Source organism: Euprymna scolopes, chromosome 5 (assembly GCF_053919585.1).
Source record: "Euprymna scolopes isolate OS-2025 chromosome 5, ASM5391958v1, whole genome shotgun sequence".
NCBI classification, from domain to species: domain Eukaryota; kingdom Metazoa; phylum Mollusca; class Cephalopoda; order Sepiida; family Sepiolidae; genus Euprymna; species Euprymna scolopes.
The window spans coordinates 44032637-44104725 of NC_136486.1; the positions used below are offsets into that span (position 1 = coordinate 44032637).

The 72089-nt window shown below is 34.6% G+C and overlaps 1 protein-coding gene across 1 annotated transcript; it reads left to right on the forward strand.

The window, feature by feature from the left end:
• The first annotated feature begins 35679 nt into the window (after positions 1–35679).
• On the forward strand, positions 35680–37906 carry LOC145276574 (protein FAM200C-like). Its single transcript, XM_080127769.1, has 2 exons — positions 35680–36208; positions 37878–37906. The coding sequence occupies exons 1-2, from the start codon at positions 35680–35682 to the stop codon at positions 37904–37906; spliced, it is 558 nt and encodes a 185-aa protein (XP_079983895.1).
• The last annotated feature ends 34183 nt before the right edge of the window (positions 37907–72089 follow it).

Consider the following 72089-nt stretch of genomic DNA (forward strand, 5'->3'; position numbering starts at 1 on the left):
TTTGGATGTGAATTTTTATATCCTTTTCATTAGCTTCACTTACTCTATGACATTTAAATACTTAAACAACTTTTAATTGTGATTTTCCATGTCTCACTGACTTTAGCAAATAAGATGTAAATCATTATAAGTATTTGCTAATATTTTCTTCTCCTCTGAAGAGATGGTAGACATCGAAATCCTATAGGATAAGGAGTTATAATATTTCAAATGCATTCTTTGTCTTACATATAATAATGAAAATCTTTTGATTTGAAATTCAAACATTTCACGCCATAAATTTTTAAATTCATTGAATGACCAAAATTTATATACACATATATATATATATATATATATATATATATATATATATATATATATACATATATATATATATATATATATATATATATATATATATTCTTTTTTTTTTCAAGAAAAGTTGCATTTCGTATTGCTTATTTACTTTGATTATATTTTTGCAATTTTTATAAAAAAATTTTTTTTTTTAAATGAATTAAAAAAAAATAATTTTTTTTTAAAAATGAATTTTGAAAAAAAAAAAAAACAAGGTAATTGAAAAAAAAATGAATTAAAAGAAATCATTTTTTACCGTAAATCTAAAAATCTAAACAAATTGGTAGTAACGTTTTTTTTTGTTTTGTAAACAGAAGTTATTTTTTTTATAATAAAAGATGAACGCTTTTAATGAAAACAGTGAATTGTTAGGTGAAACTACAGAAATGTTTTTTCAAGAAAGCTTACAAATTATTTTTTTTCCAATAGATGTTTGAAAATAAACAGGAAAAATGTCTCCGATCACTCAAAAAATAATTTTAAAAATTACTTTTTATACAAAAAATATAGACACAAACAATGTCTATTTAGCGTTTCAACGTTTAAAAAACGCACGGCTTAATCCGGTGATTGCCGATCGAGCCCGAGCAATAACTGACGGAAAATCCCGAGAATTCGAGTCAAATTCTGCAAGAGTACCCAAATTTTTAACAGATGTTGCAAAGCTTGCATTTTACTGAAATATACATTTTACAGATTACTGCAGTAAAATAAATGCATAATATATTCTGAGAATAAATTTTAACAACAACACCAACTAAACACTTCTCTAGAGAAGTTTAATTACTGGCAACCTTTAAATTGTCCTAGTTTAAGGCATCAAATATTCTTCACTTTAAAATATAACTCCTTTTAACCTATACCTATATTCCTTTTCTTTTTTCACAAGAAAGATACATCATTTGCGTACTTTAAAATCGGTAGTTTAGAAAAACGTTAACTATTTTTCATTATGACTACTGTCAGTCGGTAGCTTCTCTGTTCAATTAATTATTCACTTTCTCTTTCTTAATTTAGCCACCAAATAGCAACACCGACAACAAGGTAAAATAGCTCAAGTCAAAAGAGAAAAGTAACTCCCCCGTTTACCGTGGGTTGGCACAATCGCCAGAGGTTGAAATCTTACGTAACTGACGCCAAGTATAATAGGATCAAACTGGTGTACTGCAACAGATGTAACAGGTCGAAATTCGGCGTGACAGTCACCAAATGTGACCAAAGTTCGTGATCGTTCAGCAGCCAGGACCGATGTTGTGTCTTGTATTTTGGTTTTACGACAACAAAATGTACCTTGATGGTCACATCATAGTTACGAAAGCAACAAATGTAACCCGACGAGTCGCCGGCGTCGAATCCATGTAAAACAGTACCCAACTGTTACCTAACGAAGACTCCGCAGTGTGTTCACCGATACGTAAGTGTAGTCCTAGGTGGTTCCGATCTTCAGAACACCCAAGAAAGTTCAGAAGCGTGGTCTAGATCACCTATACGATAACGGGGTTGACGTGTGATTCCAGTTATGACTCTCTTCACAAGTAATTCGCAAGTAAAATAACAAATAAAAAATAAAATAAATTAGGAAAAAAAACAAACAAAAGAAACAAATTCAGAGTCTCCTGGGAGACAGGTGTGACGCGAGCCGCAGTCTGTATCCGGCGTTGGGGTAGGTGCACTTGCATTCTTGCTGTCTCCTGAAAGAAATTAACCCAAGCGGACGGTTTCGTTTTGATAGTTAAGTCGCAAATTCTGCATACACTACATAAAAAACTCCAGTCGTCAGTTCTTGTTTTACAAATGATGAATTCTTAAATAAATCTTCTAACTACAATGTTTTGCTATTATACAGCAAATATATTAAATGAAAAAAAAATGCATTTTTTTACAACGCACATATTTACACCCGTGTGTAACAGTTCGTTCAACAAAAATCTATCTGCAACGCACGGTTGTTTCTTTTCTCTTTCTCTCTCTTCTCTCTCTCTCCCTTTCGAGATTTTTGTCGCCTGTGGTCATTGAAAGTAGAGGGGATAATGATGGGGTGGGTGAAGGGGCTAATTCAGACTCAAATCAGCTGCAAAAAATCGCCCTAGCAAACCAAGCGGCGAAAGCGCTGACGAGGTCTGAAGTTCCATTCATCCAATCAGCATCTGCATTATCAAAAATAAATTCACTCGAATTAGCCAACTTGGTAATATCACCTGTGTATATTAATTAAGTAACTTTCCTTCGAAAGCTTCTTACACTGAGCAAACCTTTGGTATTGACCCTCGGATCAATACTGTTTCTCAAGTTTAGAAAACACGACTTTAATATCATTCTCTCTAAATCAATGGTTTCCATCAAAAACAATATTATTATAAAATATTATTAAATCCATTCAGCTGAGGTTATTTTTCCTTATTTTGCGTTTGAGCCATCAACCAAACAAATGGAATCAGCAAGGCAATCGGAAATTGCCTGGGATTGTTTACATAATAAAAGCTCTAACTGAGCTCTATTTTAACCGCTATTAATGTAAAATTCGACCACCACTGGTGGTTAGGTCACATAGAATGTGAATACTAAATAAGAAAATAAGTGAAGGAAAAATGACGTGGCTATCAAAAATAAAATACAAGGCAAAGTTTCTACTCTCCTTTTTCTCTGTGAACCATCTCTGCAGGTGGTTTCAATCAACAATGATCATATATTGAATAATCCACTGTGTTTAGTACTTCTGCTTCGGTTGGTTAGACTGAATCAAAGATTTTTTTCGATAAGAAAATTTTTTTGTTTCTCCCGGCCAGGTGCGTGTTTGCATCAAGTACGTTATTTTCCTGACACATAGTTATTTCTGTACTCCCAACCTGCATATTTAACATTCAAAAGTCCTTGCCTATTTTGTATGTAGAATACGGAAGATTCTTGTTCAGTGCGTTCCTCATAATCGTAATTGGCAAGTTTCGCATTGCTCTGCACTCAGCGCTTCTTTTTTTGTAGATTCTCGGCGAATTTCACCTGTTATACTGTTCATACTTACAGCTTTTAGATCTCTGTTGTAATTCTCCAGTTTTTTTTTACTCTTGTTCACTCCAAACTTGAACGTAAAATGTTACTATTGAGGATCATACCGCGGAATTGAGCGGCGAGACGTATGTCCACATTACATTTAAATTTCAGCATGCCAATTCAGTCAAAGAAGCAGTAAACAGGTTGGGAATTCCAAATTCTAGCATGGAATAAACTAGTACAGTAACATACTTTCCAGCATTTAGGGACTACAACATTAAAAAGGTAGGATTTTTCTTGCTCGGCGGATGGGTATGTTAGTTGAGGGAGCACATGTGCTCTGTGTTCATTAGATCACATACCAGTAAAGTACTTGTAAAACAAGTAAAGGTATGCAATATTGTGCCGATAGGACAGAGTTTGCAGCTTGCTTGATAACGCAGGAAAAATCCGATTGGATAATCGTTTTTTTGGGACCCTGTCTAAGAGGGAACACAAACTTCAACTTATTCAAAGAGCAGTGAGCTGCTGTTAAAATTTACGAATACTTTCAAATCCGGTATATCCTCACAATAAAGGCAATTTCTTCCAGTATTCCGGTGTTTTCCAGTTGCGCATAACCTTCAGTTCTCAAACTTATGTACACAGAATCTCATGGATCTTGACTTCAAATTTTTCTTTAGTAGAAGAAAATAATTTTGAAGGTTGTCTCGAATTTTCTGTTAAAACACACACACACACGCGCGCATGATTTTATTCAATTTAGTCACGACAACAAATCTATAGTTTAAGTCTAAAAAAAATTTATCAGGCGACAATAACAACCTATGGTCTTAGTCGAGGCATGATCTTTAGAAATCAAATATACCTATAAACCCACACGCATCTTTACTTATCTATAAAAGGCACGTTGTCTTTGTGCGTGTGTGAGTTCCTTTCCTATGGACTGTGAAACAGCTGGGCCGATTTTTTTAAAACTTCACACAGATATACTTGATGTGATTGGAGATATTTCTAGATAAGTTTTGTATCGGAATGCCTTAAAAATTATCGAAATTGAACCGTTCTTTAATGTAGCTTAGCCGGTTAAAATAGTTTTTAAGCGGTTTTAATGGGTCAAAATTGAAAAAATCGTTATACATTTTCCGCATTTATCTTAGTTTATTTTTAATTTTTAATTTTTAATCAGTTTATATGCGTGTCACGTTGGTACAGTGGTAACGTCACAAGCTTGGAATTCTGCAGTTTTGCTTTCGGTTTCGATTCTAGCTGATGGTATCCAAATACGTTTTTTTTTTTTTTGAAATCATGGCTCTATATACACGAAATCTGGACAAATTAAAATATCATATTTAAGCATATTTTACGATCGGGCAAAGCCGGGCGCCCTCTAGTCTTATATATAAAAGGCTGTATAGCTGTGTGTCTGTCTTTCTATCTTTCAGTTTCAATATTTTCTAACTCTATTTCACCCGAAACTAAAAGTTTCAGAGCAGCGCTTGGGGTCTCAAATGATTGGAATATTTACGGATCGTTCTTTTATGGATCTTTAGCCGGTTAAAATTGTTTTTAAGAGGTCCAACTGAGTCTAAATTGAAAAAAAAAACCTACTTATACATTTTGTACATTCATCTTAGTTTATTTTTAATTTTTAATTTTTGACCTGTTTATCTGCGTGTGACTTTGGTATAGTGGTAACGTCATCGACTTTATAATCCTAGTTTCGGTTTCGATTCTAGCTGATGGCACCCAAATCCTTTTTTTGTTTACTTTTGAAATAACGACTTTATAAAAATATGTACGGAATCTGGACAAATTAAAATATCATATTTTAGTGTATTTACGATCGGGCAAAGCTGTCCCCCCGCCACTTCACAGCCGTGTCTATTACACACACACACTATTGCGCACTAGCATCCTCAATAAAAGTGGTGGAAGAATGTTTGTTTGAAATAGACAGTTGTGGAAGCTATTTACGAGCGCCGCTCTGGTGAGTCGAACTGCCGACTGTCAACTTGATGGTTCTAGGTTCAATCTTTGGCTTGGGAAAGGTGCTAGTCTAGCCGCACTGATGAGTTGTGATACAACGAAACAGTACTGTATGTGGATGACTGCAATATATATATAATATGTTTATTATATATATATATATATATAGTATATTTATTGGACAAACATTATTGCTTACATATGGCATGCATGTTTCAGTGTAACCTTAATTTAGAGAGATCCACCTCATAACATATTAAAAAAGAATAGAAACGATACTGAAACGAAAATCAAGGGTCATTCATTTTGTATAAAATTATCTGGGTGCAATTCAAACCTTAACAGAAAGGGAGAACGTATAGTTTGTGAATGATAATAGTTGGGGTTAGAAGGAAGATGTGCAGCAAAGAACGGGAATCGAGGATGAGAGGGAACAAGGGGAAAAGATATATATATATATATATATATATATATATATATATATATATATATTTAAATTTTTTTAAGATATAAGTACTATTGCACGTTAGTAAGATATTACTATTTCTACTGTACATTTGATAACGTTGTGGAATTGCTTTGCTCCCCAAACTTGTATTCACGCTATTTTTCCTTGAAACCCATTATTTTGATATTTTGAATTTGTTTGGCTTTTGGACTCCATATTAACCCGAAACCATCATCTACACCTTTTTCGTCCCACAAGAGCATCAAATGGAACCGTTGCAAACAGCGGCAGACATCATTTCATGTCTGACACTCATTCATTTTTGATCGTTTATAGCTTGGAATGTCACGAGCGCGCATGCAGATTGCCGAATCAGTTACACCTTTTTTTTTCCGTCACTCTTTCTTGTCATTTCTTAACATTCTTTCCGCGTTTTCTTTCCAACTCATTTGGTCTGCTTCCACAGAAAGCAAACAACAAAAATAAGACATTAAGGTATTTCCTTAAGTTAAGTTTCGACTTAATGAATCGTCCAGAATCGATTCGAGAAATTCTTGGAATTCGGCCGAACCTCCGCAAGAACGGTGGGGATTTTCATTGCCGTGCCGTTTTCGAATGCGATGGGTAAGTTTAATTGCCGCTCGAATTTGGACAAGTGATTTTAACGGTCGGACTGAGAACGGGGGCATCTTTCCCGCTACACAGAAGCAGGTGGGAAACACGTATACACATGTGCACACACAAATATATATATGTATATATGCAAGCAAACACACACTTACTTCAAGTTACTGACTCTTACAATATCGGAGAAGTGGACTTATTTATATAAGCATCAAAAGTATGCATATATATGATGGGCTCTCCCGCCGATTTCGACGTACGAACTACCGCCACAACCACTAAATCGCTCGGAAACTCACACAGATGATTTGTTTATAGTGATAAAGACGTTATTTAGAACTAACCACACTTTTTTGTATTACTGCTTACATGTTCCGGTGCAGATGACTGCCACAGGACAGAGTATGCAGTAGATCGCAGGTTTTTACATCAGAGTTTCATTCTAAATGCATGTCTTAAAGAAAAGTGAGGGCGCATCACTCTCAGTGAATTAATGCGCCCCCAGATACCGATCTGGAAATTTCTACGAATCGGCGCGGTACATACAGCGCGAAGCCTTCGCAAATATTTGTATAATAAAATACCACACACACACACACACACACACACACACACACACACACACACACACACACACACACACACACACACACACACATACATATACATATAATACTATATATATGTATTTCTTTTATTTTGACCCCTTAGCAAACCTTTTTTGCAGATAAAAATCGATTAAAAAGTTTTCTCACATGTCTGAATACCCTACATACTAAATTTAAAGTTTATACACCGAAAATTCGTCCCGTACAGTGTGGCCAATAAAATTGTCACTCTAGAAAAGACGACATAATTTCATTTCTGTTTGATGAAAACCGGTATTCTTCTTTGCTGCAGACCACCTACTAGTTTGTCAGTTGTGTACAAATACCAAGTGTGATAGGAGCCTTCTATCATATCTGAAAATGACACAATGTTCAACAAGCGAGATCGGAGATGCGCCGCTCTACAACTCATGCTCTCTACCGATCTAGGTTATGATAACAGGACCATTGTTAGCACCCGCAAAATGCAAATTCAGACCGTTTTGATGGCACAGCTCAAAGAAATTTTCGGCCACGGTTATGGGCTGTGGTGTTAAGTGAGGACCACATTATACCATCCTAAATCTTCGAAGACGGCTTGAAAGTCAACATCTAAGTGTACCAGTATGTGCTACAAAATGTGTCGATGCCCTGGTACAATTAGGTGGCCGCTAGCAGACCCCGGGTGTGGCAGCAGGACTCAGCACCGGTCCACAAGTGTAAAAAGCCCCAGACTTGGCTTCAGAAGGAATGTTACGATTTTGTACCCTTCTCTCACTGGCCCTTTTCTCCCCCACCTTGAACCCGCTGGACTACTACGTTTCATCATACGTCGAGAACATTACCGACATGACTTTCCACGACACAAACGCCAGCTTAATCGCCGTCGCTTGTGGAAAAGGCATGCTCCCAGTTCCGGACCTATATCAAGGCGGTAATTTAAGCTGAAGACGGCTACATTGAATATATGTCAGCTCTACTACATAATCAAGTTACTCGAATTTATTTTTTAAATAACGGTTTCAAAGTAAAGTTGGAGTGTTGTTTTTGTTTAGGGTGACACTTTTATCATTCAATCCTGTATATAGGTCGAGAAGTATCTTCACACACACATTCTCACTATATATATATATATATATATATATATATATATATATATATATATATATATATTGATAATGAAGATTTGGTATATGTTTGAAATCGAAACCATACTATTACTAAGTTTTGACGCTCAATTTTGTTTGCTGTACCGTTTTAAACTTATATACAATGCTCAATTCAAGAAAGTGGGTAATGCAATATATGTTCTATTGTTATTCTATCATTCTCGTTCAAATTCAAGGTCGGTCACAATCTCCGCACATCTAATCGCCCTGATACAATCGCGTTCAAGATAGCTATATTTGTTGAATTTATGACATAACGTTCTATTCCCAGCATGCAAGCAAATCGAACTCACGTACATCCAAAGCAATAACTGAATCCTTAAAAACGATTTAAATCTGCCGTGGAATAGCGTAAAAAATGTTTGGTTATATTAAATACTACTAGGACAAAACTTTTATTTAACAATTATAAGAAGACTTTCGAACCACCGATTTTCATAGCTTATAGCACCCTACACGAGTCAAACGTTCAAACAGTTCGATTTATCATTCAGAAGTAACATGCATTGAAGCAAATTCATATAAGATACTGGCAAGCCTGCTGCAAAGAAAGTGGGATTGCTCTGCCGAATTACAAAACGTGTTGTGCTTGTCAGAATCTACAAAGTTAATTAATGAATATTGTTGGTGCATCCTGGCCGATGCACCAACAATTCGTCTTTCTCTTTAAAACATGATACAGAAAAGATTATACAATCTCACCTCTTCAACATTGCCTTTCTAATTCCATCTCTGCTTGCTGCTTATCGACTGTGCTGATGTGTAGACATTTAAATGTAATGTGAACAAGCATCTTAGTGCACAGCTTTCGACTTATGATGCCTCTATAAATCTGGCCGCCTGGTTCATCGTAGCTTTTTGCGTCTGGAGTGGCAATGTGCCTTATTTGCGGTGAATAAAAGTTAAAAGAAAAAAAAAAAGATATTGCTCCAAAACGGCCACCAATGAAGAAGAAAAAAAAAACTTCACTTTCACGAAGACAACCCCCAATGTCACAACAAGGACACATTTCACTTCGAATATCTTCTGCGCCTATCTTATACAGCGGATCTTGTCCCAGCGAGTATTGGCTATTTGTAGACTTCAAAACAATTTTTCTGGGGAAGATTTGCGCCAAATGAAAAAAAAAAAAAGAAAAGAAAAATGACATTGGAAACTGGGACGTATTCGTAATCGGTCTACAGAAAAAGAATCATTGAGTTACCGGGGAAGCCCTGGAATTAGAAATAAAGAATATGTCAATGAATAAAGTCGTATTTTGTTTAAAAGTTCTTACGGCATGATCACACTGACACACCGGTTCTCGCCAAATCACTAAAGTTAAGCAACGATGAGTCTAGTCAATACCAAATCGGTGACTATTGTGTAATACTAGACGGTGTATAGGGTGGCTGGGTAGAAGCACTTCTACCACAAGGAACAATAAGACGCCTCCCTCCGCTATCCAGTAGGAGACACATGGGTAAGGTTGAGCGCCCACTTAGTCCCACTGAAGTCACAATAGGCAGTTGATGGATAAAATGTTGATAGTTTCTTCCGAAATTGGTCAACATTTAGGCAAATACTGATTGAAGTACAATGGCCTAGACTACCAACTTTGTATGAGAACTGTCCATATAGCAAATAATTTCTACCTACTATAGATACCATGCTGCAACGAACGCTATGGTGGTACGGTTCGAATGCGGAGGGGACTGATGAGCCATCATCATTGATGCCTGCTGTAACAAACCTAAGACATGAAGAAGAAGAATTCTTGTTTTGCTAGTTACCAGCCTGGGCGCCCGGCATTACCCGGGTTTTTGGGTGTGTGTGTTGAGCAATAAATAAATAAATAAATAAATAAATAAATAAATGAATAAAGTGGTAGTAGACAGGCAGGCAGGCTCGAAGCAGTATCGCGAAAGAGGAAAAGAACGTAAAATAAAATACGTGGCCTCTTTGCTGTTTCGCCCATCGCCAAACCGGAAGTGACGAATGTTTAAAGTAAGACTAGTTAATCGAAAAGAGGAGATGACTTTCGAAAATATCGGCGAAAACAGCGACCTCTCGCTGTAGAAAATGGCCAGTTGAGTGTGAAGGAATAAATGTTTTTTAGCTAATTTTTCGATATTTGTCATCCGAAATGTCGGGCTTCAAAACGATATCGATCTCGTGAAAATCTGTCGCCTGTGTCGAAAGTTTTTGCACAAGTACATACATTCATACATTTAAACAGACGGGTTATATTTATATTATAGATGTCTCGATTTCATTGAATGATGTGCCATTTATATGTGTGTTTTTATAGAAAGAAATGTTCCAGCATCTAAATGAAAACTAAAAGAGTTTGTGTTACTAGGATTATTCGGACTTATCTTTGATATTATTTTTACAATGTTTTGGCCGATGTAACTACCTGCCCTTTTCAGGTGTATCTTGTCCACAAGGACCAATGACGTACCAGATAAAGTACTAAATAAAATTAAGTTGTAAATGACATTCTTTTTTAGCTTGAAGGTTCGAGCTTAATACGACCGATACTAAGAATACAATTGCGCATTATTTAAGACTCCTACTTGGTCATGGCTGGCGGAACCATGGATTAGATAAAGGGTTCCATTCGAAATTCCGTGCAAATTCCTGAATTCTGACTGAAAAATTCCTGAGTTTGACAAGATACACATAGAGAAGGTCTGAGGTTACATCCGCCATAATCGTAAGAGAATCACAAACAAGATGAGAACAGTAGTTCGAATATAATTCTGAATTTTTAAAATGAGATGTGAATGTTTATATTATTTTGATTAATTGGACACTTATTCTTATCTTAGGTGTTATTAGCACAACAGCATCATCATTAGCCGTCCCAGCGTCCAGATCTCCCTAATTACAAATTCACAGGAGAAAAAGAAGAAATAACAAAACATATGCCCAGCCCAAGGGAAGTAACTGCACAAAAACCCTTTTTTCCTTAGAGTTGTTTCCCTTGCCTCGTGTGTTTTTAATGAAAATACACGGGGTTATCGATCCTCTGTTTCGTAAAACATTTTTTTTTCACTAATATTAACAATTAGCATAAATATCCCGAAAAATTGAATCATAGAAAAACCCTAAAAAAATATCTTAATGACCTCTGAAGATTGAACTTTCTTATGATTTACGGACCCACCCCAAACCGACGGTTCGAATTCTTGCAATGCAGAGCTTACCCCTCTTCTTCTTAGTAGTGAAAAGGAAACACGTATTCAACATCCGAAGAAGGTCGCAGGTTGCAGCGACCGAAACGTTGTGCTAATAACACACAAGATGAGAATAATAGTCCGATTAATCAAAATAGTAGTTCGAATACATCAGTTCTCGTCTAAAAACATTTAATAACTATAATAATAGTGTATTGTTATAAAACCTATTTATGAGGAAGACAATGGAAGTGATCGCTGCTCTTTAAGTCTTCCGTAAGGGAACTATGGGAAGGAAACTCCTTAAAACTTATATAATCTATGTTTATGAAATTTACATCATGTGAATAACATTTTCCGGAGAAGACTATGGAAATAATCTTGAATCTCTTATGATGCTATATAAACATAATTCCCTTAGGAATTCAAATACATATCTCTGATTTTAATTATATGTTAATCATAGCTATAAGACACTAATGCATAGTTTTCTAAAATTTCAACTTCTTCCATCTATATTAGACTAGCCTCTGTGCCCGGCATTGCCCAGTTGATTAGAGGTACGTGTTGAGCGAAAAAAAAAAGTGGTAATAGGCAGGCAGTCTCAAACTCTTAGCGCGAAGGAGGAAAAGAACGCGAAAAAAACAAAAAAACAAAAAAACAAAACAAAACAAAAACAAAACCGCTGACGTCTTTGCTGTTCCGTCCATCGTGAAACCGGAAGTGACGAAGGTTTAAATTAAGGCTAGTCAATTGAAAAGAGGGAATGGCTTTCGAAAATGTCAGCGGACAAAACGATCCTTTTTTGTTGAAAAGTGGATAGTTGAGGGTGAAAGAATTAATGCTTTTTAGCCGATTTTTCGATATTTGTCATTCGAAGCATCGATCTTCAAAACGATACCGATCTCGTGAAAATTCGGCGCCTTTGTTGAAGCTTTTTGCGAGACATACATAAAGACATACATGCTTCTGCATATCAGTACAGTAGGGGAAGAAGGCAACAGGAAGGGAATTCCAAAGTTGCAAGAAAAAGAAAGAATGGAGCCAATTTAATTACAAATACGTTACTGCACCTTATGAAGAACCATCAAATAAGACAGAGATTTAGCAGGGCAAATATGAAAACAATATTCCATACATGGTCTAATAGAAGATTTGTAGAGATATAGAATAGCTTCAGACGTGAGAAAAGTGTTTATATTTGCGTATGTAATTATGAAGGAAGGATGCCCTTTAATATGACTAACGTAGGCAAATGAGATTGTAGATGCGCTGGGCTTTTTCTGTGGCTGCATCGCGCACAAGACGAGACGTGTCACGAGGAAGTAGTTTGATAATCTACTATTAGTTATATAAACCATAACTCATGCATTGCTACGCCATCTCTGACAATACTTATCTTCGCCGAAGACCTCTTTATAGTACCGACCAGCCATAAATGATTGTTACATGCCCAACTGGCGCGCTGAAATCAATGCCATTGTAAAGAATTCGCATGTCAAGATGACTGCCATAACGAGCGCTGAATGCGGAAACGGTCTTGTCGTACTAATGTCAATAACGATAATTGCAGCTTCCTCTCTAATGACCACTGTGACAAGTGTTGTGTGTTAATGTTTGCATTAAAAGGGAGATAACTAGAGTTTATTTGTCGCTGACTCTCGGGTCATGAGCATATTTATTCCCTTCAATGATAATGTAATGACCCTATCCATTTTAATACGAATTCTTGTCTTATGAGCTATACAGACCCAGAATATTAGCTTTCTTTATCTTCTTTTCAATCATTATAAATTATAATAGCTTCAAGGTATTGTGTACTATAATGCTTTATAATTATTACAGTGTCGACCAGTTTTGGGTTCATTAAATATTTCAGTATTCGATATTATATTTCTCTTGGTGGTTTTCTGTCTGTCTGTCTGTCTGTTTGTCTGTCGGTTCCACTTTTTCTCGAAAACTACTGTGTCGACTTAGAGAAACATTGTATCCCTCTTTGTAATGATAAGGTGCAGCGGATTATATATTATGGTATCTGTTTGATTCACAGTTTGGACATAATAGGCATTAATAGGGATTAGTGTTTTAGTTCTATTTTATTGTCAAATACTAATGGGCCGATTTACCTGAAATTTTCTATGGACTTTTTATGATAATGTGCGACGAACTATGTATTATGGTATCCGATCTATGCACAATTAGCAATTAATAAGGATTGGTATTTAATGTAAAAATACGCACAAATTGAACCATATTCAACTTCATAGAACTTAATCACGCTGACTCCGGTTCTCATTAAATTGTCAACGTTGAGCCTGGTCAATACCAGATGGATGACCATCTGGGAATACTACGCGTTGTATATAGGCAACATCTCTCCGCAAGAACTGCAAAAAACCTAACGTCATCATCTCCGCTTTTATGTACATACGACTGGAAATCGTTTGTCAACCTGATAGTCCCATGTAAGTTTCTCTTCTGGCGGAAGCTGGTTCAACCCACCAAGGGTAAATAGCGCTGGTATACATATATTGAATTTGGATTTGGCATAAAACACCCATTCTAACTAATAATTTTGCCTGTTTTGAAAGGGCAAAATTATTAATATCTGTATAAGACGATAAGATAATTCTATCTTCGCAGCTAAGGTATCACTCTCCATCTCGTTTTTTGAAAGAATGGATCGCCTGATGGGCACAAATGAAACACTAAGATGTAATTTTAGAAATCTCATATGATGTCGCTATTGTGTCAAGCGTGATATTTGACATGATTCAAGTGTAGCATCTGTTCTGTCGAAGAATGATGAAGGAGCGTTGGATTTACGTTCAATTTGAATGTCTGTAGATGGAAATATGTAGCAAACTCCTGTTACGGTTTTGGAGATAGACTCTAACAACCGGATAGATTCTAAAACTACAAAAAACAGAATTATTTGATAAATATGTTTCATTTTGAAAAAAAAAAATGGTACAACAATATTTAGACGAATGTAGAATAGAAATATGTCACAAACTCCTACCAGGGCTTTGGAGATAGACCCTTATAACCAGATAAATTCTTACACAACATCATTACGAAAAGTCGATACACTTCTTTGTAAAAGTCTTGATTCTGCTATAGGGCCACCCAAGTCGTAGTTTGGCTACTGGGGACAACAGAAGCACCTTTCTAGCAAGCTTACCTGTCGGAATGTGGGGATGTCAAGCCAGTGCCCTCAAAATGGGGCACTCTGGCCTAGTAAAAATCCCCATCAGCATTCATCAGTAGGGTCACCTTGTTATTTTGATAAGTATGTTTCAGTTTTCAAAAATGTTGGTACAACAATATCCGTGGAGTCTATGTTCGTGCTTACATTTATTGAATGGAAATATGTGACACATTCTGTGGTACTTCTCGCTAACTGAGATAACTGGCGAAACACCTTGAATTGATTAGAATCACCGATTACACCTGTTCATTAATAATTGAGTAAGTAAAAAAATAAGCACTATAAAATAAATAAAAAATAAATTTAATGAATCAATTTCTCAAAGATTTTACAAAGAATCTGGCACGGTATTGCCACACAATCGGCGAACGTGAGACAAGACAGGAGATAGCAATTAAAAATATTCTGAAATAATTCAATTTTGATTGGTCAGAGATAATAGCTTTTCAATGAAAACAACCATTTTCTACTACCTTTGTTAATAAAAAAAATATCCGTATCAATTGCATTACTCGGACTAATATTCCATTCTTAGGTGTTATTTGCACATCATTTCAGTTGATGTAACCTCCGACCTTTTTCAGGTGTATTTTGTTAAACTCGGGAATCTTTCTGCCGTACTCGTGAATAAGCACGCACTTTCGAACGGAACTCTTTATTTACTCTACGGTATAGCATGCTCTTGTTTCGTATCCATTGCTGGATAGAACTCCTAAGTAGTGGCGTATTGGATAAAGTACTTTGTTAAATTCAGTTGTAAGTTACACTCTTCGAAATGTTGAAGGTTAAATCCTCAGTGCGGACGTCAGTCTGTATTGAATTACTTAGGACTTATACTCAGTTATAGCTGACGGAACGACCAAATGCTTTATCTGTTGATTAAATAAACGGTTCGATTCGAAATTCCACGCAGATTCCCGAGTTAGATAGAAATAATCCCGAATTACGAGCTGTCGTCGATCAGTTTTCAGACATTTTTGTACCGACATTTAAAATTGTAGTAGACTCTTGACAATTCAGTATGTTATTGCTATACATCTTATGAGATGACTGGCCAATTTTTATGATTTTAAGTTCAAATGAACAGCTACAACAGGAATTTGAATATATTCACCTAAAGTCTGATTGTCAAAGCTAATGAATTTCAAAAATGCTATCTTGGCGTCAGGACACTTTAGAAGAACAATATTCAATAAAATTCTGTTTTAAACTTGATGAAATGCGTCAGAATGTTTTAGACAATCTTGAATAAATTGAGCATCTGTTTCGAGTTGCATAAGAGATTCAAGGAAGGCAGGGAGTCTGAGGAATGATTAGAGGTGTGAGAGGAATAAGGAAGTCAGAACACTAGAGTTGATTGGCCAAATAAAGAATTTTATGGATAAAGGCAGTTCTGTGTCTATAGATATAATACGTGCACTGCTTGATGTCAGTATGGAGATTAGGCACAATTATTCGCAAGGAACTTAAGATGCAGAAGTTTATCCCAAGGTTAATCTATCTTTGTCACAGAGTATTTGACCAAGATGAGCATAAAGACAGTTCCTCACCTTTCCTTTATTCAAACCTTACTCCCTGTGATCTATAATATCGGGAAGAATATAGGAGAAGGGAAGGAAGTAAAGGGAGATGCTCTTATAATCATATGGAGTTAGGGCGTATAACTAGAGATGGGTTTTCTTGAAATAGAAAACTGACGCTAGGTCCGTATATATTAAAAAGGGTATTCGAATAACAGCGCAGTATTAAACTAAGTATAAATCATAAAATAATAAAGGTGTAAATAATATGATAAATGACGTCCGGGGCAATTTTCACGTTCTTTCCTCCTTCGCGATACGGGTTCGAGCCTCCCTGCTACCACTTTTTTTTTTGCTCAACACACACCTCCAAGCAACCAAGCTAGTAAATTCTAAAATCAGAAAATCAAAATTAAAAATGAAAATAATTTTCCCCCAAACTTCCTGCATCCACCGTTATAACCAAGTAAAAAACTATAAATACACCAAGCCTCAAAGGAAAAGAAAAAGAAAACGATAACAACAACAGTCGCCCCTGCTGATGATCGAATGCACCGATAGAAAGCGCTTGAGAAGAATATGGGTGAACAACACGTTTGCTCCATTTTATACAACACACCAGCTGAAATAAAAAAGACCGCTCGGCGAATGGAACAGATATCCAGAAAAATCGGAAAAAAGAATAATTCTGTCGTGTTCAATCAGACGTGCTTGAATAATGACTTGCTGCCAAAATATACAAATATAATAATAATTATCTATCTATCTATCTATCTATCTATCAAACTATCTATCTATCTATCTATCTATCTGTCTATCTATCTATCTATCGCATTCTCGCTCTCGCTCCCCTTTCTCTCTCTCTCTGTACACACACACACACATATATATATATATATATATATATGTATATATATATATATATATATATATATATATATTGATTGTCTGCTCTAGTTAGGGCCTCAACACGGTGCACTAAGAGGAATGCTATGACTTATTTCACAAAACATTGTAGTTTACATTGCACTGTAGAGCACCTACTGTTGGTTTTATAAAGTTACTTTTATATATAACTAGCGAGGGGTACCCGGCGTTGCCCGGGTGTTTGGAGGTGTGGGGGAGTTAAAAAAAAGTAAGTATGAGGCAAAGTTGTAAATTAAAGTGTGAAAAAAAAAGTGCGACGTTAACCATTACCCCACCGCGGAATGCTAAGGGAAACACGTTTGAATTTATTTAATTACTTGGATTTAGCAGGTGCCCGTTTTAATGAGTTAATGAGGTAAAGCTTGACTACTGGATTTCATTTACTGCTGAACGCTTTTTTGTCCCCCAAGATGTTATAGGAAAAAGACTAACCCACATGCGGGGAGCAACAAATATTGAATATTTATCTTCCCTAAATCGAGCAAATTAAATAGACAGGCGAGCTTCGTTGTTAACTGTGAGATATTACGATTTATATGTGATATAAAAAGTTTTAAGAAGTTGTGAAGCGAGCGACCGCTTCTCTGAAAGAAGCCTTTTGTAGACACACAGAAAAAGCGAACACACATACATACATACATACATACATACATACATACATACATACAGTTTCGCTTTTATATTTATAGATGGCTTGAATTAAAGTTTAAAATGCAATAAGTCAAATATCATACTCTGGCTGTGCTCTAAACAAAAACATTCATTTCGAACGCGCTCCTGTCATATCAAAGAAGCTACCGTTAATTTTCTATGTCGAGACTTTCAGCTTGTGTGTTATTAAAACTTCTCAAATACACTTGTGTTTTAGGTTGTGCAAGGTGTTAACTTCGGTCCAAATTGCCTGCTCCTTCTCTCATCGGATTTTTTCGATTATCGATTATCGATAATTATCGAAGATATTTCGATACAAAATATATCTAAGAACACTGCCAGACACATAAAGTACCTTCGTGTGAAATGTCATAAAAATTAACCCAGCCGTTTTGGACTTTGTAACCGAACCCCTTGATAGAACGAACCTGACAGGAATAATGAAAGAAAAACTTGAATAGAACGGTTATTGATATAGGACACCGGACAATTCCAGTCTGCCTTGCTGGTTGATGATCCAAGTCAAAGCAAGGGAAATCTAAAATTAAACCGAGCTGATTTTGGAACGATAATAACATTAAGTTAATAATACTATTTCACTGTTTGGCGATAAATGATATTAGGTTGTTATTTTGGGTTTACTGGATAGCTGGGATGAACAGCACGAGAAACTTGTCGTTTAAAAATTGCATGATTGCGTAACATGGGTTGTGGCCAATCGATAAAGAAGGGATATTTATGTTGTGATTATTGATTGGTGGAGAAAAACACCCTTGTTTGCCAGATCCACCCCGTTACTCGGGTACAAAAGCACTGGGACGAGCAAATTTTGCTAGTTTTTGAACAAATTCCCACCTACCTTAATTTTTTCCCCTACACCGCCCGCTCACCCACTCTCACTAACCACCAGGCCAACAGGAATGCTAAAAAGAGACAAAAAAATCGTCATAAATAGATTTTCTTTTGTGAAATTTACTGTTATATTCAACTGTAAATAATTGTGTTGTTGAAAAATGTATTCGGAATTTAATTCCAGTGTATAATACAAAACATTGTAGTTTAGAAGTTTTATTTGATGGTATATTTTGTAAAAAATAAGGAGCTGGCGACTGGAGTTTTTATTTATTGTCTACGGAATTTATAACTTAGCTATCAGGTTGAGTGATTCACTTGAGTTATTCTTTTTCAGGAGTCAGGGATCAGAAGGGCATCTATCCCAGCGCCGGAAACAGAGTGTGGTCCGCGGATTTAAAAGTAACACTCCGTGGGGCGCGTGCCACACGTATTTCCCTGACGACTTTTAATTGTTTTTGTTTTATCTTTTTTCTACTTTACGAACTACTTGTGGAAAAGGAACAACCAGAATTGTGCATCAAACCCTAACCCTAACCCAAACGCTGTCATTGAATAGACGATCAAGGACAAGCTGCTGCACTCTCTTGATTTTTTCGAAATCGGAACCGCCTAGAACTGCATTTATGTACCGGTAAACACTTCTTGAAGTTTTCGTCGGGTTACAATTTCATAAGGAAGGAACTCAGAGATAATTTTCTTTTTTTATAATAGTAAACACTCCCCACATATATATATATATATATATATATATATATATATATAGAGAGAGAGAGAGAGAGAGAGACAGAGAGAGAGAGAGAGAAGGATACAGGGAGAAGATAGAGAGAGAGAGAGAAGAGGGAGAGAAAGAAAAATAAAATAAAGCACTTTTATCCAATATAAATAAATAAATGAATACAATAATAAAATAGATAAAAATAATCCCATTTCTCTCTTTATCTTTATTTTTCTCTTGCTCTCTTAACGTTTTTGTCTGTTCATCTATTTCTATTTCTGCACCTATCTCTCTTTTTCTCTTTTATTAAATCACCGGTCAAAAGTTCATAATTTCTGAGTCGAGACATGACTTGCGCTGGAATGATAAACCATAAAACAATAAAAAAAAAAAATCATCGTCGTGTGCGGATGATCTTCAGACGCGAATGAAGTATTTATGCTTCACATTCGATTTATATCGATTGTTAAGAATGAAATAATTTTTAAGTGTTTCTACAAAAACAAAATGTAGATTACGAGGTGCCTCCAATAATTTAGCCGACTTTTTCGTATGCCAACTTTTATTGATAGAACACGCATGAAACTATAGTCCCCTTCGAAGTAATATCCTCCGGTTGCAATGCACTTATTGCACCGATCCAACTACTATTAGAAAGCCATCTATATATATATATATATATATATATATATATATATATATATATATATATATATATATATATATATATATACGACCCACTTGCAGTTTTCTAATATAGATTAAATTTTGCATGTGCATGTGATTTATATCTCTACGAGTTATGTGGCAAATCTGAACAGCTCTGAACTAATTGTGGTTTCTGTTTTACATGTGTTTTAACTAAGTCAGGTGTGAAATGGAGTCTGTTGAATGTCGAGCAGTGATACAGTTTTTGGAAGCACAACACAGGAGACTTTTGATGAAATGAAAGAAACTTATGGTGATAATGACCTATTATATGACCTTGTAAACGCTGGCATCGTGAATTCAAACATGGTCGGAAGTCTGTGGAAACGCCCCCCCCCCCACTTATGCCATTGATAAGGCATCTGTCCGTATAGTTGAGGCTGCCATTTTGGAAGATCGGCGCATTACTATTCGCACAATTGCCCAAGATGTCAAGATTAGTACAGGGTCTGTGGACACTATCATTCATGACCATTTGCATATGCATACGGTGTTTGTCAGATGGATTCCCAGGTTGCTCACACCATTCCAGAAGTGAGAACGCGCCGAGTGCTCAAGGATGAATTTGAAGATGCCAAGAAGATGAGGCAAAGTTTTTCAAAAGACTGATTACACAGGATGAAACCTGGGTCCATCAGTATGATCCAGAGACCAAAGCCCAGTCAATGCAGTCGAAGCACTTGGACTCACCACCTTCAACGAAGGCAAGGGTGCAGCCCTCCGCTGGCAAGGTCATGCTCACAGTCTTCTGGGACCAGGACGGAGTAGTGATGATAGATTTCCTGGCAAAGGGTACCACAATTACAGGAGCCTATTATGCTTCACTTTTGAGGAAATTAAGGGAAGCTATCAAAATCAAGAGATCAGCAAAGGTACTCTCCTTCTGCAGGTCAACACATGTCGCCAGATCAGAAGCATGGGCGCGTGTTTATTAAATCCTCCCTCATCCTCCATACTCTCCTGACCTTTAACCCTCTGACTTTCACGTCTTCCCAGCCATGAAATTGTTTTTGAAAGGAAAGCCTTTCCCAAATGATGCAGCCTTGATTTCTGAAGTCACGTCGTGGTTGGAGGACCAACCTGGGGTGTTCTACAAAAACGGTCTCCAGAGCTGCATCAAACGATGGGAGAAATGCATAACTCTGGGTTGTTTCTATGTAGAAAAAGACTAATCATTGTGCCAAGTTTCGTTGCTCTACTGCTATGAGACGTGGGCCAGGGCCATTACTTATTGCACGCCCCTCGTATCAAACGCAGCACTTATCATCTCTATTCATACAAAGGTCGTCATCCATGAAATTTTTTATTTGGCCAATCAATTCAGGTCGTCTTGTTTTACATAGGCATAATAACTTATCAAGGTCCAGAGACTACTCGAGGATAAGGGTTAAGAGTGTACAGTAGTCAATTGGACAATATAGTAATCGTTAGTAATGGAAATTCGGTAACTTTGTTAACAAGTAGAATGGCTCATTAAGAACTTGTTTACGTTGGACTTGAAGAAACCATATTGTAGTAAGCTGGAACGCAGGAAAACGGAAGACAATTCCACAGGTGTGCAGTTCTTAGAAAGAAGCTTTGTTCATGGAATCTACGTTTATGTTTAGGCACAGATAAAGAGTGGGGGGGTAATTATTGATAGTGTTTTCAGCTATACCAGTGTTTCTTGTGAAAGTGTGGCGAGGGGGACCATAGATTGCAGCTCAGTCGAACACTTTCCATGAAAATAACGATAAAGCAGAGACAAACTCGCAACATCTCTTCTGTGAGATAGAGGTTGCAGCGAAGAGAAAAGGACATACCCCACGAGGCTACGAAGTCTATTTTGAACTCTATCAAGGCAGGACAGGCCCTTTCTAGCAGCTCCTTCCCAGATGTGGCAACAGTATTCCATCCCTTGACGTACCTGGCTCTTATATAAATAGAGAATTTCATCAGTAGTGAGATATCTACTGGATCGATAGAAGGATCCGACCATTTTTCCAGCGGCCTTGGCAACAGATTTGATGTACGTGTTCCATTTAAGATCAGGAGTAATGGTCAAGCCCAGAAGCTTGTCAAAACTTGAGGTCTCCCCAAGACGAGAGCCATTCATTTCAATTGATGCTAGATTTGGATAAGAACGCTGATGATGTAAAGAGAGAAGTTTGGTTTTAGATGCATTAAAAGTAACCAGCCACTCCTTTCCCCATTGTATCACGTGCTCAAGATCAGAGGAGAGAGAATCGGAGAGAAATTGGTCGTTTACTGTCTTAGATGTGCTACCATAGGTGGTAGTGTCATCAGCATGAATGTCTACGAATCACGTAAGGCTGTGATTTGGAAGATCATTAATGTAGATCAGGAAGAGAGTTGGGTCCAGGATGGAACCCTCAGGGACTCCAGCATTAATACTGTACCTTTCTAAATTTTGCCCATCAACTACTACTCTTATGAACCTATCAGAGAGAAATGATGTTATAATTGAGAAGACATTTCCAGCTATAACATCTGTGAAGTAAACCTTTATGCCATACCCTATCAAGGGCCTTTGATATATCAAGAGCATTTGCCCTAGAAAGGTTACTTCCGTCGAGAAAATCGCTCGTTAAGCCTATGAGATATAACTGTAAGCACATCTGCTGTAGATCTAGCAGAACGGAAACCATATTTCATGCCACTAAGAATGTTATTTTTGCTGAGATGGTTGATTACTTCTGTATTTAACACAGGTTCCAGCAACTTACTCATGACGCACAGGAGACTTATTGGCCGCTACTGAGAGGGGATGAGCGATAACCTGAATTCTTAAGTACAGAGCAAACTGATGAGATTTTCCAGGGTGATGGGAAGCAATTCTCCTTAAGACAACGTTTAAACAGTATTGTAAGTATGGGCGCTAGTTCTGGTTGAAGATTTTGATTACTATAATTGGAATACTGTCAGGGACGGTTGCTTTACCGGAATCAAGGTTATCGATTAGCTTGGCAACATCCCGTACAGATATTTATATAACACATAGCATTTTTTCTGATACAGGAAGAAATATTGGGGGTTGGCGGCCTTGGTCGCAAAGGGTAGAATTAGCTGCAAAGTTTTTGGCAAAGATTTTGGCTTTGTCTGATGCTGACGAGATTACCTCAGGTCCATTGAGGATAGTTGGGATAGAGCACATGTTCTGTTAATGATTTTGTTTACTATTTGCTAAAACTGGTGGAAATCAAGCCGCTGCCCAGCTACTGACTTTCTTTACTCCTTCCACACTCCATATCGACCCTCACAGACTCCCAGCCTTCCTGGAATCTCTTATGCATCTCAACATCTTATTCTTGATTCATGCAAGATGGTCCAAACCAGCCTGAAGTATTTCATACGTTTCTGTGGCATTTTTTTCAAGTTTAAAACAATTTTATTGCATATCGTTTTTTCAAAGTGTCCTCACGTCCATATTGCATCTTTTAAATTCATAAGCTGGGGCAATCAGGCTTTAGTAGGGCGTGTTCCAATTCCTGCTGTAACTGTTCATTTGAACCTGAGATCATAAAAAATGGTCAGTCATCTCATAAGATGTATAGCAATAACATACTGACTTTTCAAGAGTCTACGACAATTTTAAATGTCTCGAAACTTATTTAAGGCACCTCGCAAAAAAACATATTTAAGGCACGTCGCAAAAAACATATTTCAGGCACTTTGCAAACAAATGAGAAGCTTGGATAGGTCGAGGACTAGTGTGTGATGTGCTATTAAACTTAAATTCTAATAGAATACTGCTTGTACGAAGAGCGTCCCCAACCCACTTGTCATAGCAATATAGCAAATAGTTGACACAGTTATCAGTCTTTTTCAACATAAGAATCTCCTATCGTTAAATGAAGCTCTGGGAACCGCAGGTTGGTCCTCCAACCATGATCTTACACCGGAAATCAAATCTGCATTCTCTGGAAAACGCTTTAAAAGAACGTTATGGTTGAGAAGTTGAGAAAGTCATAGAATACAATATCACGAGAGTAGGAGGATGAAGATTACTTTTATTGCCACACGCCTGTGCTTCTGATCTGGCGACATGCGCGTTTTGGGCCAGATCATTGTCTTGCAGCACGAGGATACCTTTGCTGATTTTGCCTCTTAATTCTGATGACTTCTCTTAATTTCCTCAACCGTGAAGCATAATAGGCTCCTGTAATTGTGGTACCATTTTGCCAGGAAATATGTTATCGCTACTTTTTCAGAAGACTGTGAACATGATCTTGCTAAAGGAGGGATGCATCTTTGCCGTCTTTGGGAGTGCTCAAGTGCTTCCACAGCATTGACTACACTTTAATCTCAGGATCATAGGTTTTATCCTGAATAATCAATCTTTTGAAAAAACTTTGACTCCTCATCTCGACACATCTCCAAATTTATCTAGCAGACACTGTATGCATATAGAAATGGTCAGAAATCATAGTTTACACAGAACTTGCAAAAATCTTGACCTCTTGGGCTATTTTGCGAAGAGTAACGCGTCGACCTTCAAAAATTACAATCTCAACTTGATTAAGACATTCTGAAAATATGGCAGAAGAAGTGTGGACATGTCTGAGAACTATTTCCACAGATTTCCATCCATGTTTAATAAGTGAGAAGACATTTCCAGCTATACCATAGCTAGAGATATTGTGAAGTAAACCTTTGTAGCATACCTTATCAAAAGCCTTTGATATGTCAAGAGCAATTGCCCTAGAGAGGAAGCCTCCCTTGAGAGATTCACTAATCCTATGAGATAAAACTGTAAGCACGTCTGCTGTAGATCTAGCAGAATGGAAACCATATTGCATTCCACTAAGATGGTTATTTTTGCTGAGATGGTGGACTACTTCTCTATTTAACACAGATTCCAGCAAGTTACTCATGACACACAGGAGACTTATTGGCCAGTACCGAGACGGAAATCGCCATTTCAATTACAAAACCGGACCACTGCGCGATATTCAGCAACCCCCCCCATTTCATACCAAACTCAGTTCAAACACCTGTAAATCAGAAACTGCAATTAGTTCAAGACTAATTTTCCATACAACGCCTAGAGATATAAATCATCGCATTTGTAAAATTTTAACTAGATCAGACAATTGAAAGTGGGACAGGGACATTACTTATTGAACGCCAATCGTTTATATATATATATATATATTGTCATCCACATACTAGTGAGGCTAGATATACACCTTTTCCCAGCGGTGGATTGAACCTAAAACCGTCGCATTGACAGTCGGTAGCTCTCATCATCAGACCACAAATTAGTGCCGTAAATATTTCTCCTCGAGTGTATATTAAATCCACACCCGCCTGTCGTAACAGTGCTCTAACCATCAGCTTGTTTACAAGCAAATTAATAGTGGGCTTCGCTCAATAGCTTCAATACGCGTAGGGTGAAAATATATTTACAAAACGCTCAACCCAAAGAGGGGGGATTTAATTGTCATCCACATACAGTACTGTTTCGTTGTATCACAACTCATCAGTGCGGCTAGACATACACCTTTCCCCAACCATGGATCGAACCTACATATATATATATATATATATATATATATATATATATATATATATATATATATATATAAGTCATTGAGAGTGTAACTCAAGTAGTTGTGTTCAATCGTATTACTCTTTCCTTCTAAAAACGAGCTCTATGAACGCTAATGAATAGCTATTTAACGTCTACAGCTTAAAAAATGAAAACAAATAAAAAGAGAAATGAAGAAGGAATACAAAGAAGACTAAAGTCGGAACAAAAGAAATAAAACAATAAAACTTTTAATGAAATATCAAACATAAGCGCGAAAGATAAGAATATAGATGAATAAAAGAGAAGAAAAAATAGAGATAAAATAAAGAAAAATTGGCAGAAAATAAAAAAAAACGCGGAAAATAAAAATAAACGCGGGAGAGTGACAACAACAACCATGAAAGAAAAGACATTGACCAAGAATCAAAATGGCGGATGAAAGTAAAGCGCAATTATAAAGTTTGATGGACGAACTCCTGATACTGCCTCGGTCTTCCTATTACCATTTTCAAGAGAAAGCGTATTCATGCTTTGATCATTGGAATCTTTCATTGCTTTCTTCGCCCCCGGGGGTAAAACTTATTGTTTCTGGCAGTGTCTTGACTTGTTTACACTGGTGGGATATTAGACGTCATTTGTTATTCGATATCAACCGATGGCTATTACCTATTGTGGCTGGCTGAAAATCGATCGACCGAGGTGAAAACTCTTTGATTTTTAATACCTTTTTCGCTTCTACGGTTTTTTTTCTTTTTTCTCTTCTTAAATTCCAGTCTGGTTTACGATTGTGTAGGTCAGTTTCAAGTCAACCTGAATACAGCTTACTAGTTTTAAATGGGTGGATCGCTGGAGAAAAGTATTAACTTTAAAATAGCCAGAAAACAAAATACAGAATGTTACAAAAGAAAAAAATACTTTGAATATATTAAGAACTAGTTAGGGTGGGCGGCCTTGCCCGGTTGTAAAATACGCTTAAATATATTTTAATTCGTCTCCAGCCGCGTTCCCTACCGTTTGAGCTAAACCGACGGATAGATAAGAAAGATTCAACTGATGAATGAATTTGCGCATGCATAAAAGTAATAGACATATGTCAGCAAGTTGAAATGAATATTTTGCATTTCAACTTGCCAACACGGTATTCATCCATCCAAACAAATATTTTACAAGTCATAAATCATCATTTGTGCATGATTACTAGTTGCTAATAATGTCAGTGTTACGTGACCAGTAGTTTAAGGGGTTATCGGTTAAATATTTACACACGGACACGCATAGGTACGTCTACTGTTTTGATATTTATATAGATGATAAATTAGTTATACATGACAGATACCAGAAGTATAATATGTTTGAATCAAGCAATTTTTAAAAACATAATTAGAAAGGGAAAATATTATCTGACATCCTGGGAGGATGAAATGTTGCATATAACGTGGAAAGAGAATTACTTTGCTTCCCGATCAAACTTTTAAACAGAACAGGCACGAAAAAGCTACTCCTAAAATAAAAGTAGTGACTGTGTGAGTGGGTGCATGGCTATCTATCTTTATCTAAATATAGTATGGTCCAAGCTGTCTATCTTCTTCTTATATACAGTGTAATCACGTGGACACACCGATTCCCATTAGATCAGCGGAGTTAAATATTGTTGAGCCTGGCAAGTATTTAATGGCTGATAATTTGGTTAATATCAGGTGTTGTATATGATTTCTGCTTATCTCTGCGTTGTGTCCAGTTGTCCAGGCCCTTGTATTGCAACTGGAATCCAGCAGTGCTGACTCAGGAGATGAGCGCCTTCACAATTCAGCGTGTGTCATCAATCATCTCCCCACGATTATCAGATATTCTCCATTGTTCCGACGGACGAACACCCATCCTCCTATCTCTCTTACACACAAACATGACAAAAAGAATAGACACCAAGATAAATATTTTTTCCTGAGATTAATATATGCTTATCAATATTTACAGATAAGAATAGTGCTGAAATAACTTGATATAAATATAAAATTGCATCTAACAATATCGAACCTTGCCACGAACTAAAGGCGCATCAAAATAATCTGAATTTCGACGAGAACAAATCGTGAGTCAACATGAGGGTGTTCTTAAGTCAATGCAAAATAACAGGAAATCTTTCAATACTCCTTTCAATTCACAATAAAGAACAGAGAGTACTCAAAATCTCATCCAGGTCGCCCAGGGTTCTCTGAAAGAACCTTACGTCTTGTGAAAAGAAAATGTTGAAGAGGATTCTCGGCGCAAAGCCTCTGACTTTGCTACGCAAGCTAGTATCAGTGCAAGAACAGCTGGCAGGTATCTTCACTGCTGGATAACTCTGGTAAAGCTGCGAGAAGGAAATCTCTTCGTCTTGCCCATGTCAGGCGCAGAAAATATTAAGCTCGTGAGGTGGTGGAGAGATCTATAACCTTTTGTACCAATGTTATTCTCTTTGATGAGTCACGGTTTGAATTATTTTCCGACAGTGGAAAGGTGCGGATATGGAGGATCCCTCAGCAGGAGTTTAACCGAAATAGACTGCACTCAACGCCGAAACATGGAAGTTTGTCAGTTATGGTATTGGGTTCAATTAACAGTGATGGTCGTTCAGAACTGGTGGAGAGTGAAGGAAACATCAATTCTGCTAAATATGTTTCAATATTACATAAAGGACTTTTACCAATATTCTCAAGCCGTAAAATGAACCAAATTAACCTTCTATTTATAGAAGATGGAGCTCCTTGTCACTCTGTTAGGGCGACACAACATTGGTTGAGCCAAAATCGAATTAATAAACTTCTATGGTCAGATCAGGGACGGTAAAAAAAATTCGGTTGGAATATCTGAGTTAGCCAGTGAATGGTTTTACATCTGGTAGGATGCCCCATCTCCAGCTTGAACAAATTGATAAAATTTTTTAAAGTCTCTGAACATGAATGTCTACTAGACACTATCTTCGAGTGTCTAAGGTCTCTCTGTATAGGGGGTTGTCAGAACAACCTGGCATGACAGTAGTTTCCCTAATAGTAAACCCTGACTAAATATTTCAAATCATAGTACAATAAGATCTCTTCACTATGGCCAACCTACACCGATTTTTACGAGAAATAGTGCACATTCTCCAAGTGATGTTGCCTCAAGTAATAGCATGAAGCTGGATACTTCATCAGACTAGATGAATTCTTGTCCTGGAATCTGGTAAGACCAGGAAACTACTAGAAACACATACTATAACATATCTAAATGGTAAATTATGTCCCCAACTTCTTTATAACTCGGTGTTTGAGAGATAAAAGACACTTTTAATGGAATATTCGAATATCTACGTACCTCATATAGAGTTTAAGTGTTTGCTCGAGGAAAAGAGTCACTTGATTTCTGAAAACTTTAACTGGTATAGAATGAAACAAAGTCTATGTTCGAACTAATATATCTTTCATTAAATAAACCCTCTGTGTTCTGAAATTTTTTAAACGACAAAGACGACCTGAGTTGTCGACAGGTATTTATAGTAATTTGTATACGCTATAGACGACCACTATAATATAATAGAAAAAGAACTTAGAGAGTATATAACCGTTAAAATAGCCAAGCATAGAGTATAGGATGTTTCATTAATGAAGAAACAGTTTCGTCTAAATCGTAAAGAACGGAACCTTGTTTTTCAAGAAATACGATCAATTAATCATTCAAAGCATCATTCGAAAGAAGAGTAATAATGTCCTACACTGTATTTATAATTGCTACTTGGAGTATCTGTTCTGATACTGTTTTAAAATTTTTGCTTCATTCCAGAATTCCTATTTTTGTCGAACTGGCTTCCCCCCCCACTTGAAAACCGCTATTGTGTCGAACTCTGCCATCCTAGAAGCAACTAAATAGAAACCGTCTTCATGCGAGACAAACCAGTTAAGGAGATAATGCGATCTAAATACAATGAATGATAATTTTACGCATATTTCCATGGTTCGCACACCGACAGATTATAGTTCTTAAGACGCATTAAGACGGGAGTTCATTACCAGCAAACAAGGAACCTTGAAAAATGTAACAATCATATTAAACAATAATATTCAACTTTTATGCGCGAGGAACTGAACAACGGCGTGGTTTCGTTTTTTTTTAAATCTTAATTTGTAACTTCAGCATTGAAACAAAGAAATTCAAAAGTAAAATGTAAAATTCCATGAAGTTTTGATTTTTTAGTTCAATTAGTCCTCGCGCGAAAAAGCAGGACACAAAATTTAAAAACATTATCTTTTATCTAGCAATTAATGATATAGATATAAAATTTTCAATGAATTTGTTTAAAAAGTACAACAGAATGTACATTACATAATATAAATCCAAGGTAATTTTTTTTGATTCAATTTAAATTAAATTTTTATACCTTACTTTTAAAATTTGTAAAAGTGAACTTTGATGATAAATAAATTTCAAATTGAATCTTGTACCTTTATTTTTAAAGTCTATAGTAAAAAAAAATTTGTTTAATAATTTTCATGCCTTGGATGAAATGCTTTTCTAACTTGTAATTACATTTTTGGAGATGTTTCGAATAACACCTATTGAGTATACGTACATTTCTGAAACCAAATAGATATCATTTTTGGCATGGCTTATGTTTTTAATCGGCTGTTTTTTATGCGAATATTTTTTACCCAAATTCTTATAATCTCATATACTCATATTTCCAAAACATATGGCACTAGATAAATCGAAAATAATCTAGGAAAAAGTCCTGATGGTTGATTGAATTTCATTTTAAATGTTGCGTTTTATGCTTTAAAAATACACGAGAAAAATGACCCATACACGAGAAAGAGGCTAGTATTCTCCTAATTAATTAATTATTCTCTTAAGTAATTAATTATTAGGTTGGCGCAAAAAATAATGTCGTTTTTTGATGTTATATATATATATATATATATATATACACACACATATATATATATATATATATATATATATATATATATATATATACAGTGTGACCCATAAAAACGGGGCCCAGCTCTAATTAGTTTCTTACTGTTTTGTCCGAATGAAATGAAACTTTGGTCATAACTAGTTTATTATATTCAAGACATCACATCAAAACACTAGGGTCTTTGGCCTTTTTTTTCTTTTTTTCTCCGTTCCACAGCATATGTTCTAGATTGTCTCTTTTGTTTTTTCTGGGTCACCCTTTGTGTGGACACAGCGAACCAACCTAATAGTTATCTTATGATGTGGACACAGTGAACGGACATTTCAAGGGGCATTTCGCTCTTGGCGATTAGCAAAGTTTTCCCTGGTTATTTTCGATTTATCTAGCGCCACGTTCATAAACAGACTCATCGGAAGCCTTCGTTTCTTTACTAACATCGATATCCGTAACGTCAAATGTCTCTTTGTTTTCACTCTTATTTGACCTATTCAACATCATACGGGATCCCTTTGTCTTCATTTTTCCTGTGAACTCGTTTATAACCCAAACTTTGTGTCACTTTTATTTGTACTTAGTTCGACTCTTTCAAGATTAACACTAGTTGATGTAATCACGATCTGATATAGGGTTATCCATTACGTAACACGGAGTGATAATCGATTCGTTAATTGTAATGAGTTATAAAGAGCTATAAGATGGAAATTATTACTTGGAGAAATAGCAAACCAAACATGTTTGTAGAGTTATTATCAACAGTAAGAACTATTGTTATGACCGTAATCTAATACATATAAAACACGCATATGAACGTTTTCGGAGTTATATTTTGTAAAAGGAAATTCTCGCATAACTTTAGCGTTACTAACAATTAAAACAGGAAATGAACATGTTTAATGCCTTTATTCGATTAAAAAAAGTATCCTTCAGCTGCAAAACAGCAAGCGACTTAAACGGAAACATTTCCTCTGCCCATGTTAAACCTTAAAAAAATAATCATTTAAAATAAAATAATTATTTAAATGCTTAAATCTTTTTAAAAGTATATAATTTACTGAAATATTCTTTGATTTTAGTTTTGTTTTATGAAAGAAAGAGTGAAACTCATGCTAGTAAACATGACATGTAACAAAATAAGTATTGCGAAAGATAGGGATATTTGCTAATCTATATTATTTGACGGTTTTGTAGTGACTACGTGTTTGACCACGGTCGTCACCATATTAATTTTTTTTTTGTAGTTTAGTGCACACAAAGTCAGAGTAAAATGGAAAGCAAAATTGGTCTTTTTAGCCAGTTCCCTGTATTTTCCACGCTTCTCAGTCTCCTTCATATTCACTCTGTGGACTGCTGGAACGGCAAAATCTACAATCTGGCAAAACTTTTTCTTTCTTGTTAACTATTATGTTATTAGGTCTTTTTACTTGGATAGGTTTATTTGTTTGTATATCCATGTCCCATAGGATCTTGTGATTTTCGTTTTCCAGTACTGCTGTTAGTTTGTGCTTGTATAATTTAGGTGTTCGAAATGCAATTGCCTGCAAATTTCTCAGTGTACTGCCTTCCCGACATGGTCATGTCTGTTTTTATATACTTTTTGGGCTAGTTTGATGCATTCATTATTATGTGGTTTATTGTTTCGTCTCTTTGTCTGTACTTTTTCTTGTGTCTTGTCAATCCTTGTTTTGATGTGGTTTATTATAATTGCATTATCTTGTACAGCTATTATTAGTGATTCAGTTTCCCTGTTTATGTTTCCTTTTGTAGCCAGTGCCAAGTGTTTTCGTTCGTCTCAGCTTTTGTCATTCTTATGAATCATCCCTGTAGCTATTTTTCTTCCCACTTCTTTCCTCGTCTTATGTCTCGTCTCTTCTTTTTCTATTTGGTTTGTCTCTACAATGTCTCTTGTTGCAGTAATTATTCTTTTAGTGTTATGCATTGTGTATTTTTCTAATTCTATTTACGCAGTCTTCTATACAGACCAGCCCTCTTCCTCCGTCTTTGCATTTCACATAGAGTTGGTCAGTATCATCCTTCGGGTGTAGCACATTGTCCATTGTCATGAGATTCTTGGACTTCAGGTTGAGATTTCTCAGTTCTTTAAGGTCCAACTTATAAACGGTCCAGAGTATCTTACCAATGACACTGTTCACGTGTTTATTCCTTGAATTACGTTTCTACTATACAGTTTAGTTTCGAGTTTTTTTCTTTCACTTTTGTTGTTTTGATGACATCTGCTTCCAGAACGCACAAGTATTTGTAGGTTCATGTTCACCTACTTCTCTCATCCCTGTTTGATTGGCCAGTACATTACCTTCTGTTGCTACCAATTCCCCCCTCCTCATGATCAGCAGTGCGCACTTTTCCAAAAGGAATTCCATTTGGACATCCTGGTTGAAGATTATGGTTGTGTTTATTAATGTCTCTACTTCTTTCGTTTTTGCAAACAGTTGGAAATTATCCATATACATAAGATAGTTCATTCTTCTATCTGTATTAGTGAACGTGTATCCAGCTTGGCATTTAGTATATTGTTTATGGACATCATAGCAATGATGAACAGTAGTGCTCATAAGGAATCACCTTGGAAGATCTTTCTTTATATTTTAATCTCAGTTATGTGTTGTCCATCAGCTGTCATTTAAAGTCTCCATGTTCTCATTGTATTTTCTATTAAATTGATTATCTTTCCTGGTATCTTGTACATTCTCAGGCATTCTATTATCCATGCTTGCAAGATCCTGTCATATGCTTTCTTTAAATGCCATGGCTAAACTCTTTTTTCTACTTTTTACCATCTTTAGGATCCTTTGGTCTACGTATGTTCCCCCTTTTCCTTTTTGGTATCCTTTCTGTTCCTCTCGAAAAAATGTCCGCGGTTATGAAGGAAATTATATTTACTTTCTTCTTCTTCTTTTCTTTTTCTTCTTCTTCTCCTTCTTCTTCTTATTTTCCGTGCTAACTGACAGTTCTCACACAGGACATTATCAACGATTGTTCACTTACAACATCCGATGGTGTTTCCTGGTGTCTGGGTAACAACGAGTCTCCCGAGATTACCAGTACTCTTCACCTCTTTCGATAAACTTTATAAATGATTTGGCGTTATCACAACAATCGTTTACCATTGATTTATCACTGGCAATGGCTATTGGTCTTCACTAGATTTTGGGTGGCAATAAGCCTTCCGAATCTCAGTCTCCTTCGGACTCATCCTTTACAAATGATTTGGCGTTATCATAACAATCGTTTACCATTGATTTCTCTGGTTTGTGCTTTTACTCGCCGATTGACTCGAGAAAATTTGTCTGGAAAAATCTCATTTTTCTACTGTACTTAATTTAAAGAAAAAAGATATATACATATATATATATATATATATATATATATATATATATATATATATATATATATATATATATATACATATATACACGTATACACGCACACACACACATACAAACACATATATATACGTTTTATTTTTATTACCGTATTTTTCTGTTAAGTTACATTATTGTTTCAGCTACTCAGCCGTTTTTTTTGGCCGTCTGTAGCTTCCTCAGACTTTTACAGAAATGTTCGCTATTTTGGGATGAAAGGGTGAAAGAGTGAATGAGGTCGGGGTGTGTGAGGAGGGCGGAGGAAAGAGAGGAAGGGAACAAGGGGGAGGTGGGAGGGACCGCTTGGTATGTCGATAATGTTTCAGTTTTGAGGTTTAAGGAACTTGTGGGGGAGGGTCTGGGAAGTTCATTTCTGGTGTGGATGAGGGCATAGGTATAAATAGAGGGGTATGGAAATATGTGGGAGTGGGATGAGGGGGTTACTTTAAAATTCGAGTCTTAATGTTAAAGTTTTTATGCGTCTCGTTGGTGAGATGATTTCTTGGTAAGTATGTCTTAACCTGTTGGGTGTTCGCTTATGTTTGGAGGCGGGGGGATGCTATGATTCGGTTTTATTTATTTTTAGTTTTTATTTTGTTGTTAATTGTTTGGAGAGGGTTAGCTAGCGGGTCGTGGGCACGGGTACACACATGCGTACGTACACACATATATACTTAAAAGAAACGGTCACATGTACACATACATCCCCACATGGCGTGCAAATCTATGCACATATGTGCGCCTGCATGCATAGACACCCGCGTTGCTCTCGCTTACGTCAAATTTTCTTTAAGTTGCTAAAATTGGGTACGTGTGTGTAGGCATGGATGCGCTCATACACAGATACATACACACATCGACGCACCTGCCCCAAAGGAGGCGATTATACGGGCTCATGTGTGCATATTGATTCAGGCATACTTGCACCCCACGCATACATGCAAGCGCATGCGCACATACAGATACCAATACTCGTGAACACATACATAGACATATATATACACAGCTGCACGCTCTCACACACTATGTGGACAGCAGTCAGCGGGTACATATACTTTCACATCCACACACGCATATACAGGTACGTGCACATATACATCGGTATCCCATGTACATACGGACGACAACGTGGATGTACACGTGCGTGCATACACACACATACCCAGTTATACAGACATTTATTGGTATAGACATATTCGTCTGGATAGATTTAAATCTTAGTTCATTTGTGGGTACATAGACGCAATACTTTCGTTCAATGTAGACATGGTTATACATAGATATGAGCATAAACTCATTCCCAGGGTTCTATACATAATATTTTCATTTTCATTAGTGGGTTTTGTTGTTTTTTTTGGTTAGATGCGGGTGAACATGGGCGCGCCGGCGTATTCCTCCGCATACAAATATAACATACAGAGGCACGCTCCCACACGCATGCCTGTACACAGATATACAAGCATACACGCATACACATATGCACACACATATGCTCTCGTTATATAGATCTGCAAAGATACATACCCACACTCCTTCACGCACAGATATGTGCGCACGCATATACATACGGGTATATAGCGTGACATGCCGTAAATGTTGGCACGGGTGTTACCCACATATACTTACATACGCATTAATAAGCGCCCACGTACCCGGGATAGTGGTCCTAGGTAGCCATGTTTATAGATTTTGGGGAGGAGTTTGGGGTGGTTTATATGGGGATTGAGTTCTGTTGTTATTGTTCTAAGTTGGGGTATTTTTTATGGTATTATCGATCAGTTTTGGCGGAAGGCTATATTAGGGTGTCATACTCTAAGGCAGCGGTTCTCAACCGGAGGCGAATCGCCCCCTAGTGGGCAAAAATCAAATTTTGGGGGGCGATTTTCAATCAATTTTATCTTCCGTAAGTTAAATGAAGTCTCTCTTCTGCTGCAAGGAAAAATGATAACCCTGATAGACTGTAAACGGGTGATGAGAGCTTTTGTTGAAAAACTTAATATGTTTCAAATTAATTTAAAACGAAGGCAATTTGATAATATACCCGAACTAGCGGAAATCGACTTATGTGAAAATGACATTGTTATTTATTGTGACCATCTGTCAGCCATGAAAAATGATCTAGAAATCAGATTTTCCGATTTATTTGACTTCGATATTGAGCCATGGATGATTGACCCATTCTATTGTGATCCTCTCAGTGCACACGAAAATATCCAGGAGGAAATCATCGAGATAAAATGCAATGATGAATTGCAAATCAAGTGCAAAAGAGAAACTTTGTGTGCATTTTGGCAATCAAACACTGTAAAATCACGGTATCCAAATTTGTGGTCACAAATGTCGAAAATCCTTTTGTGTTTCCCAACATCATATCTTGTCGAAACTGGATTCAGCGCTGTGAATCACATTTTACAGAAGGAACGAAACAGATTTGACATTATTTCTCGTGGAGATATTCGTATCTGCTTGAGTAATATTAAACCTGACATTGAATTTTTAGCGAAACATCACGAATCTCAGGGCTCACACTAGTTAGACTCTCTACATTTCTTGTAAATTTGCAATAAAATTATTTTTAATTAATTTGTTTTCCATTTCCATGTACAAAATGTTTCTAGTGTTGGTTAGTCATAATTACAATATTTGTTATTATTTATTCTTGGAGGCGATTATGAATTAACTTAAGTCAAAAATAGCTTTTGGGGACGATATCCGGGAAAAGGTTGAGATGTATGTACATTCACCTAACAATTTAATGGAACAAAACATACCGTAAAAATTGAGTATAACTTAAAAATCCTATCTACAAAATAGCACGGCCCGTATCCTGCATAAGTACCAAAACCACACACACACACACACACACACACACACACACACACACACACACACACACACACACACACACACACACACACATTCATTCATTCCATTACGTGAATTTACAAAAACACAAAAAACAGTTAGCGTTAATCAAGTTTTCATTATTATAATTGTTGTAAAATACTTTATTTGCATTAAATTAGTTTTCATTTAAAAATAAAGTTTAATTATATAATATTTATTTGTTTATTAAAAGCTCAAAAAATTATATTGAGAAATAGAATATTGTTTTATGACCAAAAATTATAAGGGGGTCCACCAAGAAAAAAAAGAAGGGAAAAGGGGTTCATGGGTCAAAAAAGGTTGAGAACAGCTGCTCTAAGGTATGCGTCTATGCACATGAGGCAGCGGTTGGTTGTACATTTCCATGTACACTCACCTGTGCAGGTGTAAATCCACATAGTTATATGTAAATAAGTTCCGTGCTAAGTCGTGGAGGTTGCAAGTAGGGTGTGTTGGGGTTGGGCAGGGGGGTTGGCTAGGGGGAGGGGAATTGATGCCGATTATTGGGTGGTTATGTGGGATGAGGTTATGTGGTGTTTAGAGTTGGTGGTGATTAGGAGTATGTGCTATTTTGTTGGATTTAGGGGAATTCTTAGGGGGAGGGGGTAAGGTGGTGTGGGGTGTGGGGGAGTTGGTTGAGGGGGTTTGGTTGAGTGTATGTCATGGTAATTTTGGTGGGTGGTTGTATTGGATATATAATTAGGGGGATTTAAGCTGGTGTTGTCTAAGGGATGTTTTAGAGAGGTGTATAGTTGCTAAGGAGGTGGGATTTGTAGTGCCTACAGTTTATGGTGGTTTCCTGTTTTTTCTTTAGTAATTTGTTTATGTCTTTAAAATTGGAGATAAGGAGAGTCTCATTTAGGCAGAGGAGACATGGGGAGTATAGGGGTTTACATGTGCTAGATTTTCTAAGGAGTTCCCATTTAATGGTTGGTGTAAGGTTATTTTGGGTTAGATGTAGATAGTGGGTAGTTAGTGAGGTTTTGTTATGGTCGTTAGGGTTTGTGAAGGAGCATTTATGTACTCTGAATCTATCCTTAAATGAGGTGCCGGCCAGGCCAATATAATATTTTTTGTCGTTTGGGTTTTCTTTAGGTGCGATTGTGGCTTTATATACTACTTCTGTTTATAGGCATTGTTGATTAAGTGGGCATTCCAATTTATTGTTGCAGTTGCACTTGTTCTTGTTGGTGTTGTTTGTATTTTCATCTTTGTTAAGTATTTTTGTTTTGTTTTTTGATTATTTGTTCTAGGTTGTCCGTACAACTGTAGCCGAGTTTAATTGTGTTTTTGGTGAAGATTTTGTGTAGTACGTGGCTGGGTGGGAATTTGCATCTAACAACATTAAATCATGCCACAAACTAAAGGAACATCAGACCTATCAGAATTTCTGCGAGGACGAATCGTAGGTCAACATGAAGGTGGCATTAGTCAACACAAAATAGCAGGGAATCTTTCAATTATCCTTTCTACTATTAATAGAGTGATCGTGCAATTCACAAGAGAGGACAAAGAGTGCACAAAACGTAACCTGGATCGCCCCTGACTCTCTCAAAAAACATTGCGTATTGTGAAAAGAAATGTTAAAGAGGATCCTTGGTGCAAATCCTCTGACATATCAAAACAAGCTTATGAGCTGTCAGGTATCTCCAGAAACTGGACTACTATTATAGAATTGCGAGAAGGAAACTTTTTCTTTTTCCTGCCAATATCAAGCGCAGAAAAGGTTGGGTTTGTAACATGGTGAAGATACCAAGGCAATTTTGGATCAATGTCATTTTCTCTGAGTACCGATTTGCATTATTTCCCAACAGTAGAAGGGTATGAATATGGAGGCTCCTTCAGCAAGAGTTTGACTTTGATAAACTGCAGGCAACACTGAAACATAGGGGTTTCTCGGTTATGGTATTTGGTGCAATTTGGAGTGATGATCGCTCAAACCCTTTGGATTGCGAAGGAAACATAAATTCTGCTAAATATATTTCAATATTACATGAAGGACACCTACCAATATTCTTAAGTGGTAAAATGAACGTTATCTCTTTATTTATGGAATCCTTGTCATTCTGCTAGGGCCACACAACACTGATTGAGCCAAAATGAGAGGAATAAACTTTCCCTTGCCATATTAGACTGAAACCTTCACAACTTGAAAAGGAAGCCATCTTATAAGCTTGAACCTTTAGCGTTCTCACGTCAGATATATCACGGAATTTCTAAAAATGATTTTTGTCAAGTAGTCAATGCCTTGCCTAGAACGGTTCTAGCATTTAAAATAGCAAAGGGAATTTCAACCAAGTATTAGTTATTAAGTTTTTGAATATTAAGTTTTGATTTTGTTATATAAATTATATGTATATTGAAATAAACTGTTTCTATGTGTGTATATTCGTTTTTGTCAGGTGACTGGTTACTTTTAATGCATAGAAAACCAAGCTTCTATCGCTACATCATAAACGTTATGAATCTGGCATCAATTGAAATGAACGGCTCCCTCTTGGGGAGGCTTCATGTTTTGACAAGCTTCTGGGCTTGACCTTTACTCTCGACCTGAAATGGAATACGTATATCAAAACCATTGCCAAGGTCGCTGAGAAAATGGGGTGGGATCCTTCTACCGCTCCAGTAGATATTTCACTCCTGATGCAATTCTCTACATATATAAAAGCCAGGTACAGCCAACGATGGAGTACTATTGCCACATCTGGGCTGGAGCTGATAGAAGCAGCTTATCCTGCCTTGACAGAATTCAAAATAGACTTTGTAGATTAGTGGGGGATGCCTTTTTCCCAAGGAAAAGACGTTGCGAGTCTATCTCTGCTTTATCGTTATTTTCATGACAAATGCTCATCTGAGCTTCAATCTAATGCCCCCGCTCCCCAAACATTCACGATAAACACTCGTCTGACCGAAACCACTATCAATAATTTCCCACACTCCTTGTCTGTGCCTAGACCTAAATGTAGATTCCACGAACAAAGCTTTTTTATTAGAACTAAACGCCAGTGGAACTCTCTTCAGATTGCCTGCTTCCCAGCTAACTACAATCTGATTGTCTTCAAGTCCAATGTAAACAAGTTCTAAGTAATCCAATTTACAAAATTCCCACTACTTATGGTTACTACGCTATAATCACATTGACTAATGTACACTCATTAACCTTTAACCTCGAGTGGCCTCCGAGCCTTGAAAACGGTGATCCCTGTATAATATATATATATATATATATATATATATATATATATATATATATATATATATATATATATATATATATTACGACCAGTAATATTTTGTAAATCTTATAATCACAGGTTTCCATACCAGCTGATTGTTGGATAAATCTATTCGGATTCAAAAGTCAGTACTAATGAAGATAACGAGGTTGTTAAATAGTGCTGAATAAAAAGAGGAACAATATATATATTATATATATGTATTGCATTGTAAAGTGACTTTTTATACTTTTTTGAAGAGCTCCATTTCTTTTTTAATTTCTCTCTTATCTATCCCATTTTTCTTTTTGGCGTCGAGAGGTTCCAGGTCGCCTGATGAAGTGTCTTTGACTGAAACAGATGGCTATTTGTAGCGACCATATGTAACTGTTTACCCCCAAATAATTAATAAAAATTATATATATATATATATATATATATATATATATATATATATATATATAACAGCGAGGGAGGCGGTTTTGTCCGAGCGTTAAATACGCTTAAATATGATATTTTAATTTGTCCAAATTTCGTGTATATTATTAAAAAGTCGGGATTTCAAAAGTATTGAGGTGAAACTGTAGCATTCAAAGCTGGTGACCAACTGTACCAACCTAACACGCATATGAACTTATTAAAAAGTCAAAATAAAAAATAAACTAAGATGAATGTACAAAATGTGTGACGATTTTTTCACCTTTGACCCTCAAAAATATTTTAACCAGCAAAAGACCCATAAAAGGACATTCCATAAAAAATCCAATCATTTTAGGCCTCTAGCGCGGAAAATATTTTGAAATATGAAGATATATATGTATATGTATATATATATATATATATATATATATATATATATATATATATATATATATACTTTTATATCTTTTGCATAAGCACTCGTATGTCGCTACACATTTATGAGCATGTTTCGTTCAGCCAGTTACAAGTAACTTGAGACCTTTTCAGACAATTCTTTTATGCGGAGTCCACTTTTGTATGAGTAATATCGCCTGAAGAGGTCTCTTACTACTTGTAATTGTCTGATCGAAACATACGCATGAATGTTTAGCGACATATAAATGCTTATGTAAAAAAATAAAAAGTGTGTGTATATATATATATATATATATATATATATATATATATATATATATATATATATAAGGTACTAAGTATGCGTGTTTCTGTTGTGGGGCTAAACGTGTGTTTAGTTCGTTTCCTACGAATACAAGTAAAAAGTATATATTGCTATACTTCGGTATTGAGCAACGTTGAATGAACCTCATTAAAATACATTGATTTCTTCACCTCTGAAACATAATAAACTGGATATATATATATATATATATATATATACATACTAGCAAAAGTACCCGTAGTTAACTGGGTTCAAAAACAGCATATAGAAAATGGGCTCTGATTTATGAAAGTATGATAGGTTATGAAAAAGAAACGGTTATAAGGAGATAGCTTCGAATTTTGGGGTATCAAAACCGAAGAAAAATAAAAAAAAAAGTAAAAATAAAATTGATAAACCCCATAATTTATTATACCATACCTGTTCACACTGAAACACTTATCTCAATATTCTGTGGATCTATATTAAAAAAACCTTGTTAAACTTTATGACATATTTCCATTCTATGGAGGTCAGGTGCGAACGAACACCCTATATATTTATTATACCATATTTCTTCAAACTGAAACATAATTATCAAAGTATACCAACGAAGATAGATATGAAAAGTCTTTATTAAAGTTTGTGCCCATTTCCATTCTATGGAGGTCAGGCGCGAACGCAAATCCCCACAATTTTATCATACCATTCTTTTTTAAGTTAAAACATACTTATCAAAGTATTATTCTGTACATCTATATCAAAAACACTTGTAAATGTTTTTTTTTTAATTTTTAAATTTTTTATTTCCATACTTTGTGGACCAGGCGCGTATGCAGACCCCACAATTTTAATTAATCATCATTATGCCAGATCAAACATACCCATTCCTGTGTCTGGATACATCCTCTATCATTATATGGGATCAGTTTTCTATAATAGTCAACCATATAGGAGCCTATTCGTGACCAGACACACACACAGACGTTCAGCTTTATATATATATATATATATATATATATATATATATATATATATATATATATATATATATATATATTATGGCAGTGTAGCTTAGTTTTCTAGACGTACATCCACTGAAACAACGTATCTACTCCCTATTCCAAATGAAATACTTCTCTGTGTGTCCCCCTCCCTAATCTAAGATAAGAGTCTATTTTTGTAGGCGATATAAAAGAATGAATTTGTATCTTGAAATTTCGAGGGAAATTCTTGGCCTGAAGACGTAGTCTCCCCAATAACGGGTGATTAAAGAAACATGTATGCACACATGTAGCCATCCAGGTTTGTATAAACAGATTTAATATATATATATATATATATATATATATATATATATATATAAAGAGAGAGAGAGAGAGGGAGAGAGAGAAAGAAAGAGAGACACATAGGGAGAGAGAGAAAGAGAGTTGGAGAGAGAAATATGTTATTAACTATACAGATGGAGTAGGCATGCGAGAGGATAAAGAAAATGAAAGAAACACAAGAGTCAGAAAAGGTGAAAGAGGACATTGTTGAAATCATAAACAGACAAGACAACAATAAATAAAACCAAAAAGAATTAGGAAAAACAAGCAAAAGTAAAAACGAAGCTAATAAAACTAGTTTGTGCCATTAATTTCCTCTTAGTTACACTTGAATTGTAGAAAAAAAAGAAACTAATAGAAAACAGACAAACCAAAACATAAAAAATAAAACCAGAAACTAAAAAAAAAAAAAAAAATCAAGACATGTCTTTAATTGTGAAAGCGACGGAAAATTTTATGCGATTTTTCTGGAAAATTAAAAGCATTTAGTTAATCTAGTCATAAGCGACAAGAAAATAACAACAAAAAAAAAGAACATAAAGTAAAGCAGAAAAAGACACAAATTGTGGAAATTCAAAAGTGTAAAAAAAAAAAACCGGAAATAAAAGGAAAACTTGAAAATTCCTATTCAAAACAAAAAAAATCCTGATTAAACATAAAACACAAAAGAAAAAAAAACGAACAAAAACAGTTGAATATTGAATGATGAAACGAATAATGTTCACATAAACGCATTTCCACAAACACGCATTAGCACATACAAAACACATATACATAGGTATGGTTTTATTTATCCACATATGATATATAACAATATAATATATTATGCATGCATTTTCTAATATGTTCTATACTTCAGTAGAGCCAGGGAGTAAATTCTTTAAATATATTTATGCCAATAATGCCATGCAGAGATGCCCGAGTTTTATCTCCGTAGAGAAGTCAAGCTAAAGCAAAAATATTGGATACGTTACATTTTTCTTCATAACTTTAATTAGAGTTCAAGATGTTACCTAAAATTTGGCCAGTATGTTGCTATTACTATTCTAACTAATATTTGGGGTAGTAATTATAAAACTATGTTTAGAAATTTTATATTTAAGGAAAAATATAAATCAACTAACGCAAAAGTATTGGATACATTTATTTAATATTTGGTTGCATAGCCTTTATTGCGTCCAACAGCTTCCAATCGCTTTCTATAGTTGCACATATGTTTTTTTTGCAAATATATGCATTTTGCGGCATTCTTCTTTGCAGAACTGTTCTAGTCTTTGCATATTTTGTGGATTCCTCTTGTGAACATTGATCTTCATTATTTTCCACAAATTCTACATTTGGATTGAGGTCTGGAGACTGACTGGGCCAAATAAGAACGTCAATTCCGTTATTTCTAAGCCATTTTTTAGTTTGTTTGGCAGTATGCTTGGGATCATTGTCCTGCTGAAGCACGAAATTGCTATTATGTCCCAACAATTCAGCAGATTTCTGGAGGTTTTTCTCCAACATCTCCTTGTACATACGTCCATTCATTCTACCATTGATGATTTCTAGTTCAGCAGTACCTTTGGATGAAAAACACCCACATACTATAATCGAACCACCGCCAAACTTTACCGTAGGAATGATATTCTTTTTGTTATAAGCGGTGTCATTTTTACGCCATACATGTGTTGCTGTGCTTCTTCCAAAGATTTCAATTTTCATTTCGTCTGACCAGATTACCTTGTTCCAAAATTTTTTGGGTTGTTCTCCATATGTTTTAACATAATTCAAACGTGATCTGACATGTATAAGCTTCAATAATGGAACTTTTCTTGAGGACCTTGATACAAAACCTGCACAATTTAGGACTCTACTGATTGTATCCTTGCTCACATTAATCCCAGCTTTTCTGAGGTCGGTTTGAATTTCACCACGAATAAGAAAAGAGTTTTTGTACCTTTCTGCTTACCCACCTTGATTTTTTTTTTCGTTTAATTTTCTTGGCTGACCACATCTTGGAAGATTTGCAACAGCTTCACCAGGGTTTTTAACTTTCTAATAACTTTTCCAACTGTACTAAGTGGTAGATTAATTTCCCTTAATATTATTCGATACACTTTTCCTTGACATTTTAAGCATTTTTATAAATGAACTGGTTGACTTTGAAGGAGTGAGCCCAAACTGGAAGAATTTGATAAAATTATTTTAATATAAAGCTCTCTGATTGGTCAGTGATAACTCGTTTGCATTATTGCAACATGCTAAGCAAAAGTCATTTAAATTTATTTCAGCAAAAGAATTTTTTAAAAGTGTATCAAATACTTTTGCGTTTGTTAATTCATATTTTTTCTTAAATATAAACTTTCTAAACTTTGATGTTGTAATTACTACTCCAAATATGATTTAGAATAGTAATAGGAATATACTGACCAAATTTTAGGTACAATCTTGAACCCTAATTAAAGTTCTGAAGAAAAATATAATGTATCCAATACTTTTGCGTGACACTGTATATAATGAGCTTAACAGAGGTGAGACTAAAACTTGCTGCTATGGCTTCAAATGATCTGAAATAACAGCAAGAGGAGACTTGATTCCAAATATTTCACATATGTTGTACTCCCCTCTTTTGGAAATAGGGACGATTATGAATATCTCCAGTATAAAATAATCATTATACATTGTGAAATTTACTTCATGTATGAAAACCAAAGACATATGAAAAATATTTGGAATCAAGTCTCCATTTGCCGTTATTTCAGATCTTTTGAATGAAACCATAACATCAAGTTTTAGTCTCCCCTCCATCTAGGCCAGATGTTTTGGAGTAATGTCATATATTTTGTAATTCATATGCAAAACTAGGAAAATAAATGTCTATGATTGAAACATTTTATGGATAAAAAAGGTTCTTAAATTATGCTCTGGATGATGGATGATCTCCTCAATGTGCGACCTTCAGGGCAAATGTCACATAACCCACTACAGAATTCAGGTTATTACTTTTCCAACGAGCCTTCATTTGTTAAATTCTGATCAATGGTAGCTGAGATTTTGAACTTATGAAAATGCCAAAGAAAGGTGATATATATATACATATATATATATATATATATACATACATATATATATACATACATATATATATATATATATATATATATATATATCACATTTTTGGCAATTTTATAAGTTCCAAATCTCAGGTATATATAAATATACTGGGGGCCAAATGTAATATTGAAATGCTCATATCTTCAGTTCCATGGGACGAAACTTCATAAATATTTGCAAGCTTTCTGAAGAGTATAAGACTATTCAAAGAAACCTATATTTTCAACTTAATAAAATATGATTTAATTTGCTTACATTTGTTTATATAGTGTACTGGCAGGCCAGCTCCAGTTTTGTTACTTTGGGACGAATTTTGCTTAGTTTTTTTTTTGCTTAGTTGTCTCCCCTGTGGCCTTTTTAGGTCACTAATATAATGAAATACAAAGATGCGCTTAGATTAAATTTGCGGTTTTTGAAAAGAAAAATGACAAGTTTGGACTTTTTTTTTTGGCACCACTTATTTCATTTACTTAATGTACTAATTTTAAATAGTCTGAATACCTGTATACGGCGTGAAGTATGGCTTTGTGACTGGGTCTGGAATCCATCGATTGATAGCATTTATCGCTTTCTACACCGATAAGAATCTAAGTTCGAAGCACGTGTGGCTGTAGGTTAAATAATAATTATTAATAGTTATTTAACAAATAATACCACTTGTTTTTTTTACTCTACATGGGCTCATGTAACCTTTATTTATCTCAAGGTTGTCTATTCCTATAATCTTTCGTGGTAACTTCCTGCTACTTTGATCTATACTTAGTTCGGTCCGCGTCAAGATTAACACTATCTGTAATCTGAAATCTGCAAAGAATCAGTATGGCGGTAATGTGGTCCATCGACTAGAAACACTTTCAAAGAAGCCACGTTCATGGAAATTGTGGCTGATGCCAGACAGCTCAGTTAAAAACTGACTTATGATTATGAGTACATCCGGTTTCTGAATTTTTAGATGAGGATTCATTATTAATATTATTTGAATTTATCGGACTATTGTTTTCATCTTGAGTGTAATTTTCATTACGTTTCGGTCGATGTAATCACCAATTTTCTGTAGGTATACCTTGTTATAAATAATATATATATATATATATATATATATATATATATATATATATATATATATATATATGTATATACGGTAATAATATATACAGAAATTTATTTTAAGGATGCTCCACCATTGTCACAGACTATTTGACCAAGATGAACATCAAGACAGTCCTCACCCTTCCTATAGTTCAGACCTTGCTCCCTGTGATGTTTGGTTATTCCCTACGCTCAAGTAAAACCTTAGAGCCTGTCTTTATGAGACAATTTATGAGATAAAAGAGGTTGTGAGAAGGGTCGTTGGCACGCTCACTCCAGAGGACTTCTATTGCGGTCTCCCAAAAGTTGTTGGAATGGTAAAATAAGTGCATTGCAGCCGGAGGAGAACACTTCAAAGGGACTAGTTTCATGGGGTGTGTACTATCAATAAAAGTACTAATACGAAAAAGCCTGGAAACTTATTGGAGGCACAGTGTTCATCATCATCATCATCATCATCATCATCATCATCATCATCATCATCATCATCATCATCATCATCCACAGCAGCAGCAGCAAGAAGCAAGGAGTAATAAACAAGAAACAAGAAGCAAGCAGCAAAAAGCAGTATTGTAAAAGTTATTTGCATACAAAAGCCGCGTGACTTTAACACCTTGAATACATGAACGCACACATTATCGCGCGCGTTTTCCCTGCACACGCCCGCGTAAGGAAACAAAAACAAAAACAAAAAAAACCATCAACATAACCCCATCACTCTCTAAACAAATAAACATTTACAAATCTCGAAATCTCTTTTGTCGTTTTATTTATCTATTTATTTATTCATTTCTATATTTGTTTTACGTTTTTTGTGTGGAATTATATCTAAAATGCTTCACCCTGAAATCGACGTCAAATCCGTTGTAAACGACGCCATATTTGAGCACAAGTTACTGTCAATCATTCCGTGTTAAAAGAATGCGTGTTTGACAACTATTAAGAGTTGAGTGGCGGTAAAGCAGAGGATTGGAAAAAAAAAACAAACAAAATGGTGACACTTAATGTAGAAGCATCAAATGGTGAAATGAAAGGAAGAAATGAAATAACAAATTGAAGTAAGAGAAATAAAAATGATTGACTAAGAGGAGAGGAATACAGAATAATGAAAATACCGAAAAGCATGAAAAAATAAAGAATATATATATATATATATATATATATATATATATATATATATATATATATATATATATATATATATAATTAGTTCCATAGACATGCAACGCTGCAGCTCAAAGGAGTCATGAATGCCAACAAATCGAAAGTTAAAATCACGAGTTTCGCCCTCATTTTGGCTCATCAGTTAGTGATATCCGGACACGGGATTCAAAACGCAAATCTCTTTTATGCGAGGCGAGATTCGGGGTTCGAATGTATTTAACTGATGAGACCAAATGAGAGCGAAAATCGAGTCTTTGTGTTTGTTTGGTTTCTTTTCATTTGTGAGCTGCGACATTGTTTGACTGTGGAAGTAATTATATCTCTAACGATCTGAAAATTATATAAATATATATTTGTATATAAAGACATATTCTTGTTTGTTTGTCCACAGTATACGTTATATATGACACCAGAGCAGATGTCAAAAAGGGAAGGCATTGTTAAAAGAAAGATGAACGGAAAACATTCGATGGAGATTAAAAAAAAGTTACATAAATAAATGAGTAGAGTCGGCCGACCAGGTTTCGCCCTCACTTTTCAAAGCCGAACCGAGGTTTTTCTTTGTATATGGAAACGAATTTAAACGCGTATAGAGTCTGCGGGTCTGATCCCATTAGCTATTTCAGAAGGGAGTACACCGCTTTTCACGCATTCTCTTCTGACATAGCTAATGAGATCAGGCCCTCAGCATCTATACGCCCCAGGCTATATGGCTTACCTAAAACCCATAAAACGAATATTTCTTTAAGGTCTATTCTTTCCATGGTAGGGTCTGCACAACACAAGCTTGCAAAATGGATCTTTAACATTTTACAGCCAGTTGTTAATTATTATTGTAGTAACTACTGCTTAAAAGATTCATGCGAGTTTACTAATTTTATGCAAAATTATAAACTTGCCAATAAATTTATGTGCTCCTATGATATAAGCAACTTATTTACTTGTGTTCCTATTTTAGAAACAATATATATCTGCACTGATTTTTATATCATTATCAGACGTCACCTGCTTCCATTCATGATACATTCAAATGAACATTGAAAAAGAATGACACTATCGATACGAAAGAGAAAACATTAAAATATTCCTTACAGTTTATAGGATAACATTAAATCAAAATATTAACCCAAATTTTCACTAGCTGAGATTATGTTAGCAAACAAAGACCCGTTCATTGTTCGACAGGATATTACCAAAAAATAATTTATAAAAATTACTAAAAAAATAATGCAAAGTATAAACCATATAAAAACGGCGATGAAGTTCTTTTTAGCAACTATAAGCCAGGAAAGTGTTTTGGGAGAAAACGACATAGAATTGGAAAATGGTTTATATAATAAAAGAAATACATTATTCCATAAAATAATTTACATATAAATCAATTGAAACCCCAATACATGAGAAACAGTCGGACACAACATAGAATTGCCAATGGAAGTGTGACAGGACACTTTCTAGAACTTCCACCACATTAACAACAATGAAGTACCGTTATAGGTAATAGCAACTCCAAGAATTGCAAATTCTCCAAAAAATCTAAAAAAACAAAAACAAAAAACAAACACACAAGAATAAAAAAAAAATCATCTCAAACTGTGGGGAAACTGAAATGAAAAGGAAAAGGACTGAATTTTTATGTTCACACCCCAAGAAAATAAAATGCTAAGTGCAAAATTCTAGAGTAGAATTTAGCTCGGGAGAAAGAGTTATAATAGAACAACCTAGCACACGTCTAAAACTAATTAATCGTGCGAGACGATGACGGGAAGAAAGCAAGAAAGCGGAATAGAGTTTGACAGATAGCATAAAACAGGAAAGGATCTTCACGCCTATTGTAAGCAAAATCCCCATTTCATACTTATCATATATATATATATATATATATATATATATATATATATATTAGTGTTGGGCCGATTACTCGGAATCGGAATCGGGAATCGGAAAAATCGAAAAATTTGGGAGTATCGAAACCGGTATATGAATAAAAAAAAATTGATGGCTATTTTCCGATGCCAAAACGATCTTTTAACTGTCTTTTCTTATTTGATTTTGTTTAAAATAAAATATTCCATTGCTGGTAATAATAATAAAGCAATAAATATTTATTAATTACAAAAAAAAGAAAAAACAGTAAAGCTAAAATCGATAGTTTATCCACCACAAGTGTAAATTTACGATTCGGAAAATATCTGCATATTAAACATGCGTTTTTTATTTTACAGAAATCGGGGAGAATAAGAACTATATAATTAAATAAGAGTCCTAGAGTGGATAAAACGCGGAATATTCAGTGTAGCTTAATCGCCATATATATTTTATAAATTACTATATATATATATATATATATATATATATATATATATATATATATATATATATATATATATATATACATCTGCCTTACTTTTCTTATCAAGTAAATGCATACCTTTATTCAAATTTTTTCCAGATACATCTGCCTATACTTTTAATGCTAGGTTTATTTATGGTGTCTTTTACATTTAATAAAAACCCTTTCCAATATTTGCTGATGAGGAAACCTTGTTTAATAAAAAACTATATGTAATAATTATTGTCCGTAACTTGATGTCTACCACAATAAAAACATTGTTTTCCGAAACGATCGTACAAATAATTGATTTTGTTGTTGTTCCTTTTAATGAAACGGATTTTTAATTTAATTATAATTTGATTTTTAAATTATCAATCACATTACTATATATATATATATATATATATATATATATATATATATATATATTAACTGTTTATTTTTAAAATATTATTATTTTCAATGTGTACCGTTTTCGTTTAACAGGGTGAGACTGTTATGATAAAAACTGAGTCATCCTTAATTTCGAGTTAAGCTCAATGCATCTATTTTATAGGTGCAGAGTTTATATAGTACAAAACTTATTTAAATTCAAAGATGAAATCCAAGATGAAATAAACAAAGGTTAAAATAAAGAAAAAATATATACTAGCATGTGTGTCCGGCGTTGCCCGGGTATTTGGAGATGTATGTTGAGCAAAAGAAAAAAAGTGGCCAAATTTTTTCATTTGACCCCTATTATGACCCCTTAAAATTTTATTAAGTTAGATCCATCTCCGATGAAGCTATATCTAAAATTTCAAATGTTTAGACCGAAAATTGTCGGAGGAGTTTAGTAGAGTTCTCAAAGGTCAAATCGTTGAACGTTGACCCCTTAATCTCCAAATTTCTGGGCGAAAATCGATCACATCGATTTTCCCAAATCTCAGTACACTGTATATCAAATTTTCAGTCTGTAGACTTAAAATTGAAAAAAGTTATTGCGTAGGCTAATGTACACACACAGACGCACAGATACACACACAGACACTTTCACTTATATATATATATATATATATATATATATATATATATGTGTGTGTGTGTGTGTGTGTGTGTGTGTGTAATTAGCAAATAATTATTTCGCTTTCCCAAATGAAAATGCTTTTTGCGGTTACACTCAGAAGAGTTAATAATGCTAAATTAAAAACAGTTTAAGTCAATGAATTTATATTAAAAAAACCTGCTTTTTCAATCAATCCTGAATGTATAAAAAGACAGATTATTCCTCAGTAGACAATTGAGTCGAACTCCATGACAGAACTAATATCGTCTTCCTTTGCCCCTCTGTTATGTCTTGTGGTTACTGGCATCTCAACTCATGCATACACACGGTCATAAGAATACGCACACATACATTAATAAACACAACTCATAAACATTTTTCTCATTATCGTATGTCCATCAAAAAAAAAAAAATTCATAAACTTATTCGATTAAACTCAGTGAACTTTCTGTAATAAAATTGAACGAACATTGACTCTTATTAATGACTGGTAATGAATATAATTTGTATAATTAAATGGGGAACATTTGATTATTATTGTCACACCCATAAATCGCGGTCCTTAAATGATCGATTCAAACTCCTTCGACACATAAGCTGATGAATCCATCTTTTCTGATAAGACTCTAAACATTCTTTTTTTATATTCCATTTTCACCCCAAACAAGGCACATTGTGACTTTGATGTAGGGGGCTACTATCAGGGACTTAAGTTGCAGGGGTACTATGTAGGGAGTTGGACAGCAAGATGCCTTTTTATATTACACTTGAACTTCTGTATGTAGGTACAGTTGAGGAAGCACCAAACTGGAAGAGAATTCAGAAGTCTAGCAATTCTGGAGAACAAACTATTAGAGGAGAAGGCTTTCTTACATCTAGGGATCTCGACTGTGTAGGGGTGGGACTTTGCTGCTTGTCGGCTTTGGCGGGGGTATTTTCGCCGAGGGGGTACAAGAGCTTGTACTTCCTCAGAGCATCAACCATTAAAATACTTGTAAAACAGACAGAAGGATGCAACAGTTCGTCGATATGGCAGGAGCTGAATCTTAGATGACAGTTCAGGACCTATTAGGTTGGCGACTCTCTTTTGGACGCTGTCCCGAGACGAAAGACTAGTAGCAGATGCATCAACCCAAATGTGATAGCAGTACTCCATACATGGGCGAATGGCGGCTTTGTACAGGTACAGGATACTTTCAGACGTAAGTTACTTTCTAGCACGATAGGCAGAGCCCACCTTATTTGCAGCAGCCTTGGCAATGATCTCGATGTATCTATTTCAACTTATGTTTCCTGTGAATGTTAAGCTAATGAGCTTGAACGAAGTACTTTCAGGTAAAATATCCTTAGCCATAGCTATTGGTGGTTGGTAAGTTTCATATAATTATTCAACGAAAACCAGCTTTGTCTTGGTAGCGTTTAACGTTACCATCCATTTTTGACACCATTCCACGACAGACTGAAGGTCTTCCTCTAGGGTTTCTCCCATTACCTTAGATATGTGCTCATTAGTTTACCCCACGAGCCTGCTATAGAGCCTGGTGTCCTCGGCAAATATACCCATCTTAGAGACAATTTCATTAGATAACTCATTTATGAATATCAGAAATAATAAAGGTCCAATGATCGATCCCTGAGGTGCACTCGCATTTATATCAAATTTTTGGGACGTACGCCCATCGAGGATAACCTGGATTCTTGTCTCATTTCAGAAGAATTTAATTATGCTAAGCATTCGTCCAATAATACATAGGATTTAATTTTCATGAGAAGACCACCGTGCCATACTCAAAAGCCTTAGATATATCTAGAGCTACTGCCCTTCTCTCCCTTGCCTTATCCAGTGCTTGGTATAAACGTTCAGAGATTACAGTTTGAATATCTGCAGTAGAATGGGCTTGCCTAAATCCATATTAGTGGTCAAACAGAAGTTTAGTAGCTGTAAGGTGGTGGGCTAGAGATTGATTAATTTTAATGGTTCAATTCTTTCGCCAGAGTTTTTGTAAACTGGTATCATAAAAGCAGTTTTCCAGCAGCTAGGAAAGCAAGATTCGTTAAGGCATTTGTTAAAGAGTTTAAAGAGAACTGGAGCAACCTCAGCAGAGCATTTTTTAATAGCAATCCCGGAATGAGATCAGGTTCACATGCTTTTGAGGTGTCTAGGTTTTCTATGATATCATGTTCTTGAGAAGAGGTGATTTTCAGATCACCTAGTGTGGTTTCTGTCGGCAGAGGAAAATCTGGAAGGGAATGGCTTGCTGGGTCGCAGGTAGGGTTTGAGGCAAACTGATGGGCAAGCATGTTAGCTTTCTCAGTTGATGTGCAAACAAACTTATAATCGTTTGATAGTGAGGGAATTGTTTTTTTTTTTGTTGTTTTTTTTACAAAGGCATCACCACATTATCAAGGCCCAGAGGCCACTCAAGGATAAGGGTTAAAGAGTGTACGGTAGAAGTTGGTCAATATAGTAATCATTAGTAATGAAAATTTGGTAAATTTAATAACTTATATGGAACGGCTCATCAAGAAATTATTTACCTTAGACTTGAACACAACCATATTGTAGTCAGCCGGAAAGCAGGAAAACGGAAGACAATTCCACAGGCGTGCAGTTCTAAGAAAGAAGCTTTGTTCATGGAATCTATGTTTAGGTTTAGGCACAGATAAAGAGTGGGGGAAATTATTGATAGTGTTTACAGCTAGACGAGTGTTTCTTGTGAAAGTTTGGCGAGGGGGGACCATAGATTGAAGCTCAGTTGAACACTTTCCATGAAAATAACGATACATCAGAGACAAACTCGCAACATCTCTTCTGTGAGATAGAGGTTGTAAGGAGGAGAAAAGGACATCTCCTACGAGGATACGAAGTCTATTTTGAACTCTATCAAGGCAGGTTGATTGACCAATATTTACTAGACTATTGTAGATTTTCCAGAAATCCCGAGTTCCTAATTTCTGCGTTTGTAATGCTTTTCCTGGTATTTTCAGTATATTCACTCTTAGCTGTTGCTATTTCTTTCTTACAATTATTTCTAACTTCTATAAAGACTGTTTGTACAGCTTTTTTTCCGGATAAATCTACGGTATGCATGTTACCTCTGAGCAATGGCAGCTGCGCATGTAGAAATAAACCATTGGGGAGAGTGGGGTTTACTATAGAACTTCTGTGTAGGAACATGTGCGTCAATTTCTGCTTTGAACTATTCAGTAATCTCATTTGCGCACTGTTCTGCTGGAAGAGAAAAGATATTTCCCCATGGGGTGTCTCTGATGTGATCTCTAATAGCATCCAGTTAGCCTAATTGTAGTACCTTGTCGTTTTGAGCAATGGCTCTTCAAAATGTCTATCATTATCACAGCATGATCAGCATTCCAGTGTGAGCAATAAGCATTTGTTACACAATCCTCAGGAACTGTTGTCAGAAATAAATCCAAAAGTGAGGATTTCTGGTCCTGGCGATCTGGGAGACGGGTCGGGAATGTTAGTGTCTGTGTCAGAGAATATAGCAAAGTTATGGATTACGCTACCAGGTGTGTCAGTGTAGTTAGAGAAGCCAAGCTAATTTTTGTGGCGGGTGTTAAAATCTCAAATACATGTATTTGGGCACTAGTGTCAACGGAGAGTGCTACATCTATGCTGCGAGAGACATGATTGATTATATTACAGTCCTGGGTTGATGGAGAGCGATAAAGAAAATACAGATACCTAACGCTATGTTGTAAAGTTATTTTAAAGCACATGAAGGCCAAGTCACCTGATTCTAGTTTAGATTCCGAGACATAGGGATAGACTCCAAATCCGTGCATGTATCTGTCAGCGTCCTTAAGACAAAGTGGAAGTGAACCAGACATGTTAAAAATGTTAGATGGGTTGGAGGAGTGCAAGTTAGTTTCACTTAGTGCCAAGATATCCGGAGAGTTTGCTAGGAGAAATGATTCTACATCATCTAACTTAGTTCTAAGTCCTCGAATGTTTGTAAATGTAAACCTTAAGGGAGGAGGCGAATTGTTTGAGTGCGTGTCTGGTTTGAAAGTTTTTTTATTTTGGTAATTGAGCTGTCATTGCATTTTATTTCATAGTTTCAGATCTAGGGTGAGGTGTTAAGCCAAACAGATGTGCATAGATACCATTATAATACACGAATAAACCATCAGCCGGTTCCTCATTCACAGGAATTCTATGTTTTCATATTGATATAGACTTCCATTCTAAACGTACATAAAATGTTTCTTTTGTGAATTAATACTTTTGAATTCATTATTTTATGCTTGTGACTATAATTTAACATTCTCTCCCTCTCACACATTAAGTATATACTCACAGACAGTTTTCACTAACAATGTCTCCCTCAAATCGTCTTTCTCTACAGAAATTTTCCGCCCAAATTGGAAACCCTAAAAAGAGATCTCCACACATCAATAACCTTATAAATGATATTTGTTAAAACCTGTGATCTAGTTCTGCTCTTAGTGCTGCTGTGCTAATTTTAATTTCAAAGCGAGACTATCCCCCCCCCCCGACGAAGAAGTGGTCATCAGGGAATCGCGAGAGATGGTTTTCGATGAAGTGTCTTCATTATAGGAAAACTGTAGCAGACATTAAATCTTCATCATTTATCATTTTTTCAGTTGCATTTGATAACATCAGATATTTGATCATGGCAAAAAAGATATTATACCTCTCCTTAGACAGGAAGTAATCAGCACACTTATCTATTAACGTACTAAAATTAAACTTCGTCGGTCATATATATATATATATATATATATATGTATGTCACGACCAATGGAAATTTAGTTTACCAAATTTGAATAAAATAATATCTTCCTCTTTTTATTGAGCACTATCAAGCACCTTGTTAATTAAATGGTTTATATATTTGGATATTCTAAATCTGGAATATATATATATATATATGTATATATATACATATATATACATACATATATATACACATATATATATATATATATATATATATATATATATATGAGACAGTGAGAGTGGAAAATAAAGTCACAAAAACTATATATTGATCAATATAAAATTATTGATTTATTTAATAAGGTTATACAAATATTTATTTGGGGAATGAAAGGGACTCTTTATACCAAGGTATTTCGAAGCCTAATGCTTCTCATCAGAAGAGTAGGAAAGATGCTAGGTAATATAATGGTGATGTGACGTCTAGCGAGGGATTCATCAGGGACGGAACAAATTAATAAAATTATTGATATTGTTAGGGGGTGCTATATTGAATTCTAAGATAAAGGAGGAGCGTACTATATAAAGTGCAATGTAAAAAGGTTAATCAAATGAATCATTCTATATTTACTAATATATAGCTTTTGCGACTTCATTTTCCATTCTTTTTGTTTCCTATATAAGCTCCCTTAAAATTTGTTGAACTTTACATTATCCTGATAAGTTTCCTCTTATAGATTTGAATTTACTCTCTTCTTCCAACTATACAATATATATATATATATATATATATATATATATATATATATATATATACCCTGCGTTGCTCGGTCGTAAAATATGCATATTATATTTTAATTAATACGGAAATTGAATTGAAGCACATGCATGCAAGTATTATGTTTTTTTCAGTTCACTTCTTGTAAAAAAAAACCCAAAAAACTCGAGCTGAGATCGAAACCAAAACCTAAAGACATTGAGCCAAGTACGATAACCATTACACCAGCTTGACACGTTATTTACAAAAATATCTTATTCTTAACATAAACATGTTATAATGTTTCTCGGGCGCGCATGCGTAGTCCTGAAACAGTTTACGAATAGATAAAAATTTGACGGCCTCCATGGAACAATGTGCATATTTTGACCCTTAAACACCCTTTTGTTCCAGATAAAAACCGATTCAAAATTTTTTCAGATATCTGAATATCCAATATACCAAATTTTAAATTTGTAGATAAAAAAAATTCGTTGAGTATATAGATTGATAAATGTTTTCACAAACATACCTACTTTATGTATATATAGATTGAGAAAAGGTGTAGGGGTGCTTGCTCGTGATATTTTTGTGGCAAGAGTTGCGCAATACTCATCCACACCTCTCCTGAGTCGACATTTTTAAGTACCAGTGGCAAGAGCAGGTTCAGGATGACTGAAAACAAATGCCGAGATAAGCAGAAAGCACATACACCCAGAATTCCCAAATGGGCACCCAGCTGGTACTAGCCCGACTTAATGTTGCTTAACTTCGGTGATCTGACGAGAACCGGAGTGTCAAAGTGATTATACCGTATGCATATATATATATATATATATATATATATATATATATATATATATATATATATATATAGAAGGGAACGTGTCTGTGTATCTGTCTGTCTGTGTATCTGTCTGCGTGTCAATTTAAAGTCTACAGACTCGGAATTTCATATACAGGGTACTGAGATTTGGAAAAATCGATGTGATCGGTTTTCGGTCAGAAATTTGGCAATTAAGGGGTCAAAGTTCAACGATTTAACCTTTGAGAACTCTACCAAACTACTCCGACAATTTTGGGTCTGAACACTTGAGATTTTAGATATAGGTTCCTTGGATATGGATCAAACTTAATAACTTGATTTGCGCCCAAAAGGGGTGAAATTAAAAAAAAATTGACCGCTTTTTTTTTCTCAACATACACCTCAAAATACCCGGGCAACGCCGGGCACCCATGATAGTATATATATATATATATATATATATATATATATATATATATATATATATATATATACTTGTACTTTTTTGTAGAAAAAGAAATCCCATACAGTGCTCTATTATTAGGGAAAAACCTTTCTCGAAATAAGAGCAATATATTTTTTTGTATAATATATACTATATATTTTTTGTATAATATATATTGCTTTTAGAGCAAAAGAGAGAATACGGCTTTAGCAAACAAGATCTGGCAGTTAAAAGAAGAAGGTGCACCTTTTACGGTGAAATGGAAAAAAATCGAGCAAAAACCTTCATACTCCCCAGAACTAAAACAATGCTCGCTCTGCAATGCCGAAAAATATTATATTTTAAAAGCAACCCAAGAAGATGGATGCTTAAATGTACAAAATGAATGCTTGAAGGACTGTATACATAGAAGAGGATCGCTTCTTATAAATTGGGATAGAAAAAAAGATAAAACGTGAAGATAAAAAAAAACTAAAAAAATTTAGTTATAGACATGTCAAAATATTTTATTTTATATCATTGTAGATCTTATCACCCATTTTAAACGAGATCTAGAGAGAATCTTTAAGTTAAAAATTTTTAAAAAATTTAATTGTTTTAAAACGTGTTTTTAAATAGAGCGAGATCATGCTATACTTAAATATAAAAACGCCGATTTTTGACACCGTTTAGACCTATTTCAATCTAAGATTTATTACCGTTTTTAAAAGGAAATTACATATAATTTTAAAATAACGTTTTAAATAATTTTAAACGTGAAACGATACTTAAATGTAAACATATGCCAAATTTTTACACATTTTAAGTTTATTTTAACTAAATATTATTACCGTAATTAAAATGAAACTAGAGATTATTTTAAATATTAAACGTTTTTAAACGCAAAGCGATACTTAAATATTAGTATATACCATCCCCTGGGCACTTCCTAGGTCTTTTTCAACCTAAATTTTATTACCCTATTTTTAAACGAGATTAGACATAATTTAAAATGAATTTTTAAAACGCTTTTAAACGAGACTTAAACTGAATGATAGGGGGGTATTTAAAGAAAAATAATAATATAGAAGGCATCATCCCATACTTTTTAATTTATTGCTTCAAATTAAAGTAGCATACACAAAAAAAAAGATAAAATAAATAAATAAATAAAAATTACGGTGTGCATATATAGAGTTCCGGTTCCGGTTAAAGACAGATGCATCATCCCATACTTTTTAATTTATTGCTTCAAATTAAAGTAGCATACACACAAAAAAAAGATAAAATAAATAAATAAATAAAAATTACGGTGTGCATATATAGAGTTCCGGTTCCGGTTAAAGACAGATGAGAGTCGGATGAAGAGAGCATGAGGCGGACATTAAGAGCAGTCCTCAACTACCGGGCTTGAAACCGTCGGTACCGACTACCGATGCAAATTCCTGTATATATTATACAAAAAAAAAAAAAAAAAATATATATATATGTATCTATGTATCTATCTATCTATCTATATATATATATATATATATATATATATATATATATATATATATATATATATATGTATATATATGTATGCATATATATATACATATATACATATATGTATGTATCTATCTATCTATCTATCTATATATATATATATATATATATATATATATATATATATATATATATATCAAAACCGGAAGAAAATATCTTTATTTTCGCTTTTTCCTATCTAAAATTTTTGGCACTTGATACATTTTCCGTTTTCAGTCGTTTCACCCTACACCGTTTCATTGTCTTCTATTATCTATATTTCTATATAATCTACAGTGAAATTGACACAACCTCCCAACAAATTTACATTTTCATTCAAGTCTTTCTAATATGAAGGCATACTAATCTGATTTAACAATCAAAACGAGAACATGGGATTTTACATCTTCTTTTTCTTCTTTTTCTCGTCTAGTCTTGCATCGCCACGTAAAGACTCGGTTCTTTCATTTTACCCTTTGTATTAGACTCTTTTGTGCCAGAGAAATAAGATAAAGTCCCGTGACAAAATTTATTTAAACCTTATGATAGGATTCAACATAATGAGACACATCAGAACAACAACAATAACAACCACAACAGCAACAACAACAACCAAATAATAATACTGCCAGCTAGTAATCAATGAGAAACAGTTGTTGAGATAACGCAAAGTATTTTGCGAATATTACCGAAAGAAGTGTAGAGTACTGGAAACCTGGGGAGACATGCTGTCACTCAACTACCAAGGAACACCTGAGGTTATCTTCAAGGAGAGATACTTGATGATCTGTGCGAAAACTCTTGTAAGCCAATAATAATAATAATAATAATAATAATAATAATAATAATACCACCAACTGGATAATTACATAACTATAAGTTAGCCCTCCCCCCGTTTTTTCATCACCATAAACTGGTTCCGCTCCAAATAAAACAGATGGTCAAGAAGGATGGAAAGTCCCAGGAGAGAAAGTACCAACCAGACCTCCGCTGAATGAGTGCGAGGAGGACAAGGACATTGGGGGGGGCTTATTCCCACCATATCCCAATGATGACCAATGGTCGCTTTCAATGAGAAATCAATGGCAAACGACCGTTACAATAACCCAAATTAATTTGCAAAGTTTGTCGAAAGATGTGGAGAGTACTCGAAATCTGGGGAGACTTGTTGTCGCTCAGACTCTAGGGAACACCACGGGCTGTTTTCAAAAAGAATCCTTTGATGATGTTAAAGCTCCCAGTGAGTAGTAGTAGTAGTAGTAGTAGTAGTAGTAGTAGTAGTAGTAATAATAATAATAATAATAATAATAATAATAATAATAATAATAATAATCATAATGAAAAGGCAGCCGAAAACGTTTACATGATCGCGAGGTCTTCAAAATGTTTCAAATTAATAATAATATTAAGTTACTAGATTTTCCCCATTCTTTTTACTCATTTGTCCAAGTATTGCCAAGTTCATTCTTTTATGATTTATCTGTCACTTACATCGCAATAGCCACTGAAATACGACATTTACTTTATGGACATCCATACTTAAAATATTCCCAATGATTTTTAATTAAATAGAACATAAAAAAAAATAGAAACTAAATATCAGAGAAACGTTAATAAAAGCCCCCTAACTTTTTCTAAGAGTAAACCGGCTAGGTTTCCGGGTTTGTTTAAAAGCAGAGGGAAAGCGTTGATTACACACGTAGATCTTCTTAAATATTCTTCTTGGGTGTTTTCTTATAATTGATTAAAAATTGTGACAATTTGTTTTATTTATTTAAAACATACCTAATTTGCATTTGTTCGTCGTTAATGCCATTAAATATTTTAATATACACTTCAAAAGAATCGACGATTTGTATGCAAAATAAGAAGACAGTATAGGAACAGAATAGTTAACAAAGCCCTCCCCATGTAAAGAATGAGATTCTGCATAATAATGTTAATGTTCAAAACACATTCTTACGATGGAGACGGGGCCCTGTTAACTATTCTCTACCTTCTCCCATATGAAAGAACGTTCATGTTTTTTCTCCTAATCATAAAGAGTTGGGCGGTTATGATATTGTTTTCTTTTTCTGTAGAATGGAAAACTAGAAGCGGATAATAGTAGTACTATTGAAAATAATAATGGAAAATTTGTAGATTAGCACCTTTAGCTAAATTATCAGCCTAAAATTAGATTGAATTTTTGTAGATGATTACGTGGCTGAAAGATAAAAAAAAAACAACAAAAACAAAAACAAAAACAAAACAAAAAGAAAAAACCAATTGACTTAGAATTTCGAACAGGAAATAAGTTTCCTATATAATTTTACCGTAAGATAGTCATCATTTCCTTCCGACCTATTCTAAAATTTTTTTTATCGTTATTTCCATGGCAGGTGCTCGTCTGAACTCCAATCTCTGGTCTCCCCTCGCCAATCTTTTACGAAAAACACCCGTCTAGCTGAATCCACTGTGAAAAATTTCCCCCACTCTATATCTGTGCCTAAATCAAAACGCGGATTCCATGAACAAAGCTTCTTTCTTAGAACTGCACGCCTGTGGAACTCTGTTCCGTCTGCCTGCTTCCCACCGGACTACAACTTGGATGTGTTCAAGTCCAATGTTAACAAATTCCTAATGAACCGCCCCCTTAAGTAAACACTTCAGCAAATCTCCACACTAACGTTATGTACTTGTAATAACCCTTATCCCTGAGTGGCTTCCGGGCCTTGATAAGTGGTGATCACTGTGTAAAAAAAAAAAAAAATTTGTGCCACATTATCTCTATCTCTACTATTATATAAAAGTCATTGTGTATGTGAGTGCATGTGTGCGTGTGTGTGCATGTGTGCGTGTGAGTGTGTGTGTGTGTGGATGTGTGTGTGTGCGTGTGCATGTGTGTGTGTGAGTTCCTTCCTTCCTCATAGGTTCCCAAACGACTGCGCCCATCTTTTTCAAATTTCACACAAAGTTAATTTATATATCTGGCAGTGTTCTTAGATAAGTTTTGTATAGAAATTCAACGGATAAGTATCGAAAACCGCAAAAATCCGACCCTAAAAACAGTTTTTTTTCTTTCTTATAGATTAAAAAGAAAGAATTTTAACAAAGACATTTTTAAAAGTTACACCGGCAAGGGATATAATAAAATCTTAGCCAATTTTTTGTTCTTATAAAAAAAAAAAACACGCACACACACACAGAATTGTTGATATCTAGAGGTATGAGTAAGATGTTGAGCATTAGAGTACGAATTGAATGATCCCCCTGTTTCAACCCGGGTGTACCTGATCATTTATTTTAATTTATTTTTTTTTATTAATGAGTTCAATTTACGAGAAAAGAAGAGGGACCATTTAAAATCGCAGCAAATCATGTTTTCTTTTAAAACTAAACATTAATTTTAAGACTAATTAAAAAATTTTTTAAACTAAACATTAATGAGAAATGACTTTTCGTCAAGCCCAAATATCAGCCGACGTGATATTGTAAACAAACACAGATGGAATTGAATGAACGACGTTATCATTATTATTTTTAAATTTTTTTGTTGCGAATTAGTCTATCTTGCAAAGTATTCTTCGTAATATATAATATTCATTAGAAGATTGATTCTATAATAATACATTCGCAATCTGCATAAATTAAAATATCATGTTTAAGCGTATTGTATGACCAGGCGTCCAGCTCGTCTAATCTAATGTCTCAAAAATCGGCAATTAAACAAAATACTGTTACCAGCATTTTGTTTAATTTTCGATGTTCAGCGATTACCGAATATCTTTTTTTACAGTTCATGGTTAGCTATTGTTTGTTCAAACATAACAAACTGGGCACTAGGTTTGTTTTGAACTAAAACGCTTTAAAATAAATTGAAACACATATAAACCTACCCAGGTTGATAGAGAGTAACTGATCTTGCGTTTGGTAATATTTATTTCTTGCATATTTGTTTTTGTTTCATCTATTTTTGTTTTTGTTCTCTTAGTTATAATAAAAATATCGGAATCAAATTTTCTTTGTTTTTACTTGGGTATGGATGTATTTAAAACTGTACATATGCTAGCATTTCAGCCCGGCGTTTCCCGGATATTTGGAGGTGTATGTTGAGCGAAAAACAAAACAGCGGCCAATTTGATAAACTTTGGCCCCTATTATGACTCCTTAAAATTTATTGTGTTGGGCTCAACTCAACTTATTAAGTTAGATCCATGTCCAAGAAACCTATATCTAAAATTTCAAATGTTTAGACCAAAAAATTGTCGGATGAGTTTCGTAGAGTTCTCAAAAATCAAATCATTGAACCTTGACCCCTTAATCGCCAAATTTCTGGCCGAAATTCAGTCACATCGATTTTCCCAAATGTCAGTACCCTGCATATCAAATTTCGAGTCTGTAGACTTAAAATTGACAGAGTTATTGCGTATGAAAATGTACACAGACACAGACAGATAGACACTTTCATTTTTATAGATATACTAGCATGAGTGCCCGGCGTTGCCCGGGTGTTTGGAGGTGTATGCTTAGCAAAAAAAAAAGGTAAATTTTTTTAACTTTGACAAATAAAGTTATTAAGTTAGATCCATGTCCAAGAAACCTATATCTAAAATTTTAAGTATTTAGACCCAAGATTGTTGGAGGAGTTTGGTAGATTTCTCAAAGGTCAAATCGTAGAACTGTGACCCCTTAGCAATCACATTTCTGGCCAAAAACCGATCACATAGATTTTCCGAAATCTCAGTACCCTGTATATCAAATTTCGAGTCTGTAGACTGAAAATTGACAGAGTTATTGCGTAGCGAAATGCACACAGACACACACACACAGACAGACACGTTCACTTATATATATATATATGTATATATATATATATATATATATATATTCAACAAACTTCTGTTTCAGCTTTCTATATTTTATCAAATATCTTAATACACTCGCTGTGAGATTTTTTATGTATATTTTTCACCTGTGCAAAAAAAAAAAAAAAAGGAAATAAAAATAAAACATGTATTTATTCAGATGAAGATGATGAACAGACAACAGCGGAATGAACCAGCGTAAGTGAAATTCCAAAAAATGTCTAGATCGTTTTAAATATTTTAATAATCAACTGTGAAGTCCCTAAGAGTTCTAAGAGTTGCTAAAGTTAGCAAATAAGTGTAAGGTAAAAAGATATTTAAACATTTCAAAAGATTTGCTAAGGGATTTATTTTGTTTTGTTTTGCGGCATATAAACCACTTTTGGTTCATTTGCTAGCGAAACATAAATTGCAATGTGTTAGATGTTGATTCGTTGTTTTTGGTCTTTCTTGGAGAATCGTTATTATATTTTATATATTTTAATCTCTTTCAGGAATTCAATGGTTTTCTGGTTCGATTTTGTTTAATATCTCCCTTAGACAATTCTCCCGATTACGTTTCATTCGGACTCATTTTAAGTCCACACAGTCGTGAGTATAGGATGCACTGTGTGATTTACTAAGAGAATGGGTTAAGTGAAGTTTAGAATGTATACTTTGTTTACTGTAATTTTCCAGTAAAAAAATATTATATTTGGAGAGTCAATGCTAAATATGGAAATAAGATTTATAACATGCAATCTTTGCTTCTTATACTGTAACTTTTTTGGAATGAATAAACCGTAACAAAAAGCGAGGGGCTCTGAAACAGATCTCGCCAGGAGCCGTCTAAGTTTTTAATCATAATCTTGAACGGAAACATTATAATGTCAGTGTATTCTTTCTGCTCAGTATTTTCTTTTACATATATAAAATTCGGGAGGATATCTTCAACTCTATGAAAACAAGTGAGGCATGCATGGTCCCCCTGGAGTACACAGTAAACAGGCATAAAAAATAACTAAGTTCAGCATTTGCCCTTCGCCCCACGCATTTAGCCCCAAAGTCCACAGGGGACGTCAAATCCTGGTAAAAACGGTGCAGTTTTAGGCCTTAACATATGTAAATTTGAGTTCTGCACCATGCAAAAAAAGAAATGACTAAGTCCATCATTTGCACCCCCCCATTTAGCCCCAAAAGTCTCCAAGGCCTTAACATACTTCAATTTGAGTTCAACACCATGCAAAACAGCTAAATAGACATACAGAGAAAATTTTGGACACAATGGTAAAGTAGTCCCAAAAATGGAGTCTTTTTTATTAGCCCTAAAAGAGCACCTGAAGCACACCCAAGAGTTATCGCTAAGTATAGATAAACAAAATTATACAGAAATCATTACAATTTTTCAGAAAGTTTTATAAAAGTCCAAGGCATCAGTTTCTTTTTAATAAGCACAAAAGTTTCAATTTTAGCCATTTTAACCTGAAAGGCACGCCTAGGGGGCAACCGTACTTTTCGCGGAAAATCAGTTCTCTTACTTTTTTTTACTCATATCATGTTTAATGTTTGTGCAAAATTTCAGAAAACTCCAAGGCGTAGTTATTGAGAAAAGTGCGGACAGACAAACGGACGAACGGACAAGGGTGAATTAACAGGTCTACCCGCCATTTGTCAGGTGGCGGGAAAGTGAACGGTGAGTTTTTTTAAATTTTTTTTTTATTACTTATGTCACCAGAAATAGTAGTCTTTCATTTCAAAGCGAAATAGCACAGACCGCCCGCTAGCCCGAGCCTCTGATTAACGTTTAATGACGCATTTTAAGGAGATGAAAATAAACACGGAAGAACCAGACGTCGATGTAAAGAATAGGAATTTAAATTCGACGGATATAAAAGACATGGCGGACGACAACACGGAAGAACAAACGAGAGCAAAGCAGGAAAGAATAAGTAGACAAGAAAGAATAGAAACACGTCAAATAATTCTGTAAAGAAAAATGAAGGCGAACAACAAAAATAATACAAAAATATACCAGAAGAATTGCGTTCTACAAATACGTAGTCATGACAAATATTCGACACCTTTTTCTTTCTTTTTCTTTTTTGTGTGTGATTCTAATAACAGATATCGGATAATTGAATTAAACAAAATGCAATTAAATAGGTTTGAATTTAAAATTCAATGAAATTATTGCGCGCGTTGCCAAGATTGAAAGGAGAGCGCCAAGAAAATGGCGCCAACTTTACATTTGCCAGCCATTGGATGAAATCGAATAATCCTAAATTTGAAATTTAAATTTGATTGGTTCTTGTAAAAGGGATCAGGGAAAACACAGGAGATTGTTTGGGGGCGGGGGCAGTAGTGGTGGTTGTGGCGATGACTTGGCGGATAGTTGAAAGTGAGGAGTGTGTGGGGGAGGATGGAGATGTCGTCTGAGAATTTGCGCACTGGCGGGAGAGAATAAGGACCGCATTTAAACTTTTCACAGCGTAAACTTTCGCAAAAACTTGGCTAACATGATTTGCAACGTACTTTTGCCGAAAGGGTATTGTAAGACGGTAAGTAACAGACCTACTTTAAAAGAGGGACACACACACACACACACACACACACACACACACACACACACACACACACACACACACACACACACACACACGCACACACATATTGGTCCACTTTCCCAATAATTTAATTCTACTTCCCTATCTATCTCCTAATTTTCTCTCCGCTCTTCTTTCGCTCTTTTTTTCCTTTTCTCTCTCTATTTGTATGTATATATATATATATATATATATATATATATATATATATGTGTGTGTGTGTGTGTGTGTGTGTGTGTGTATGTATGTGTGTGTGTGTGTGTTATTTTAGGTGACAACAGTTGTAAAATTCTTTGGAATAAGAGATCATCTGAAAAAATGGAGAAACAAAATGAAGAACTGTTTAAAGGAACAAGGGTGTGCATAAGATTTTAATTATATAACGAATAATAATAATAATAATAATAATAATAATAATAATAATAATAATAATAATAATAATAATAATAAAACGGGCCGAGAAGGGTCAATAAGGACTGAAAGACCGAGGAGCGAGCGCCAACCAGACCTCGGCTGGACAAGCGCAAAGAGAACTGGGACCTTGGGGAGGCTGAGTGCCACTCAAATTCCAGTATAAACCAATGGCCAAACCAGCGAGAAATCAATGGTAAGCGGCTGTTGCGATGATGCAAATTAATTTGAAAATGCTATCGAAGGAGGTGGAGAGGTCTGGACGTCTGGGGAGACTTGTTGTCACTCAGCTTCCAGAGAATACCACAGGTTTCCAATCAGATCGTTTGTTGACTTGTGTGAAAGCTCCATGTGAGCCAATAATAATAATAATAATAATAATAATAATAATAATAATAATAATAATAATAATAATAATAATAATATATAGTTGTCTAACTGATTAGCCCAAATGAGGGTGAAACTCGAGTCTTGGACTTCCGGTTCGTAGACTGTCATGGCTCTTGTGGGCTGCGACGTTGTTTGGCTGTGGAATTTATTATATATATATATATATATATATATATATATATATATATATATATATATATAGTAATTTATAAAATATATATGGCGATTAAGCTACACTGAATATTCCGCTTTTTATTCACTCTAGGATTCTTCAGGCTTATGCGCGAATTTTGTGGTTGTCTGTCGATTTTATATACGCACCTTCTATTGAGATTTTAGTTAGCCAATCAGCTTTCTAGTATCCACCGCGCCCTTCCTGTCGGCCAATGAACATGCGCTTACAAGACAAAGGCCCATTTGACCTGATTCTGTGTATGTGTGTTCTATTTAGCCTGGTTATCTAGTGTCGTGACCTGTTTTATATCTAGATTAGGGTTTTTCATGTTAGTTTATATATATATATATATATATTATACTATAAAGCTGAACGTCTGTGTGTGTGTGTGTCTGGTCACGAATAGGCTCCTATATGGTTGACTATTTAAAATAAACTGATTTCATATAATGATAGAAGATATATCGAGACACAGGAATGGGTATGTTTCATCTGGCAGAGCGGTGGTTCATTAAAATTGTGGGGTCTGTGTTCGCACCTGGTCCACAAAGTATGGAAATAAAAAAATAAAAAATTAAAAAAAAAAGTTTACAAATGTTTTTGATATAGATGTACATAAGAATACTTTGATAAGTATGTTTTAACTTAAATAGGGATGGTATGATAAAATTGTGGGGTCTGCTTTCGTGCTTGGCCTCCATAGAATGGAAATAGGCACAAACTTTAATAAAGACTTTCCATATCTATCTGCGTAAGTATACTTTGATAATTATCTTTCAGTTTGAAGAAATATGGTATAATAAAATTATGGGGTGTTCGTTCGCACCTGACCTCCATAGAATGGAAATATGTCATAAAGTTTAACAAGTGTTTTTAATATAGATCCACAGAATATGTGGTAAGTGTTTCAGTGTGAGCAGGTATGGTATAATAAATTATGGGGTTTATCTATTTTATTTTTACTTTCATCATATTTTGCTTTGGTTTTGATACTCCCAAATTCGAAGCTATCTATTTACAACCCTTTCTTTTCATAAACTACCATACTTTCATAAATCAGAGTCCATTTTCTGTAGGCTGATTTTGAACCCAGTCAACGACGCGTACTTTTGCTATTTATATATTTTACTATATATATAAATATATATATATATATATGTATATATATATATATAAACTTTATTCCTCATCTTTCATTTAATATATTTGTTTGCTCCTCTTAATATTGTTTAGCATATCTTATCTTGATAAGTTTAACATTGCTACCGATATATTCTTTGATAACATACTTGCACACGCACACACACACACACACAATATATATATATGTAGATACACATATATATATATAAGTTTTAATCATATATATATATATGTAGATACATATATATATATATATATATATATATATGATTAAAACTTACTTTTGTAAAACTCGTGTATATGATGAGATGATATATATTCATCGCTTTTAAACCTCCAGCCAAACTAAAATCTATAGATCACCACTACCAGTGTATTTGTACGTTTGGGAAAATATACGCACATATCTTATAGATTTTATACAAATCAGACCCCCTAAAAAACAACTCTATATTTAGAAATGTAATACACAAAACAGAAAAAAAAATCGGAATCGGTAATTGTATTAGAGTCGGGAATGTAGAACAGAATCCGTATTTGTATAGATATGAGGGAAAATATTGGAATAGTTCCATTTTTAATATATGAACGTCCTGTGTTTATCAAAAAGTACTCAATGACACACAGGGCGTTATTATATTATATTTTATTTATGTAAACATTATTGGCTAATCATGTGCTTCCATTTTTCTGTAGTAATTACTTTAGAAACGCAACGTAATTGGATTATATTTAACAATTATTTTAATACTGATATAAAGAATAATAAGAAGTCAAAGAATAATAATAAGTTGAAGAATAATAATAAGTCGAAGAATAATGATAAGTCAAATAATAATAATAAGTCAAATAATAATAATAAGTCAAATAATAATAATAAGTCAAATAATGATAATAAGTCAAATAATAATAATAAGTCAAATAATGATAATAAGTCAAATAATAATAATAAGTCAAATAATGATAATAAGTCAAATAATAATAATAAGTCAAATAATAATAATAAGTCAAATAATGATAATAAGTCAAATAATGATAATAAGTCAAATAATAATAATAAGTCAAATAATAATAATAAGTCAAATAATGATAATAAGTCAAATAATAATAATAAGTCAAATAATGATAATAAGTCAAATAATAATAATAAGTCAAATAATAATAATAAGTCAAATAATGATAATAAGTCAAATAATAATAATAAGTCAAATAATAATAATAAGTCAAATAATGATAATAAGTCAAATAATGATAATAAGTCAAATAATAATAATAAGTCAAATAATGATAATAAGTCAAATAATAATAATAAGTCAAATAATGATAATAAGTCAAATAATAATAATAAGTCAAATAATAATAATAAGTCAAATAATGATAATAAGTCAAATAATAATAATAAGTCAAATAATAATAATAAGTCAAATAATAATAATAAGTCAAATAATAATAATAAGTCAAATAATGATAATAAGTCAAATAATGATAATAAGTCAAATAATAATAATAAGTCAAATAATGATAATAAGTCAAATAATAATAATAAGTCAAATAATAATAATAAGTCAAATAATAATAAGAAGTCAAATAATAATAAGAAGGATGACAATTAAAAGATTAAAGACGAAGAAGAACTGGAAGCGAAGGAAAACACAAGAAACATAAGAAAAAAATCAGTTGTAAGTTACAGTCTTCTAGTAGATTAAGGTTCAACCCTTATTGAGGGCAATACTCAAAATAAAAAAAAATACGAATTACTTAAGACTTCTATCAGTCATGACTTGCGGAACGAGAGCATGCTAAATCAGTTGATTAAATAAAGCGTTAATCTCGAAATTTCGTTCAAATTCCCGAGTTCGACTGAAAGATTGCCGAGTTCTATAAGATGCTCTTAAAGAAGCTCGGAAATTACATCGACGAAATGCTGTGTGAAAAATATTCAAGATATTGAGTTGTAAGCCATGTTTAGTTTCAGAATAGTTTCCGTTACAAGTTCTGGAGGTGACGAATCCTCAGTAGACAACTGTTCTGTACAGGTTCCGGAATTTATAATTTTGCAGCCAAAAAACAGGAGATCCTTCTCGTGTTGACACAAAGTAAACATATGCAACGTTGCTAAAGAGGTTTGATTTTTATTGAGCAATTCTGGTTTCTGATTGGTTGATAGCAGAACGTGAATTAATTTGATTCGTCAGTTCCGAGCAGCAGCGTTTATAAATAGAATCTCCTAATTGTGAACAACTATATCTCATTATGACTCAAACTATGGCATCACAAGATGACACCAGTCGTCCGAACAATCCAAATAACATGAATTATCAATCTCCGTCTCCAAAATTCTGACACATAATGGACGTGCAACAATGAGACATACCTTATACTTTTCTTTACATGCTGAATTTGGATCACAGGACAAAAAGTTATATTTTATGCTTATAAATTTATTTCAGATTTGTTTCAAGGTTTTCACTGTAGTCTGCTTTACGTGTCTACTTTCTTGTCTTCGTTTAGCCTTACTTCCCGACTTCGGAGCGTGTACGAATGCATGTCTTCACAGTTTGCCAACAACTCCCGGACACCTAACTCTAATCCTTTTAGACCTGTCAGTTCCGCCACGTCATCCTCAAAAGGACACGCTTCATTCACGAGTTCCGGTGACGTAATTGATTCAACTAACGTATAATCTCTGGTCACGCATCTAGTTGCTCACGTTCAATATACCTTATATTTTGTTTACATTCAACTAAGCTTATTTTTTTTACAAATTTTTAGCTAAAACTTATTTTTACAATCCAGACCAATTTTATTTATCTAACCGATAATTCTTAATATAAACTATTTTAGAACGATAGAAGGATCATTGGCTGTTGTCCACTGATCATCAGATAGATAGATAGATAGATAGATAGATAGATAGATAGCACTTTACCTTACCATTATCTGACACTATTACTGTTTTATATGCACCAACTATGCACATCTCCGTTGCAAGCATGATAAAGCATGTATAATTGTAACCGACCGAATGTCTATTTTTTTCTCATTATACGAAAACTACTTTTAGTCTGGCCAAGGCTTCTCAAAACTTCTTCTATCATCCTTTCTCCAGCTAATGTTTTCAACATGATGCGGTCCTAAATATAGATTGAGGTATAATCAAATATTAAATGATAACGCCTATTTTTATAGACACAAATGTGAATGACATGTAATTGAATTTATTAGATGTTTTAGAAATTAATTTATTTATATAAAAAAAATCACCACAATAGCATAAAGAAAGGTTTGAGAAAAAAAGTAGTAT

Coding starts and splice junctions, on each gene's coding strand:
- LOC145276574 (XM_080127769.1), top strand. CDS start 35,680: ATGATAACCCTGATAGACTGTAAACGGGTGATGAGAGCTTTTGTTGAA. Junction 36,209..37,877: donor AGATATTCGTATCTGCTTGA/GTAATATTAAAC, acceptor TATTTGTTCTAG/GTTGTCCGTACAACTGTAGC.